Source organism: Homo sapiens, chromosome 9 (genome assembly GCF_000001405.40).
Source record: "Homo sapiens chromosome 9, GRCh38.p14 Primary Assembly".
Taxonomy (NCBI): domain Eukaryota; kingdom Metazoa; phylum Chordata; class Mammalia; order Primates; family Hominidae; genus Homo; species Homo sapiens.
In genome coordinates, this window is record NC_000009.12 from 13,658,333 (window position 1) to 13,730,421 (window position 72,089).

General features: G+C 37.5%; 5 annotated features.

Moving 5' to 3' along the window:
• Positions 17,120 to 17,621: an enhancer, noted in NCBI's record as "OCT4-NANOG-H3K27ac hESC enhancer chr9:13675451-13675952 (GRCh37/hg19 assembly coordinates)". NCBI's record gives its function as "activates a minimal SCP1, AML or CMV promoter by ChIP-STARR-seq in primed H9 embryonic stem cells {active_cell/tissue: H9 hESC(primed)}" and the evidence as "EXISTENCE:reporter gene assay evidence [ECO:0000049][PMID:30033119]".
• Positions 17,622 to 18,121: an enhancer, noted in NCBI's record as "OCT4-NANOG-H3K27ac hESC enhancer chr9:13675953-13676452 (GRCh37/hg19 assembly coordinates)". NCBI's record gives its function as "activates a minimal SCP1, AML or CMV promoter by ChIP-STARR-seq in primed H9 embryonic stem cells {active_cell/tissue: H9 hESC(primed)}" and the evidence as "EXISTENCE:reporter gene assay evidence [ECO:0000049][PMID:30033119]".
• Positions 30,194 to 30,734: an enhancer, noted in NCBI's record as "OCT4-NANOG hESC enhancer chr9:13688525-13689065 (GRCh37/hg19 assembly coordinates)". NCBI's record gives its function as "activates a minimal SCP1, AML or CMV promoter by ChIP-STARR-seq in naive H9 embryonic stem cells {active_cell/tissue: H9 hESC(naive)}" and the evidence as "EXISTENCE:reporter gene assay evidence [ECO:0000049][PMID:30033119]".
• Positions 38,643 to 39,260: an enhancer, noted in NCBI's record as "H3K27ac-H3K4me1 hESC enhancer chr9:13696974-13697591 (GRCh37/hg19 assembly coordinates)". NCBI's record gives its function as "activates a minimal SCP1, AML or CMV promoter by ChIP-STARR-seq in primed H9 embryonic stem cells {active_cell/tissue: H9 hESC(primed)}" and the evidence as "EXISTENCE:reporter gene assay evidence [ECO:0000049][PMID:30033119]".
• Positions 39,261 to 39,877: an enhancer, noted in NCBI's record as "H3K27ac-H3K4me1 hESC enhancer chr9:13697592-13698208 (GRCh37/hg19 assembly coordinates)". NCBI's record gives its function as "activates a minimal SCP1, AML or CMV promoter by ChIP-STARR-seq in primed H9 embryonic stem cells {active_cell/tissue: H9 hESC(primed)}" and the evidence as "EXISTENCE:reporter gene assay evidence [ECO:0000049][PMID:30033119]".

Below are 72,089 nucleotides of genomic sequence, written 5' to 3' on the forward strand. Positions count from 1 at the left end.
TCACAATAACTGAGAGAAGAAGTACACAGAATTCAGTAAGGATACTGAAGTTCTGGACAATACTCTTAACCAACTTGACCATTGACAATCAGAGAACACTCCACCCAACAATAGCAGAACATGCATTATTTTAAAGTGCACATAAAACTACTTACCAATGTAAACCATATTTTGTGACATAAAACAAGGGTCAATAAATTTAAAACGATTCAAGTCACACCAAATAGTTCATTAAGCACAATGGAATTAAGTTAGAAATCAAAACAGAAAGGTATCTGGAAAACCCCCAAATACATGAAAACAAAATATTAAGATTATGTGAAATAATAAAAAGAAATACAACTATCAAAGCATTATTTAATACTGCTCAAACATAAGACTAAAGAATAGAATAAACATAGAAAATTAAACGATAAAGAGAAAACCATTTTCTAATTTTCAAAGAATGCTGAGAAAAAGGAAAATTAGCAGAAATAATGACAGATAATGTAGCATGTGAATGACTGAGAGCTAAGTTTCAACTTAAAAATAAGTATTTCTGGAAAAACAAAACTAGCACGAATCTAGAAATATATTTTAATATTAAAAGAAAACAATCTCCTGAGTGGAAAAATATATCAGGATTTTAAAGAAAATATTTTTCCAAAAATTTGCCAGCCTACTAATTATGCTGTAAAAAGCCATGATATCTATATATTAAAACCACTTCAAATGAAGTAATAGAGGTGTGAAATGAAAGCATCACGTCAAATTACTTTATGATAGAAGATACTATATACAGGTCCAGATCACCTCCTCCATGTATAGTAGAAACATTGTTTTTGGGAAACTTGTGTTACTACCTCTCAAATATGGAGCATGTCCAGATGGAAAATAATTTATCCCTTAAGCTGTGAGTTAAAACCTATGTAATGAAATCTGGATGTTGTAATGTTATATAAGGTTGTTTTGAGCAGAGGATAAGAGGGTAATAGGAAAACCACTTTTAAGTAGTCTATGGTTCTCTTGGAGTATTTCAAAATTAATCTCACTTTTAAATGAAAAGAATTAAACTTTAGTCTGACCTAGAGACGACAGCCACCTACAAGATTTTAGAAATCGTACAATGGAAATGGCAGAATGGTGGAGGGATTGCAAGTTGCTAGATCAGTGATTTTTAAGTGGGGTGATTTTGTCCCCCAAGGGACATTTGGCAATATCTAGAGACATTTTTGGCTATCACAATTGAGGGACAGGGATATTATTACTATCCAGAGGTCACAACCCGGGATGCTGCAAAATATAACACAAAAGACTCTCTCCTCACAGCAAAGAATTATACAGCCTCATGTCAATATTGTTACTGTTGAGAAACTCTGTGCTAGGTATTTCATTTGAAATAGAACACAGTTAAAAGATAATTCTGATAAAAATAGATGTTATCAATTATTTGTATAGCTTCAAATAAGTATGTTTTATAATCGAACATATCTATCTATCTATACCAGAGAACTAGGATCAGAGAGTAAAAGTAAACAGCAGAAGTGTAAATGTGAAAAGCATGAAAGTAAAGGCAAAGGTAAGAATAAACATATTAGTTAAGAACAAAAGATCATTATGAAACAGGTAAATGTATTAAATAACGAGAAGCTAGATTTAAAAATACTTGTAAAATATACGAAATACCAGCAGGCTCATAATAGTTTTTAGATTAAAGTAGAAAATCAGAAAGAAAAAAAACACAAACAACATTAACAACAAAAGAAAAGTGAAGAGTCACAGATACAGAAGAAATTAAAATTTGTAAGTGAATGTTATATAAAAATCTGTAACAATTAGATAAAAATTTTATAACACACAGTAATATACATTTTTATGGATGCACGTATAGGTAGTCAAATATAAAGCGATGTTACCCACATCTTCAGAATAGTCATTTCTAGGGTTATTTCTAGGGAACAAGAGAGGGGAAAGATGAAGTTGGGGCTTTCATTCCATGTGAAATATTTTATTTTTATTTTTAAAAATAGGCTCCGAAGCAAATTTAATAAATGTTAACAGCTGTTAAATCTGGGTGGTCAATATTTGGGTGTCTGTTATCTCCTGGTCTGACCTTTTCAGAAACATGTGAAATGTTTCATAATTCAAAATAGAGGAAAAGAAAAGTAAAATAATTCTTGTCATAGAATTTTGGCAAAGTTCTTTTAAATAGCTAAATAAATTAAATTTACTGACTTTTTTCCCACGCTTATTTTCCTAGTCAAATAATTCAAATGGATTAATCATTGATAATTTCTATTTTTAAAAGTATATTTCCTCTGATTTTACTTTGTTGTAGGAGTAGCCTAAGCATTTTCTGGGAACACTCATGTACAATAAACATCATATATCTAAATTCTGATTCCCACCCAAGATAGTTGAGGCATCCCATTGCGATCACAGTAAGACAACCAAAACTAAAGTCATGAGCCAAACTCTTAATTCATAGCAGTTACCACTGGGGCTGTGTCTCCTCTGATCAGCTGATGTTTCCACCAATTCTGCCCCCCACCATCTTTTAGGCATGGTGCCATGTGTGGAATTGGAGTTTTCTGACTCCTGTTCTCCAACCCCAGGCCTAATAAATGAAATGTTCACTACTGTTGCCAACACCTCGTGGTTCAACAGTTAACCTACTTCTGTATCCTGCAGCCAGTTTCCCTCTTCTCTTCCCATTCGGGAGTCCTGTCTGCCATTTGTAGAAACCATCCAGCTCATCTTCCTACTCTTAGTGTTGGGGATTTTTGCCCCTCTTCTTCCTTCAATTTTCATCTCCTTTCACTTAGGGACCACTCAGTTCAACCTACACCCAATGAGCCTACGTCGTCCTCAAACATAAGTTTGGGTCAGAGCATGGTTTGAGTTCCACTTTCATTTTTACTTCTGACTTGCAAAAGCTGTTAATAACTCTCTGGGGCAAAATGCTGAGAACTGAAAAGACCAAAACTTGACTCCCTTCTTGTTATACCTAGGAGAAAGAAACAGCATTGCTTATACTAGCCCTCTATAGTAGCTTGAACAGAATTCTCAATTGATAATTCTACCATATTTGCACAAATACTGCATGATTCCACACTTTCATAAAGTTTCTGTCAACTCTCCAGATATAAAATCAAATGCTCTTCCAGGAGAGAGTCCTCTAATACAGTTGCACATTTGGTTGGGAAGAGCTCTCCTTACCCTTCAATTTCTTCACAATACCTGATTGCTGCCAGGCAGCAATATACAAACATTCTACCTTCTGTTTGCCAGTTCATCATAGCACACCTTATGCTTTTAGCATTATTTGCTCTCTCACCTCTGACTTGTCTCTGTTAAAAGACAATTTTAGAGTGAGAAACTCCCGAAGGTCTTCCTATGGAATGAGTGAAGCAAAGAATTAATTGAATCTCTCTGCTATCTCCTTTCTCATTTTTTTGATAGCCCTTTTGTCCTGTATCCATCTCATTGTTTTTCTTTGGCTGGGTCCCTTCCTCTAATTTATTTAAAGAACTGTGTATTATGGGTTGTGCTGTTGTTTGCAATGGCTCTTAAAATGCTTTTGGATCTGTTTACCTTTGAGTTTACATCTGACCATCCATGTTGCCTGGGTTTCCCTATTGCTTCACTTGGATAAACATTTTGCTTTTATTATTATTATTATTATTATTATTATTACACTTTAAATTCTGGGATACATATGCAGAATGTGCAGATTTGTTACATAGGTATACACGTGCCATGGTGGTTTGCTGCACCCATCAACCCATGATCTACACTAGGTATTTCTCCTAATGCTATCCCTGCCCTAGCCCCCCAAACCCCTACAGGCCCCAGTGTGTGATGTTCTACTCCCTGTGTCCATGTGTTCTCATTGTTCAACTCCCACTTATGAGTGAGAACATATGGTGTTTGATTTTCTGTTGCTGTGTTAGCTTGCTGAGAATGATGGTTTCCAGCATCATCCATGTCCCTGCAAAGGACATGAACTCATCTATTTTTATGGCTGCATAGTATTCCATGGTGTATTTGTGCCACATTTTCTTTATCCAGTCTGTCACTGATGGGCATTTGGGTTGCTTCCAAGTCTTTGATATTGTGAATAGTGCTACAATAAACATACATGTGCATGTGTCTTAATAGTAGAGTGATTTATAATCCTTTGGCTATATACCCAGTAATGGGATTGCTGGGTCAAATGGTAATTCTAATTCTAGATCCTTGAGGAATCACCACACTGTCTTCCACAATGGTTGAACCAATCTACACTCCCACCAACAGTGTAAAAGTGTTCCTACTTCTCCACATTCTCTCCAGCATCCGTTGTTTCCTGACTTTTTAATGATCGCCATTCTAACTGGCGTGAGATGGAATCTCATTGTGGTTTTGATTTACATTTCTCTAATGACCAGTGATGATGAGCTTTTTTTCATATGTTTATTGGCCACATAAGTGTCTTCTTTTGAGAAGTGTCTATCCTTCACCCACTTTTTGATGGGGTTGTGTTTTTTTCTTGTAAATGTGTTTAAGTTCCTTGTAGACTCTGGATATTAGCCCTTTGTCAGATGAATAGATTGCAAAAATTTTCCCTCATTTTCTAGGTTGCCTGTTCACACAGATGATAGTTTCTTTTGCTCTGCAGAAGCTCTTTAGTTTAATTAGATCCCATTTGTCAATTTTGGCTTTTGTTGCCATTGCTTGTGGTGTTTTAGTCATGAAGTCTATGCCTATGCCTATGTCCTGAATGGTATTGCCTAGGTTTTCTTCTAGGGTTCTTATGGTTTTCAGTCTTATGTTTAAGTCTTTAATACATCTTGAATTAATTTTTGTATAAGGTGTAAGGAAGGGGTTCAGTCAACACCCTAATATCACAATTAAAAGAACTAGAGAGGTGAGAGCAAACAAATTCAAAAGCTAGTGGAAGACAAGATATAACTAAGATCAGAGCAGAACTAAGGAGATAGAGACATGAAAAACCCTTTAAAAGATCAATGAATCCAGGAGTTGGTTTTTTGAAAAGATTAACAAAATAGATAGACCACTAGCTGGACTAACGAATAAAAGAGAGAAGAATCAAATAGACACAATAAAAAATGATAAAGGGGAGTTCACCACTGATCCCACAGAAATACAAACTACCATCAGAGTATACTATAAACACCTCTATGCAAATAAACTAGAAAATCTAGAAGAAATGGATAAATTTCTGGACACATACACCCTCCCAAGACTAAACCAGGAAGAAGTTGAATCCCTGAATAGACCAATAACAAGTTCTGAAATTGAGGCAGTAATTAATAGCCTACCAACCAAAAGAAAGTCCAGGACCAGACCGATTCACAGCCAAATTCTACCAGAGGTACAAAGAGGAGCTGGTACCATTCCTTCTGAAACTATTTCAATCAATAGAAAAAGAGGGACTCCTCTTTAACTCATTTTATGAGGCCAGCATCATCCAGATACCAAAACCCAGCAGAGACGAAAAAAAAAAAAAAAAGAAAGAAAATTTCAGGCCAATATCGCTGATGAACATTGATGCAAAAATCCTCTATAAAATACTGGCAAACTGAATCCAGCAGCACATCAAAAAGCTTATCCACCACGATCAAGTCAGCTGCATCCCTGAGATGCAAGGCTGGTTCAACATACACTGATCAATAAATGTAATCCATCACATAAACACAACCAATGACAAAAACCTCATGATTATCTCAATAGATGCAGAAAAGGCCATCGATAAAATTCAACACCCCTTCATGCTAAAAACCCTTGATAAACTAGGTATTGATGGAAAGTATATCAAAATAATAAGAGCTATTTATGACAAACCCACAGCCATTATCATACTGAATGGGCAAAAGCTGGAAGCATTCCCTTTGAAAACTGGCACAAGACAAGAATACCCTCTCTCACCACTCCTATTCAACACAGTATTGGAAGTTCTGGTCAGAGCAGTCAGGCAAGAGAAAGAAATCGTATTCACATAGAAAGAGAGGAAGTCAAATTGTCTCTGTTTGCAGATGACATGATTGTATATTTAGAAAACCCCATCGTCTCAGCCCAAAATCTCCTTAAGCTGATAAGCAACGTCAGTCAAATCTCAGAATATAAAATCAGTGTGTAAAAATCACAAGCATTCCTCTACACCAATAACAGACAAACAGAGAGCCAAATCGTGAGTGAGCTCCCATTCACAGTTGCTACAAAGAGAATAAAATACCTAGGAATACAAGTTAGAAAGGGATGTGAAGGACCTCTTCAAGGAGAACTACAAACCACTGCTCAAGGCAATAAGAGAGGACACAAACAAATGGAAAAACATTTTATGCTCATGGATAGGAAGAATCAATATCGTGAAAGTGGCCATACTGACCAAAGTGATTTATAGATTCAATGCTATTCCCATCAAGCTACCATTGACTTTCTTCACAGAATTAGAAAAAACTACTTTAAAGTTCATATGGAACCAAAAAAGAGCCCATATAGCCAAGACAATCCTAAGCAAAAAGAACAAAGCAGGAGGTGGGAGGCATCATGCTACCTGACTTCAAACTATACTACAAGGCTACAGTAACCAAAGCAGCATGGTACTGGTATCAAAACAGAGATATAGACCAATGGAACAGAACACAGGCCTCAGAAATAACACCACACATCTTCAGCCACCTGATCTTTGACAAACCAGACAAAAACAAGCAATGGGGAAAGGATTCCCTATTTAATGAAAACTGGCTAGCCATATGCAGAAAACTGAAACATTTTGCTTTTTTAAATGATGCTTTTCTCTAGAATAACTTTTTGGATTTTGCTAGTAATGCAGGCAGAATTTTGTTTGAATGTCTAACTTTTAGCTGTATGGTGTACACCTTTCTTGGCCTTCTAACTTCTGATAGGTATTGGTAGAGGTCTCTAGGCTTTCTGTAGGTATACTGCAGACACAGACACACATACACTCTTTTAATTTTTTCCCAAATGCTTTTTTGGTTCCTTTTTTTCTAAAATTGAGTAATCTAGCAATTTTATTTTGCTTTACTTTCTCTCTGAAATGTTGAACTTAATCCTTTTGTGATCATCATTTAAAACATACCTCATTACTTCCTGAACAAACTCCTAATCTAGTTGATATACCAATTCCTTATTGTTGTACTACAAGCCAACCCCAAAATCAGTGGCTTAAAAAAAAACAAGCCTTTATTACTGTTCATGAGACTAAGTGTCAACTGAGGAGTTATTCTGTTCTTGTTGAGCTTACCCACATCTCTGTGGTCAGTCGTAGATTGGTGTAGGCAGCTGTAAGTCAGCTGGCTATCAGCTGGTCAAAAACAGTTTCTGGAACTACTGAATTTCCTTACATGGTCTCTTAATCTTCCAGCAGGCTAGTCCTAACTTAGCAAAATGGTGGTGACAGAATTCCAGCAGAGTATGGAAGCAGAATATGCTTCTTGAAATTTAGACTCAGAGCTGACACATCATTACTTCAGCCACATTCTATTGGTCAAAGCAAATCATAAGGCCAGCTCAGTTGCCATGGATAGAGAAAGAAACTCCAGTTCTTAAAGGAGGGGTGCAAAGTCATGTTTTGGTTTTGGTTTCGGTTTTGAGACAGAGTCTCACTCTGTCATCCAGGCTGCAGTGGAGTGGTGCAATCTCAGCTCACTGTAACCTCCGCCTCCTGAGTTCAAGCAATTCTTCTGCCTCAGCCTCCTGAGTAGCTGGGAATACAAGCGCATGCCACCATGCCCAGCTAGCAAAGTCATGTTATAAGTGACGTAGGTACAGGGAGAGGACTAACTGGGGCAATCGTTACACTCAATCTGCCTGCTGCAGTTGACTTCCGTTAACTTTATATTCAGAAAATGACAGTAAATTTAAAATATTTACCGAGCACCTACTATGAGAAAAAACACCGTATTAGTCATTGATAGGACTCTATTATCAAGTTTAAATCTCATGGGAGACTGAGGCAGGAGGATCACGAGGTTAGGAGGCCGAGACCAGCCTGAACAACATGGTGAAACCCTCTCTCTACTAAAAATACAAAAATTATCTGGGCGTGGTGGTGCGTGCCTGTAATCCCAGCTACTCAGGAGGCTGAGGCAGGGGAATCGCTTGAACCTGGGAGGTAGAGGTTGCAGTGAGTCAAGATCGTGCCACTGCACTCCAGCCTGGGCAACAGAGCAAGACCCTGTCTCAAAAAAACAGTACCTTCCCTTATTCCATCCCCTTCTATCTCCCCTAACCTCTGGTGACTGCTTTTCTACTCTCTGTTGCTATGAGACTTACTTTTTTCGATTCCACATATTAGTGAGAACATGTGGTATTTGTCTTTTTGTGCCTGGCTTATTTCACTGAGTGTGATGACCTCTAGTTCCATCCATGTTGTCTTGAATTACAAGATTTTCTTCTTTTTTATGGCTGACTAGTATTAGGTTTTGTGTCTATACCACATTTTCTTTATCCATTCATTTGTTAGTGGACACATAGGTCCGTTTTCTTGGCAATTGTGAATAATGCTGAAATGAACATGGGAGTGCAGCTATCTCTTCTACATACTGATTTCAGTTCCTTTAGATATATACCCAGAAGTGGGATTGTTGGATCATATGGTAATTCTATGTTTAGTTTTTGAGAAACCTTTACACTATTTTTCATAATGGCTATGCTCCACATCTTTGCCAATTTCTCCACATCTTTGTCAATACATGTTAACATTAGTTTTTTTTTAATAACCATTCTAATAGTTGTAAACTGATATGCCATTATGGTTATAATTTACATTTCTCTGATGTTTAAATATGTTAAGCATTTTTTCATGTACATGTTCAACATCATATGCATTCTTTTGAAAAATGTCTATTCATGTCCTTTACCTAATTTTTAATTAAGTTATTTGTTTTCTTGCTATTCAGCTGTTTGAGTTCCCTATAGATTTTAGACATTAAACCCTTATTAGATGTATTTCGCAAATAATTTCTCTCAATCCATGGACTTTCTCTTCAATGTTAATTGCTTCCTTGGCTGTGCAAAGCTTTTTAGTTTGACGCAGTACCATTTGTCTGGGTTTTGTTGTTGTTGCCTGTGCTTTTAGAGTCCTAATCAAAAAATTGCTGCCCAGACCAGTATCATGGAGCTTTCCCCATTTTCTTTTAGTAGCTTTGCCATTTTAGGCCTTACATTTAAGTGTTTCATCCAGATTGATTTGATTTTTTATATGGTGTGAGATAAGGGTTCAATTTTATTCTCCTCCCTGTGGATATCCAATTTTTGCAACACCATTTATTGAAGAGTTGGTTCTCTTTCTATTGCATGTTTTTGAGATCTTTCTTGATAATTGATTGACTGTAAATACTTGGGTTTATTTCTGGGCCTTCTATCCTATTTCTAAAAATAATATTAATTTGAAATAAGACAGAGTGGCTGACTACATTAAAAAACACGGCTATATATTCTGAAAGCACACACACAGAGAGAGAGAGAAAGAGGAGATTAATACTTCTACAAACTGATGGCTGGATGTGGAATCCCTCCCTTGGAAATAACTCTCTCTCTCTCTAGTAGTTAAAGGAAGCTGCTCTGGAATATGGTGGCTTAGTTCAAAACTGGGCTGCCCCCTCACCAGCTTTGCCACTTTAGGAAAGCTGCTGCCTCTACCTGTGACACAGTTTCTCCTTCTGTAAAATGGGGATAATGGCATTTTCCCACAGGGCTGCTGTGAGGATTTGATGAGACAATATGTGTTAAGAGCTTTGCACAGTGCCGGGAACACAATAAGAGCTCCGTAAATAAATGTGAGCTCATAGTATGGTTGTCATCATTGTTGCCATTACCTCCCTCAGAGGGATGCTCAAGTCCCCCACGCTCCCCAAACCTTCAGGGAGAAAATGGGGACACTGTGCTGAAATGCCCCAGCCTCCTTAGAGTTTCTAACTGAAAATCTTAAAAGCGACAAACAATTCATTTTGTGAGACCAGTATTATAAGGACATTACAGTAATAGAATATTACAGATCAATATTCCTGATGAATGCAAATGTAAAAATTTTCAAGCAGCAAATCAAATTCAATGCCACATTGAAAGGATCATACACTTCGTCCAACTGGGTTTTACCCCTGGGATGCAAGGATAGTTCAACATACAAAAATCAATCAACGTGATACATCATATCAATAGAACAGAATGAATAATGAAAATCACATGAACACTCAACAAACTAGGAATAGAATAAAATACCTTAACATAATAAAGGCCAAATATGAAAAGCCCACAGCTAACGTCATACTCAGTGGTGAAAAAATGAAATTTTTTCATTTAAGATCAGGACCAAGTCAAAAAACCCACCCACACCACTTCTATTCAACATATTATTGAAATTCCTGGCCAGAACAATTAGGCAAGAAAAAATAAACAGAAGGCATCCAAATTGGAATGGAATAAGTAAAATTATGTTTTTAGAATACATTATCCTACATGGAGAAAACCTTAAGAATTTCATAAATCTGTTTGAACTAATAAACAAATTCAGTAAACTTTCAGGATACAAAATTAATGTATGAAAATCAGTTACATTTCTATACATTAACAATAAACAATACAAAAAAGAAATTGAGAAAAAAATTTCATTTATAATATTCTAAAGAGAATAAAATACTTAGGAATAAACTTAACCAAAGAGGCATAAACTTGTACACTGAAAACCATAAAACATGGCTGAAAGAAATAAAATAATACACCAATAAATGAAAATAAATTCTGTGTTGATGAATAGGAAGATTTAATATTATTAAAATGATCCTATTACTCCATGTAATGTACAGATTCCATACAATCTTTATCAAAATTCCAATGACATTTTTTAAAGAAATAAAAAAATCTAAAATTCAAATGGAAGCACAAAGGACCTGAACAGCCAAAATGATCTTCAAGAAAAAGATGAAAGCTGGGAGTCTCATACGTCTTCATTTCAAAACATATTACAAAGCTACAGTAATCAAACCAGTATGGTACTAACATAAAGTCAGACATATAAACCAACAGAAAAGAATAGAGGGCCCATAAATCTGTGCATATATGGTCAACTAATATTTGAAAGGGGATCAAGAACACACAATGGGTAAAGAATAGTCTCTTCAACCAGTGGTCTTGGGGAAACTGTATATCCACATGCAAATGAATAAAATTGGAACCTAGTCTTTCACCATCTACAAAAATCAATTCAAAATGGATTCAAGATTTAAGCCTGAGGTCTGGAAATATAAAACTCCTAGAAGACAACATATGGGGGGAAAAGCTTCATGATATTGGTCTTGGCAATTATTTCTTGGATATGAACCCAAATGCACAGGCAGCAAAAGTAAAAACAGACAAGTGAGAAAACATAAAACTAACACTGTGCACTTCTGCACAACAAAGAACACAATCAACAGAGTGAAAAAATGAGAGAAAATATGTATGGACCTAAATGTCCATCAAAGGATAAATGGATAAAGAAAATGTGGTATGTACATACAAAGGAACATTATTTGGTCTTAAGAAGGGAACCCAGCATATGAAGTAACAGGAATGAACCTGGAGGACATTATGCTGAGTGAAATAAGCCCATCTCTGAAGGACACATGCTACATGATTCCGCTTATATGAGATATCTAAAGTAGTCCAGCTTATCGAAGCACGAAGGGGCAGAGGCAGAGGAAGAAATAGAAAGTTGCTGTTCAATAGGTATTAAATTTCTGTTATGCAAGATGAAAAAGTTCTGGAGACCTACTGTACAACATGGTGCCTATAGCTAACAATACTGTATTGTACATTTAAAATGTTGTTAAGAGGTTAAATTTCATGTTTGTGTCTTTTACCACAATAAAAAAAAGAACATGTAAGAAAGTTCATGTCTATCATATGATAGTGCCCATGCTATCTGGAAAAGAACCATATTGAGAAAAGCATGATATAATCCAGTAGCAAAGATTTTTTTCTTAGTGACCCTAGGCACAAATGTTTTTGGAATTTAGAGCCTTGTGTTTTATTACCTTGAAATAGTATCGCCCAGTTTAAGCTTTTTAGTTTCTTTATGCCTCAGTTTCCTCATATGTAAAATAGAGTTTTACATATTTTATGGAAGTTTTTAGGCAAATTTAATGGGATTAATTCATATAAATGCATTACAGAAACGTATCACTCAATAAATGATAGCTATATTTATACTTCCCAAAAGCTACAGTGTGATTAAATCAGGTTTCTTTGACCCGATAGGGAACACTACATACTAAGCCAGTGTGGAAGCCTGAGTTGTCTTTTATACTCTGTCCATAGATAACTTGACTTTGGCTCATGCTCTGATCAATACATGGCCTGATCTGTTGTGACTCAGTAGCAAAGTTGGCAATATCACTTAGGAGGATTTCCTTGGCAAAACTATCTTTTTAAAGAAATCAAGCAATTTATTATGTCACATAAAAAGAAATAAGAAGTAGAGTAATTTTTCAGGTTTATTTAGCAATTCAATGAAGTCAGCAAGGACATGTGTCTTTCTATCTTTGTGTTCAACTATGTTTTGTCCATCATCATTTTTTTGTTTTTTGAGATAGAGTCTCGCTCTGTTGCCCAGGCTGGAGTGCAGTGGCATGATCTTGGCTCACTGGAACCTTCACCTCCCAGGTTCAAGTGATTCTCATGCCTCAGCCTCTCAAATTGCTGGGATTACAGGTGAGCCCCATAGCGCCTGGCTAATTTTTATATTTGTAGTAGAGATGGGGTTTCACCATGTTGGCCAGGCTGTTCTTGAACTCCTGACCTCAAGTGTTCTGCCCACCTCAGTTTCCCAAAGTGCTGGGATTACAGGTGTGAGCCATGACACCCAGCCTGCCATCACCCTTTTATCTGTGTCTTCATGTTGGTTCTCTTAACGATCGTAAGACATCTGCAAGAAGCAGATGGAGAAATAAATACATGATAATTTGTGATCTGCAGAATCGCAAGCTAAAGCTAGAGAGAGAAGAGAAAGAGAAACTTGTGTCCCAGAAACTTGTGTAAGTATGCCTTTCTCTTCAGTCTGATTGGGCCATTTTAAATGAATCCACTCCTGGATAACAGGAAAATATATCTCAATTAAATTGCTCCAATCAGAATTTCTTCTGAAACTGAAAAAGGAATGAATATCTGAACAAAACTGTGAGAGTTAGAAACAGGAAGTGGAGGTGAATGTTGGGTAGTCTGCCAACCATGTTGACTAAACTCAATTTCCCGAAATGTACACAGCATACACTAAAGCAATCTGTGTCCGAAAGATTCACTTCAGGTTAAATTCTGAGAAGGGTCAATTATCAGGTATGTGAGCTTTCATTGACTTCAGGAACTGCAGTGTATATCTTACAAGGATATTTAAAATTTTTTCACCCCAAAATATAACTTATATGCTAAGTTATATCGATATTAAAATATAACCATAAATGTGGGTCAAAATAATTCAATTTTATTTATTGGATTTATTCTATTTCTTTTGTGTTTTTTTAATGCTAATATCTAGAATCTAGAATTTCGATGCTGACAGGAAGTATTATAAATTGGGTTTCCTGATACTGTGTTTTAAAAATTTTTATTAGCAGATTTGAAACTGCACTGACACTAATTTAAATTTTACAAGTAATTTTCTGCATTTTACGAAATGTCTAAAGTATATTTAGAACTAGCTATGTAGCCACTAGGAAGAAAGTGTGAAAGAACAGTAGAGAGTGGAGGTGGTTAGCTAATGTCTTTTAGTGCATGATTGGACTCTGAGTATATTTTAACATGTCGTGAGTGTACCAGTTAAAAGACTAATTGTTAACATGAGAAAAGAAATGGAGCTAAGTTTAAAAACAGAATGAGGAGAATCATTGATTAGTTCTCTATTTTTACAGCAGAAAATGTGACTTAGGTGTTTAAATTGTGAAGTCATTTGCAGAGAACACACATAAATAGTTCTCAGTAGATATTCTTTTACCTATATTTAGTATAAAGGCAGTCACTATTCTTAGCATAATTATTCCATTTTTCTTCATATAGTTTCATTGCTCTTGGTCAGAACAATGACACACTCATTATTTCTGTCCAGATTTTCAAGGATTATTGACGCAGTTGATGATATTTTCCTACAACCTACGTTAACAGCACCCATTGTTCAGAATATAGACTCTCACAGGATTGAGGTACGAGCACAGTTTAGATCTTAAGCCACGCCGGCTTGTGGGTAAAACTTGGAGTAAAATTAACCTCTAGGCCTAAATCTCACAGGCTTATTTAGATTTACCTTTATAATCCCAGGACATTGACTACTGTCTGAAGTACTCTGTGTTAGTTTCCTAGAGTTGCTGTAACAAAGTGCCACAAAAATGGGTGGTTTAGAACAAGTGACAGTTATTGTCTCACAGATTTGGAGGCTGGAAGTTCAAAATCACGGCGGGCAGGGCCATGTTCCTTCTGAAGGCAGGATCTGCTCCAGGGCTCTCTCCTACTTTATGGTAGCCTCGGGCATGCTGTGGCTTGTGCATAGCTCTCTTCTCCCCATGTCTCTTCACATCCTCTTCTCTCCATGTACGCCTCTGTGTCCAGCTTTCCACTTCTCTTAAGGATACAGTCGTATTGGATTAAATCCCATCTTCATCACCTCATTTAATTTAGTTACCTTTGTAAAAACCCTATTTCCACATAAGGTCACATTCTGAGGTACTGGGGGTTATGATTTTAACTTATCTTTTGGGAGGGGGTACACAATTCAGCCCGTGACATGTGCCTCCTTACCTTAGACCAGTGAAGGTCCCCGGCTCATATCTGGCATGGGCTGCCTTGGGTCACCACCCAGATGCTACTCCCCACATATTCCGGGCCATAGGGTTCAACATACTGCTTAGGCTGCAGCTCTAGTCAAACAATTGTTAGTTGAATGACTACTGCTTGCTAGCCTTGGGGATACATTAGAAATGGTTGTTGTCTACAAATAAATAAATAACAGTATAATTAGAAATGATGTTCTATGTTTTGGAGTATATGAGTAGGGTGGAGGGAAAAAGAATAATAATAAGGGGAGGGTACCCACCTACCTAGGTTAGTCACAGAAAGCTACTCTGAGTAGGTGACCTTTTGACCTAGGCCGGAAGGATGAGAAAAGATCAGCAGAAGATGAAAAACAGATAATTTCTTATTCCAGGCAGAAAAAATAGCATGTGCAAAGGCCCTGAGGCAGGAAAGAGGTGAGCCTATTTTAAGATCTGAAAGGCAGATAAGATATCTAGACTTTGCTATTACCCATTTTATAGAGCAATAGAGTAATATTTCCTAACGTATATAATAAAGGCAGAATTGGGATTGGATCTACTTTACTTTGTCCTCACCAATGCGTATTCTTCCCCTAAACAGATTAATTACTGAGTCCTGCTGGTTGTATCTGCCTTCCTCTCTATCCTTACTCCTACTTATATAGGAGTGGACACTTGCCACCTTCTATGAGATTCCTATATCAGCCTTCCCTAATGACAGCAGACCTGTCCTCTTAAAATTCATTCTTCACACTCCAGCCAGAGAGGACAGATAGCTGAGTTTCTGTTTGGCTTAACACCCACTGCTGAACCCACACCCTCTACAGCATGCCCCTAGGAGGCTCACTGTGATCTCTGAGGACTGCCATGCTGTGGCCTCTGTTCCTAATTCAGGCCAACTGTCTGCCATCCTGCTGTCAGCCCCGAGCACCATGGACTGTTTTTGCAGTCCTCCTCTTTATTATGCTGTTTTGCACCCCTAGCCTGTGCTGATGCTGTGCCTTGCTATAGGTAAGTTTTGGTGAAGTCTATTAAATACTTTAACATCTAGCTGATGGCCTTCCTCCTCTAAGATGCGTTCCCAGAACTTTTGACTAAGCTACATGGCCTTCCTTGGTGCTTCCATGTGCACATCCCTATCATTGCCCTCAGCACATTGCTCTTCAATGGTCTGTTGATGGGTTTTTTCATTGAGAACAATTTCAGGCAGACACTGTGCTTTCATCTTTGTACATACCCAGTACAGTGCCTGGAACATAGTGGATATTCAACAGTTTTCTGCTGAGTATGTGGATGAATGACAATTTCCAAGACATAGTTGAGAAAAAAACTTCGTAAGTTTGAAGCTACCTTGGATGTTTTAGAGAATCCAACAACCACTTTCTTCTAATTTATTCCTTCCCTCCTTGTTCAAAAATTCCCTTTATGCCAGTTTCTGGGCCTCAGAAGCCTCACCATACTCATACACCCTGCTGGAAGCCACAACTGTATTTGAATTGTCAGTCATAACACCTTATTCCCACCACTTCACACTCAATGTGAACCCAAGTACAATATCCTACAAGGAAATCATAACCTCTCTCTGCTTCTGGATTATGGTGCTCTACACAATAGTACCTCTAAGACTCGCCCTAAGATGTCTAAGTGCATCTCCATGAACTGCCACAATAGTCTCCAGGTGCCCTTCCACGTGGAAGGGCATTTCACTCAAAGCATGACTGGCAGCTCAAGTAGAGCAACAAGATGAGTGTGGGCAGCCCTGTGTCTTGCCAGGTCAGTGCTGGCGGCTGTGAGAGAGGCGATGACCCATGCAGGCGCTGCAGCAGCAATACAGAGGCTATGCAGGAAATGGGGAGTGGGAGAATTGCTGCAGCAGCAGAACTGCCACCCACTGGGAAGATATCAACTACCCAGGGCTCGACCTGGCAAAGGGAACATTCCTGTGATTCTGCGGGGTAAAATTCAGAACAAAAGGGCATTGTTATGTTCCAGAATTATGGTTCCTGATTCTATCTCCAATATTTAAAATGAGTCATCTATCCATTGCACATCTCAACATCTTTCTATGTAGTTCAGGACAAGCATGACATGAGGAATGTATAATTAGAGTCAGTCAAACTTAAAGGCTCAGAGATCTATTAATGCTTATGAAGTTTGTTAGAGAATATTTCTTTTCAGCGCAGCATATGCACAGGTTATGTGCTTGGAGGGGGAAGCAGCTCCATAGGCAAAAGTGGAAGGCCTTGAAGCTTTGTTCTTTTCTGAGACAGCACCCAGCAAGGTGTACCATTGCTGTGCTACATTCTGTGAATATTTTGGGGACAAGTGTCAGGACACGTTTCATGAGCACAGGTGCATTCTATTTGTGTCAGCATCTGTAGAGTACGGGAGGGTGTTGAAAGAAAAAGAACAGACTTTTCTCCCAACTCCAGTAAGGCTGCCGTTGGAAAAGGCTTTTCTTGGCATTTTTCTGAACACAGCTCAGTAATGCTTCTAGGTGGGGTATACTGAGAACAAGGGATTCCAAATCCAAAACTGTCCTACTCAAGCCCCTACTTAACTTGGAATGAGGTTGTGCAAGAAGTTGGTCTTCTGGTTACTTGTTCAACACAGCTGGAACCTTCCCTACCAAGGCAACTGTTACTTGGGTTCAGGGTTAGGGGAAGGTCATGATAGCCTTTAAAGGATGTGAGAACAAACAGCCATGGTACTGACAAGTCATTGGCTCTGAATTTTACCCCGCAGAATCACAGGAATGTTCCCTTTGCCAGGTCGAGCCCTGGGTAGTTGATATCTCCCAGTGGGTGGCAGTTCTGCTGCTGCAGCAATTCTCCCACTCCCCATTTCCTGCATAGCCTCTGTATTGCTGCTGCAGCATCTGCATGGGTCATCGCCTCTCTCACGGCCGCCAGCACTGACCTGGCAAGACACAGGGCTGCCCACACTGATCTTGTTGCTCTAATTGAGCTGCCAGTCATGCTTTGAGTGAAATGCGGAAAGCCGTGGTCCCCACAGAAGTTATAAATTTTAATTCTACTTGGACTTGAGAAAGAGTAGCCTTGATTGTCATTATCCCATTTTATGGAGTCCTTTTGCCTAGGAATCTGAGACAAATTTCCCAATGGGTACACTAGAGAACAGTTTAATGGTACTACAAAATGTCATATGTAGAAACACCCCTCCCAGTCCGCAGTCAAATTGTGTCCAAGAGTTGAGACTAGACATCTTTTTCTTTTGTTTCTCAGGAAGCTCCCTACCTAGTTGTGATACTTTGTGAGAAATGAGTCTCTCTTTTTAAAATATTGAGTCTGGAGAATATCATTTTGACAATTTTCTCTATAGTATCTCCTGCAAGGTTTATAAAGTCCCATTTATGCTAGTGTTACCCTCCCTTCTGAAATCCTAAGTGTTTATAATATCTTTATATGTAGCATAAATACTAACAAATATGATAAAGCAACTGGTGATAACTTTTTTTAACTTTAAAAAATATGGAAATGTTTTCGAAGTTACATTTGTTCATTTTTTTATATCCAAAATTGTTTCAGAATTGATTTACCTATCATAAGAATACTTGCAAGAATAAGAATAATGCAAAGAACACCCGTATACTCTTTAACCTATATTCACCCATGATTAATATCTTACTCCATTACCTTATTGATTGCTCGAGAGATAGATAGGTAGATAATGAGGGATAGATGGATAGATAGATAGATGTATAATATTTTTCCTGAATCACTGGTAGATAAGTTACATACACCACTGCCCTTTACTTCTAAGTACCTTAGTAGGAATTTCATTAAGAATAATCATAATAGTTATCAAGCTCAGTTAAAGTAGTATTGATATCTCTAATAAATCTAAGATATATTTACTTTAGATATAATCTGTCATCTGTATTTCAGTTTTTCAGTTGACCTAATAATAACCTTCACAGTAATTTCCCCCCTCTCCAATACTGGATCTGGTCTAGATTTACATATCACATTTAGTTGTCATGTCTTTTGCATCTCCCTTAATCTGAAATATCCCAAGATTCTTTGTCTTTCATGACCCTTTCATTTTTGAAGAATACAATCATGTTCCTTTTTTTAAAAAATAGGGATTGTTTCTTATTTGGGGTTTGATGTTTTCTTATGATTACATTCTATTTTCAGCAAGATGACAGCACAGGTGATCAATCTGGATATACACAATGGCCTTCTGCCTTTCATTGATATTAATTTTGATCACCCAAAGTGTTACCTGATTTCTCCACTGTATAATTTTTTTTCTCTTGAAACTCATCAGCAGTTTGTAGGGGAAATCCTTCAAGATGATTCAAGTATCTGGCTCTTCATCATAATTTGGCAGTCATCAATGTTTGCAAAATGCTAATCTTTCAAGACTAGCTCATCCTACACATTTGCCGGTTGACTCTCAGCAACATACCATAAGCAAGGACTCTGCTTTCTTTCCCACTTATTTAGTTATTTATCTATTTATTATTGGTATGGACTAAGGAATTTCTATTTTTAATAGTTTATAATTCATTCAAGTACTAAATAGTTGATGATCAAATTGCTCCAGATTTGGCAAGAAGGAGCCTATTCATATGGCTCTGTCCTTTTGGTATCCATCTCTTAGTTTTTGAGCCCTAGTCTAACTTTTAAAAGAACAAAATGTTCTAGGATCATCCATACCTACCCTGCCTGAGCCCTGGAATTAGCCAAGGAGTTGGAGTCCTTTTAGTGGTGAATAGTATTAGAGACCAAAGTTTGGGACTAGGCATGCCCAACTGGAATGTCTTTGCTTCTTGATGCTTTCAGAAGACAGAGCTAGGAAATATGCACATGTATATATACAAATTCATTCAGAAACGTACAAATATGCATACATATATGCACCCACACATGCACAGACATATGCATACATTCATGCTATATATTATACATTTATATCCACACTTTAGAAATTATGAGTTCACATCAGCATGTCCAATTCCAATTCACCACCACAGAGTACTTCATTGCCTTTGCTCCTCCACATTTTTATTTCTCTTCTCAGTGGCAAGGCTGAATCCCAACAACATCAACACATGTATTTATTGGCTCATTCATTTGTTCATATATTTCTATCCAAAATTGTTTCCAAATTGATTTACTTATCATAAAATTGCTTTAATTAGAAAAAATGAGATACTTCTTCTCAAGTACAGCTTCACTCCTTTCTTACACAATAGTCTTATTTCCATAGTCATAGGAGACACAAAAAGGCTTAAATTCAATTGAGTTCCAAAACTTATACTCTTCTTCTTAACAATATTGTTGTATAATCTTAGCTCTGGAATATTTATTTTATTACCAGGGAGGGAATTGGGAATGAAGATCACTCTGTCTCCTATGCTAGGTATGAACGTTAATTTTGAAGGTGAGTTTGGAGTTGGTTTGAAAATAATGGGTTGTAGAGAAGGCTTCCTGTACCCTTCAAGAGCCCAGCAGTGAGGTCTTGAGATTGCACACACCGGTTTATAATTTTATAAGCACTTAAAATTTTTAATTTACCCATAGATTTTCCCTCTATCTAAATATTTTTTGCTTAATATTTAGATTGCCAGAGAAGCTAGAGATTTTCTCGCAGGTAAATGAGGATGGAATACTTTAAATACAAATCACCAGGCTTTTGTACCTATAAGGGGCAGTAATAATTTAATAGTATCACAAAGGAAGTTACCACGCAGTAACATTTTCTAAAGTATGATTCTTGGGATACTATAATTATGTGGCAGCATTATTATGAGTATTTGAAAATAACATTCATAGATAAGTTTGGAAAATTTGTGGTAAAATACACTAAATATTTCAAAATTTTCTCCAATAATTCTTAGGGTTTTAATTTTGATAATGTACATTGCGTATTGCCAACAGGAAATAAAATTCAGGTCTCTGCACCATATTTTAAAACTGATTACAGGCATACTTCAAAGATATTTCAGGTTCATTTCCAGACCACCACAATAATGTATTGCAATAATGAAAGTCACATGAATTTTTTGACTTCCCAGTGCATGTAATGACAACAGTGAAGTTTGCTGTACCCATTGACTTTTCTTTTAAAAACGATTTTACTGTAGCATGTGATGCTCACTGATAGCATTTTACCTACAGAACTAACTTCTTTCTTTCTTTTCTTTTCTTTTTTTTTTTTTTTTTGAGACAGAGTCTCACTCTGTGTCCCAGGCTGGAGTGAAGTGGCACAATCTCGGCTCACTCTAACCTCCGCCCCCTGGGTTCAAGCGATTCTCCTGCCTCAGCCTCCCAAGTAGCTGATATCACAGGCACCCATCACCATGTCCAGCTAATTTCTTTTTATTTTTTTGTAGAGACGGGGTTTTGCCATGATGGCCAGGCTGGTCTCGAACTCTTGACCTCAGGTGATCCACCCGCCTTGGCCTCCCAACGAAACTTCTTTCAAAATTGGAGTCAGTCCTCTCAAATGCTGCCACTGCATTATCAACTAAGTTTATGTAATATATTGTCATTTCAACAATGTTTATAGCATCTTCACCAGGGGTAGATTCTATCTCAAGAAACCACTTTCTTTGCTCATTTGTAAGAAGCACCTCCTCACCTGTTCAAGCTTTATCATTAGAGAGCAGCAACTCAGTCACATCTTTGGGCTCCACTTCTAATTGTAGTTCTCATGCTGTTTCCACCACATCAGCAGTTAATTCCACCACTGAAGTATTGAACCCCCTCAAAGTTATCCAGGAGGTTTGGAATTAACTTCTTCCAAATTCCTGTTAATAATATTTTAGCGTCTTCTTATGAATCATGAATTTTCTCAGTGGCATATAGAATGGTGAACACTTTCCAGAAGGTTTTCCATTTTCTTTGCCCAGGTCCATTACAGGAGTTACTATTCATGGCAGCTATAGACTTATAAAACGTATTTCTTAAATTCTAAGACTTGAAAGTTTAAGTAATTCCTTGATCCCTGGGCTACAGAATAAATGCTGTATTACTGGACATGAAAAAAACATTAATTTCCTTGTGCATCTCCATCAGAGCTCTTGGTTGATGAGGTACACTGTCGACAAGGAGTAATGTTTTGAAGGAATCTTTTTCTCCTAACAGTAGGCCTTAGTAGTGGGCTAAAAATATGTAGCAAATCATATTATAAACATATATGCTGTCATCCAGGCTTTGTTGTTCCATTTATAGAGCACAGGCAAAGTAGATTTAGCATACTTCTTAAGGACTCTAGAATTTTCAGAATGGTAAATAAGTACTGGCTTCAACTTAAAGTCACCAGCTACATTAGCTCCTAATAAGAGAGTCAGCCCGTCCTTTGAAGCTTTGAAGTCAGGCATTGACTTCTCCTCTCTAGCTATGGAAGTCCTAGATGGCATTTTCTTCCAATAGAAGGCTGTTTCATCTACATTAAAAACCTGCTTAGTGTAACCTCCTTCATCAATAATGTTAGCAAGATCTTCTGGATAACTTGCTGTAGCTTCTACACCAGCACTTGCTGCTTCACCTTGTACTTTTATGTTATGAAAATAGCTTCTTTCCTTAAACCAGCTTCTTTCGTTAAACCTCATGAACCAATCTGCTAGCTTCCAACTTTTCTTCTGCAGCTTCCTTACCTCTCTTAGCCTTCATAGAATTGAAGAAAGTTAGGGTCTTGCTCTCGATTGGTTTGTCTTAAGAGAATGTTACGGCTGATTTGATCTTCTACCCAGATTACTGCAACTTTCTCCATGTCAGCAATGAGGCTGCTTTGCTTTCTTATCATCCATGTATTCACTGGAGTAGCACTTCTAATTTCCTCCAAGAACTTTTTCTTTGCATTCAAAAGTTATGTTACTGTTGGGTACAAGAGACCTAACTTTCATCCTATCTTGGCTTTTGACACGCTTTCCTCAATAAGAGTAATCATTTCTAGGTTTTAATTAAAAGTGACAGAAATGCCAGTCTTCCTTTCATTTGAACGCTTAACAGGGCATTGTAAAGTTACTAATTCGTTTAATATCAGTATTTTTGTGTCCTGGGGAATAAGAAGACCCAAGGAAAGGGAGAGAGATGAGAGAATGGCTGGTTAGTGGAGCACTCAAACCACACACAGCATTTATTAAGTTAATCATCTTAATTACGGGTGTTCATGGAGCCCCAAAACAATTACTAGAGTAACATCAAAGATCAATGATCACAGATCACCATAACAGATATAATAATAACAAGTTTGAAATATTGTGAGAATTACCAAAATGTTACACAGAGATAGGAAGTGAACATGTGCTGTTGGAAAAATGGTGCCTATGGACACAATATTGTCACAAATCTTCATTTTGTAAAAAAACACGGTATCTGCAAAGCACAATAAAGTTTATCTCAAAACAAGGCATGACTATAAACACAGGTGTGACACATGTCTATGGATTATATTATGATGCAGTACTAGTAGTCAAAATAATATACTTTGGGAAATGCCAGAAAGCAATATAGGAAAAGGTTTTGTTTTATTTTTTCTGGTGGAGAAATAGGTTATAGTGCTGGTCAAACTGTCCCATTTTTGAGAATTCCTGGGATCAGGATAACATGGGCTGGTTATCTGAAGTAGCTGAAACATAGACAGGAGGTGAATCTTGTCCAAGAAAGAGGGCCAAAGCTGAAAGCCAGAGAAGCCCAATTATGTTTTGTGTCCCAGGGCGAGGGACATGAAACTGAAGGACAAAGAGTTAGTGAAAATAGGAGCAGAATGAGAAGTAAGTGGAAATTAATTGAATAGGTCATAGGCTTCAACCATAGGCAAGGAAAGAAGTAAAAAGCTCTTTATATTATGTCACAGCCACTTGGTACATGAATGGTTTGGCCTGAATTAAAAGAAAAAGATTATGAAAGTATTTCTTGATGTTCTATCAGACCAGAAGCTTTGCTCTACTGACACCAGTAGTTGTTTTCTACACACTGAAATCCAGGGTGGTAAATAAGATCTCACCCACCACAGCCTTCCACAAGCCACTCTATGGCATTAGCAGGCACCTGCAGTCTACATTGGCAATAAAACACACTTCATTAAGTTCTAGAGCGCATGGATCTGAGCTCAAGCAATAGGAATAGGAACAGATATAGCCAAAGTTACATAAACACAGAAATTGTACTTTAAAATACGAACTGCAAGCACTGCAGTCGGGGAATACAAACCCCCTGCTCCTGGTTGCGTAGGACCACAGATTACAACACAAGGGAAGCAGGACCCAGAAAGGAGCATGTCCCTTTGTCATTTGTGGTGAAACCTTATACTAGTTCTCAAGTAATGAGGGCCTGGGGTTAATAACAGAATCATTCTCTAGTCATATGAGTTTATGTTTAATTACTTAATAAAGAGTATAGAGATTGTTCTAGAGAGTGAGACCAGTCATTTTTAAGTAACTCTACCATTTTATAAGATCCAAAAACATTACCATGCCTGGTGAAGTCAAGTAAAAATTATCCACCTTCCACTGCCATTGGGAATCTAGTGACCAGAACAGAGAAGCCACACTAGCCATTTTTCTTATATACAGAAGCCTGAACAAGGTTTCCTTCTCTCTACACATCACAAGTGCTCCCTAGGCTTTTCTGAGACACCCCCTCACCTTACTGGCTACAAAAGCAGACTCCTTCTAGATTCATTCTTACAATAGTGGCACACACTGAGGCATCAAAAACCAAGTCATCTAGGAAGCGGGCAAACAAGACTTAAGACTTCTAGAAGTAACTTGTTAGTTGACTGTGTCCAACCCATGGCTATACCTTCAAAAAGCTAGAGCAATTTGCAAAAACCTGGATTAGCCTTTTAAAGTTTAAAATTGTGAAAAAGCAGGAAAAAACAAATCGTTTAAACTAGTTTCTATATATGAGTGTCTATCTACCGTGGCAGGATGGCAGGAGAGATGGAGTGGTGGAACCAGGCAGGCTGCCTTCCATTCTTGGCTGGCCTGTTTCCTAGCTGGGTGAATATGGAATATTTGCCTTTTCTGAGCCTGTGTTCCCTGTCTAGCACCACCCTACTCCTTCTCACTTAGTGTGTTCTTACTACACAGGTATTCTTTGAGTGACTTAAAGTGTGCTCTTTCCCACCCTGTGGCCTTTGCATGTTTTTTTTCTACAGGAACACATGTTTGTAGCTGGTCACATGGCTGGCCACTTCTCATCTTTCAGCTCTTACCTTTTCAAGAGGCCTCTGATCACTGATCCTAGATCATCTCCCACTATTGCCCTCTGTCACGGTACTCTTTCATATTTTCTTTGCAGGAGGTATAACAATTTATAGCAGTGTATTTATTTTGTTGATTTACTTGCTTATAGATTATCTTCCCTACTATGCTTTTAGCATCCGTGAAGGCAGGGACTTTATTGTTCACTGCTATGTACCTGTTGTCTTTGTTTTAGCTTGTTCAGGCTGCTATAACAAAATATCACACTAGTCATTTCCACAACTGGCTGGCTTATAAACAACAGAAAATTATTGCTTACAGCTCTAGAGGCTGGGGAAATCCAAGATCAAGACATCGCAGGTTCAGTGTCTGGTGAGGGCCCACTTCCTGGTTGATAGATGGCTTTCTGTTTTCTGTGTCGTCACATGGCAGAAGGGATGGGGCAGTTTTTGGGGCCTCTTTTATAAGGACACTAATCCCATTCACGAGTGCTCCACCCTCATGACTTAATCACTTCCCAAAGGTCCCACCTCCAAACACCATCACATTAGGAATCAGGTTTCAACATATGAATTTGGGGGTGGGGACATACATTCAGTCCACAGCACCTTGCATCGTTCTTGACACACATGGATGTTCAATATGTATTTGTTGAATACATGAGAATAATATGTATCTCCCAGACATGTTTTGGGAGTAAAATGAATGAAATGTATATGAAAGGTCTAACTCAATTCCTGGCCCATATCAGGCATCAGTAGGTATAGAGGCCTTTCTTCATTCTGTCTTCCCCAAGTGCAGCACTCACAGAATTAAAACTTACAAGACACTGAATTCCTAGGAATAAAATTTGAATGGAGTAGTAAAAAGATTAACTTGATGTTTAGAAGCTTCCTGAAAGAAGGAGAATATTATTTGTAAATACATATTTAAAAAAAAACTTCAAAATACTCCAATATCCAAAGTTGGTACAATTACCTTTCCCTGTTTACATTCTTATTTTTTAATGGCAGATTAGTAACAGAAAGCTAGTAATCCAGGATATATTGAGCTAAAAAAAAGTTAACCATGCTATTTGACGAGCTATGAATTGGAGCTAGACTTCTTGACCTCCAGCCTGAGCTAATTATTGTTTTTTCCAATGAATATATACAATTCGTTTTGCAAAGATTGAGTTATATTTCATCAAGGCTAAAACATATAAATTCTATCTTCTTTGCCTCCTTTCAAGAAGCTTGCTATAAAAGGGTCTCCTCTGCTTTAAGTCCCCATCAACAAAATTTCTGCCTTTAGAAAAAAGCAACCCTAAACTCATCAAATTAGGGACAAACCTATTGTTATTCTATCAGCTATAGGAATTGCAGGATTACCTATTAAACAGTACTTCCTTCCTTTGTCACTTTCCACAGATAAAGGAGAGTCATTTTATCTTAGGGAAAAAGAAATTGGTGAAAATAAACCACAATATTTGTTAATCACGTGGTCTTGAATCCTCGGGGAAAAAAGCACAGTAGTCCCCCTTATCTCTGGTTTCACTTTCAGTGGTGTCAGTTACCCACAGTCAACTGCAGTCCAAAAATGTTAAATGGAAAATCCCAGAAATAAACAATTGATAAGTTTTAAATTGTATGCTGCTCTGAGTGGCATGATGAAGTCTCATGCTGTTCTGCTCTGTCCCATCAGGGATGTGCATCATCCTTTTGTCCAGTATATCCACACTCTGTGTGCTTCCCACCCTATACAGTGTGACTGTATAGGAAAAAACATAGTTCAATACTATCCATGGTTTCAGGCATCTGCTGGGGGTCTTGGAATTAATCCCCTGTGGGTATGGGGGGGCACTACTGTAAACAACATAGAATCAGAGATTTTTCTGTTTCAAAGTGAAAATAGACCAAACAGATTATTGTACAATCCTTTAATCTACAAGTAAGGAGACTGAGGCCTCAAGAAATTTGATGAATTCCCAGGCAGAAGTGAGCAATAGACTTGAGTCCAACACTTGTCATTGAAGTTGCCACATCCACTAGTCTTCTACTTCCATGATTTCTTTTCTTCCCCTTGGCCTAGTTTTCCATTCCAATGACTTTCCCCACCCTTCTTGTCACTCAGTTTTTCTCTGGGACGAGAGTTTTCCCAGATGGCCCAGAGAGTGAAAACTAAAATAAATTAAAATCATTCTTGTAAAATTTGCTTTGTTTATTTCCATTATTGCTAATAATATGTGCTTCTTTTGTTTTTGTTTTTGTTTTTCTCACTCACTTGATGTGGAAACATTCACCCCAAAATAAATTCTCAATCAAGACTATTCTCTCAGTGTCCAGGAGTAAGCAGTCTTTAGGCACAAAGAGACAAAGAGTCTTCTCATCTCTGTCTACAGATTTCTTTTTGCCAAGGCATTAAAGTTAGTAAATAATGAGCTGGTGGTGCCTTGGGCTGCCTACTGAGCGCCCATTTCCTGGTACACATGCTTTTCCCATATTTATTCTTCAACAGAAGGTTAAACCATCCTTGGGTCGGGGGAGGGCATGCCACTGTGGCAGAGATTACTAACCCCAGTTGGCAGGTACTCATTGGGGTCCCCTGTTCTTTCCATTTATTTAGAAGGCAGAATAGGGAGCAGCAGAGACATATCCTTCAAGGAAATATGCTCAGTGATAGCATGGCAAGTTTTTCCAGCCCAGTTTCCAGAATTAGAAAAACTACTCACACACCATCCAACTGAGACAGTAGTAGATATGAAAAGGCTTCTTCAGTTAAGCAGATATATATTTAAGTCCATAAAGAACATATATACAAAGTGCCAGGCCCTGTACCAGAGACTAGAGCACCAGGGACAAACAGGACAGACAGCTTTTGATCTCTACCTGAGGGCTGCACAAAGTGCTCTGGGTCAGCACTGGGACTTAGCCATCTCCTTCTGTATTAGTCCATTTTCACACTGATGATAAAGACATACCCAAGACTGGGCAATTTACAAAAGAAAAAGGTTTAATTGGAGTTACAGTTCCATGTGGCTGGGGAAGCCTCACAATCATGGCAGAAGGCAAGGAGGAGCAAGTCACATCTTACATGGATGGCAGCAACCAAAAAGAGCTTGTGCAGGAAAACGCCCCCTTATAATAACCATCAGATCTTGTGATACTTACTGTCATGAGAACAGCATGAAAAAGAACTGCTCCCATGATTCAATTACCTCCCATCAGGTCCCTCCCACAATACGTGTGAATTCAAGATGAGATTTGAGTGGGAATACAGCCAAACCATATCTCCTTTTTTTGGAACAAGTCCTTTCCTTCAGTCAATAACTACATCCTGATTACCTACTATGCTCCAGAAACCCTATTAGGCTCTCTGCAGGGTACAAATAGCTACAGTCTTATCCTCAAACAATATTCAGAATAGCTGTGGAGCCAAGATACACAGAGTCACATGAAAAGATAAGTTAATAATGAAAGGAACTGGTACTTTCTGGCACTCTGGAATGTTCTATGTCTTGATCTAGGTGGTGCTTACACAGGTATCTACATATGTAAAAATTCAATCTACATATTTAAGATTTCTGTACATTTTAAGATTAAAAAGTAAGGCAAGGAATTATTTGTTTTACATGTATATATATCCTCATACAATTCCAAAAATGATTTGAACCTTTTTACAAAGATATGCACAATTACCAGATTGTAAAATAAATAAGGGAGAAAACTGGAGGAAAGAAAAATAAAGACAGGAAATAAAAATAAGCCAAAGTTAATGCTATTACTGCACCCAAGCACCGCCCCCCCAACCCCCGCCAAATACATGACATTAAGTGTCACTTGTTACTTGTGGTGGGCTACAATTCTGGCTCTGAGTCTATGAAAAGAGGGAGATGCCGGGCGCGGTGGCTCACACCTGTAATCCCAGCACTTTGGGAGGCCGAGGTGGGTGGATCACAAGGTCAGGAGATCGAGACCATCCTGGCTAACACAGTGAAACCCCGTCTCTACTAAAAAAAATACAAAAAATTAGCCGGGCATGGTGGTGGATGCCTGTAGTCCCAGCTACTCGGGAGGCTGAGGCAGGAGAATGGCGTGAACCTGGGAGGTGGAGCTTGCAGTGAGCCGAGATCGTGCCACTGCCCTCCAGCCTGGGCTACAGAGCGAGACTCTGTCTCAGAAAAAAAAAAGAGGGAGACATGACTCATGATGATCACAAGATAAAAACAAAATAGCAGCTCAGGAGAAGGCCACCTATTCTTGGTTTTGAGGACTGAGAGACATTTTTCCCCACGGGCCTGCATGAAAAAGACACTGTAAAATATATCAAATCATGTCCCCAATAACATCCATACAATATATTTCACAGTGCTTTTTGCTGGGTTGTTTCTCATAAAGTTTTTTTTTTTTTTTTTAATGTGGGATAGTGGTATAATAGCAGACCACAGTTCAACAAAAGCAATTATACAGGGACTAAAAGGACACAGGCCAGAATATGAAGTGTTATTTGAGTAAAATAGATATTCTCTTAGTTTCAAAGCAGGGGAGTAGAGATGCAATGTAGAGAAATTGAGAAAGCCTTCATTGAAAAGGAGATATTCAGCTGGACCTTGAACAAACATCGGAAGATATCAGATAAACTAACAGGAATGAAGAGGTCACTCAAAGAGGGACAGGTGCAACCAAGAGGTGGAAGAAAGAATATGAAAGAAAATAAGTCATCCAGGCTGGTTTATAATGAAAAAATGGGCAAGAAGACTGAGAAGGTAAGTTGAGACCAGACATTGGAGGTACCATAGGTCAGGCTAAGCAGTTAATTCATCATCTTAGAGATAAACGGTAGAGGGGAGCTGAAGTATTTCAGGCTTCTGGACAGAATAGTATTATGATAAAAGCTATTAATATTTAGGAAGATTCCTCTGACTGTCTTTGGCCAAATAAATTAGAAAAGCAAGTTTTGGGGGGGGTGGGGTGCAAAACAAAAAAGAAAAATTAGAAAAGCAAGAAGGACCCAAGTTAGAAAGCTCTTCCCTAAATTCTCTAGACAATGCCTCTGTGATAGAACTTAGAGGTATCCTATATTTACCTGCACACAGGTTAAGACTGGCTGAAGGTAATTGTTTCTAAGGCCACAATGAAGCCACACCCATAACCACCAGTTAGTTGCCTCTCCTGAGCCATGGTTTAAATTTAGGCTGTGGTTTGAAACAACAACAAAAAACAGCTAAAGAAACCAAGGAGGAAGTTTTGGATCTTTCTCAAAGCAACATGGAAAAGAAGGGAGAGATGGAAAACAAAATATTTTGGAAGGGAGTGGAAAAGATGACCTACTCATGGCACTAAAGGCATACAGGGCAAAGGAATGTGTATGTCTAGAACCAAAGAGCAGGGCTGCTTCTCTGGCGTCTCCAGGGGAAAGGAAAGATGTTATGCAAACCTGTATGAAAGGGGAATCACTTCCTCACATGGCTCAGGCTGTTGTTTACCAGAGTAACATTCGGGCTCCAACTGTCCTTTCTTATAGAGAAAGGCTGTCTCCTGCTGTTTGTGGATCCAAGGCCTGCTGAAAGCTGTTTAGAAGTGCATACCACTCCATGTGCAGCTCCTTCATTCCTTTGCTGTGTTTGCATGCCTCACCGAGCATATTCACTGTCCTATGCCTTGCACAAAACCCTCACGTTCCTTTTTGGAATGCCTCTGTGTCTCTGTGTGTACTTGAATCTCCAGGCCAATGAACATGAGCTTCCTCCTTCTCAGCACCTGAGGAAAGTTTAAACAAATGTAAAGGCATAAAAACCTTTCTTCTGTCCTGATCTAGTTGACTAATAATGTATATATTGTTTTCTGTTTTTGAAAAAACAAGAAAAAAAAAATCTCTCCCTGCCTTTGGAAAAAAGCATGACAAGAGGCTCCACCTGCTGGCCTAGGGGCTTCCAGAAGTTTCAGACCTATTATCTCAGATTGGAAATAACATCCATTCCTACTCTTCCCATTGGTAGTTTTGAAATATAGTGCCATGTCATAGTGTCCATGGACATCACTTGGTTTATGCAGTTCTCCAGCTATTCAAACAGTCTGTAAGCCAAATACTTCTGGTGCCATGAAAAGAGCATTAGACTAAGAGTCAAAAACTCTACAACTCCACCACTTACTATGACAATGACATTGGGAAAATGCTTTTCTCTAATTTTTCAGGTTTTTTTCAACTGTACAACGGGAATTACAAGCCTTTTCCTCTCCATCTTACAGGTTGGTGTTGAGAATCAAATTGAGAACATTAAGGACATGAACAACTTTGTAACTGAAACACCCTGTAGGAACAAACAAGAGCCATGGCTTTTAGCCTAGTGGAGCTTTGCTGTGAAGAACTTTAGGAAATCTCTTCTTGAAAGAAACTTTTCATGTTAGGGTAATTTCTACAAGGTCTTGGATCTTTGCTGACAGAAGGAAATTCTTCAAGTTGCATCCTTAATGTGATTTGCTCTCAATTCATCCTTAGATTGTGATGTTCCTCTACCTCTCCCAGTGTGGGAGTTGGTGGGGATGAAGAAGCCAGGAACTTTGGTAATAAATCAACCCAGAGGGCAGTTCTCCCTCTAAACTTCACATCTCACGTAAGGTAAATGATGAAAAAAAGCCCTTTCGCTTACTTTTGTAATTGGCCCTTTTCCATCCTACTAGCCACATAAATAAGTGGACTGGAAGGGCACCTAGAGATAACATAAAGCAATTCTCACACATGAAGGGCATGGTCTGAGCCTAAGGGACTCATGCAAAGTTAGCCAGCTAGCCAACTGGGCTTACACAGTTTTCAAGCTCACAGATGTCTAGGTCTAAACTTAGCAGAACTTATGAGACTCTGAGTAGCTCTGAGATCGTTACTCACCTTCCTATGACTTTGTTTACTCATTTAAAAATAGATATGGAAAATGATCCTACCTCAAAGGGCCCTAGGGTAGTGTGGGCACAAAAAGTACCTTGCCAAGTTATGACTCTTTATAAATGCGTTTAATTATTATCATTTAATTAGAATTTAGAAGTCTGTATTAAAGCCTAAGTTTTAGGATAGTTTTACATAAATGCAATTAGCTTATTTATATGCATTATGTAAAAAATATATTCATATATATTATAAATACCATATATTATAGAACATATGATATAGATAACATAATATATAACCCATATATATCATATTATAAATATATGTTATATAATATATAATGCATATAATTGTATGCACGTGTATTATAAAATTTTATAGACACTGAAGATATGATTACTATTATGAATATTCTGCTAAAAATTTGAAATAGGAAGCATCTAAATTATTTAAACATTTTAATTAATAAATTTCATTTTGTAGAGCAGTTTTAGGTTCACAGCAAAATTGAGCACAAAGTACAGGGTTTGCATTTACCCTGTCTCCACACTCACACAACTTCCCCTACTGTTACTCTCCTCATAGCACCATCATAATACATTTGTTATGATTGATGAGCCTACATTGACTCATCATCACCCAAAGTCCATGGTTTATATTAGAATTCACTGTTGGTATTGCTCATTCTGTGGGTTTTTGACAACTGTAGAATGACATGTATCTACCATTTTAGTAGCATATCGGATAGTTTCATTGTCCTAAAAATCTGCTGTGCTCTGCCTATTTATCTCTTCCTTCCTCCTAACCTGTGACAACTGCTGATCTTGTTACTGTTTCCAAAGTTTTGCTCTTTCCAAAATTTCATATAGTTGGAATCATACAGTATATGGTCTTTCCAGATTAGTTTCTTTCACTTAGTAATAATCATTTAAGTTTTCTCCATGTCTTTTCAAGGCTTGAAAACTCAATCTTTTTGGTGCATAATATGTCATTGTCTAGATGTACCATCATTTATTGATCTACTCACATACTAAAGGACATCTTGGTTGCTTCCAGCTTTTGACAATTATGAATAAATCTGTTATAATCATCTTGTGCAGGTTTTTGTATGGACAAATCTTTAATTGATTTGGATAAATATCAAGGAGCAAAATTGCTGCATCATGTGGTAAAAGCATGTTTAGTTCTGTAAAATACTGCCAAACTCTCTTTCTAGGTAGCTGTACCATTTTGCATTCCCACCATCAATGAATGCACATTCCTGTTGCTCCACATCTTCACCAGCATTTGATGTTGTCAGTGTTTTGAATTTTGGCCATTCTATTGGGTGTGTATCTCATTGATGTTTTAATCTGCAATTCTCTAATAATAAATGATATTAAGCATCTTTTCACATGCTTACTTACCATCTGTATATCTTCTTCCGTGAGGTGGCTTTTCAGGTCTTTTGCCCATTTTTATTTGGGTTGCTTACTTTCTTATTGTTGAGTTTTAAGAGTTCTTTGTGTATTTTGGATAATAGTCCTTTATCAGAAATGTCTTTTGCAAATATTTCCTTCCAGTCTGTGGCTTGTCTTCTCATGCTCCTGACATTGAGTTTCACAGATCAGAAATTTCCATTTTAATGAAGTCCATATTATCAATTCTTTCTTTTTTTAATTTAATTTTTAAGTTCAGGGGTACATGTATAAGTTTGTGCAGGTACATGTGCAAGTTTGTTTGACTTGTGTCATGGGTTTTTTTTTTGTACAGATTATTTTGTCATGGAGGTATTAAGCCTAGTACCCATTAGTTATTTTTCCTGAACTTTTCCCTTCTCCCGTCCTCCTCCCTCCAATAGGCCCCAGTATGTGTTGTTCCCCTCTAAGTGTCCACGTGTTCTCATCATTTAGCCCCCACTTATATGTAAGAACACCATGGTATTTGGTTTTCTGTTGCTGCATCAGTTTCATAAGGATAATAGCCTCCAACTTCATCAGTGTTTCTGTAAAAAACATAATGTTCTTTTTATGGCTGCATAGTATTCCATGGTGTATATGTACCATATGTTCTTTATCCAGTCTGCCATTGATAGGCATTTAGGTTGATTCCATGTCTTTGGTATTGTGAATAGTGCTGCAATGAACATACACATTCATGGGTCTTTATAATATAATAATTTGTTTTGGGGTGGGTATGTGACCAGTAATAGGATTACCAAGTCAAATGGTATTTCTGAGGAATTGCCACAGTGCTTTCCACAATAGTTGCAGTAATTTACACTTTCACCAACAGTGTATAAGTGTTCCTTTTTCTCTACAACTTCACCAGCATCTGTTATTTTTTACTTTTTAATAATAGTCATTTTGACTGGTGTGAGATGGTTATCTCATTGTGGTTTCAATTTGCATTTCTCTAATGATCAGTGATGTTGAGCTATGTTCCATATGATCACTGGTCACATGTATATATTCTTTTGAAAAGTGTCTATGTCCTTTGCCTGCTTTTTAATAAAGTTGTTTTTTTCTTGTAAATTTATTTAAGTTCCTTATATATTACTGGATATGAGACCTTGTCAGATGCATAGTTTGCAAAAGTTTTCTCCTATTCTGTAGGTTGTCTATTCACTCTGTTGATAGTTTTATTTGCTGTGCAGAAGCTCTTTCATTAAATTAGATCCCATTTGTCATTTTTTTCTTTTGTTGCAATTGCTTTTGGTATCTTTGTCATGAAGCGTTTGCCCATTACTATGTCTAGAATGGTATTGTCCAGGTTGTCTTCCAGGGTTTTTATAGTTTTGGGTTTTACATTTAAGCCTTTAATCCATTTTGAGTTGATTTTTGTATATGGTATAAGGAAGGGGTCCAGCTTCAAACTTCCACATATGGCTAGCTAGTTATCCAGGTGCCATTTATTGAATAGGGAGTCTTTTCCCCATTGCTTGTTTTTCTCAGCATTGTTCAAGACCAGGTGGTTGTAGGTATGTGGCCTTAATTCTGGGCTCTCTATTCTGACTATTGCCGTTGATTTATGTGCCGTTTTTGTACCAGTACAATGCTGTTTTGGTTGCTGTAGCTCTGTATTATAGTTTGAAGTTAGGTAACATGATACCTCCAGCTTTGTTTTTTGCTTAGCAGTGCCTTGGCTATTTAGGCTCTTTTTTGGATCCCTATGAATTTTAAAGTAGTTTTTTTTTAGTTCTGTAAAGAATGTCATTGGTAGTTTGATAGGAACAGCATTGAATCTATAAATTGCTTTGGGCAGTATCATCATTCCAATAATATTGTTTCTTCCTATCCATGATCATGGAAGGTTTTTCCATTTGTTTATGTCATTGCTGATTTCTTTGAGCAATGTTTTGTAGTTCTCATTGTAGCAATCTTTCACCTCCCTGGTTAGCTGTATTCCTAGGTGTTTTATTTTTAGGGGGGTGGGGGGCAATTGTGGATGGGATTGCATTCCTAATATGGCTCTCATCTTGACTATTGTTGGTGTATAGGAATGCCAGTGATACGTTGATTTTGTATCCTAAGACTTTGCTGAAGTTGTTTATCAGCTTAAGGGGCTTTTGGACTGAGACTATGGGGTTTTCTAGATATAGAATCATGTCCTCTGGAAACAGGGATAATTTGACTTCCCCTCTTCTTAATTGGATGCCCTTTATTTCTTTCTCTTGCCTGATTGCCCTGGCCAGGACTTCCAATACTGTGTTGAATAGGAGTGGTGAGAGAAAGCATCCTTGCCTTGTGCCGGTTTTCAAGGGGAATGCCTCCAGCTTTTGCCCATTCATTACGATGTTGGCTGTGGGTTTCCCTTAGATGGCTCTTATTATTTTGAGGTGTGTTTCCTCGATATCTAGTTTATGGAGAGTTTTTAACATGAAGGGGTGTTGAATTTTATTGAAAGCTTTTTCTGCATATATTGAGATAATCATATGGTTTTTGTCTTCAGTTCTGGTTATGTGAAGAATCATGTTTATTGATTTATGTTTGTTGAACCAACCTTGAATCCCAGGGATAAAGTTTACCTGATTTAGTGGATAAGCTTTTTGGTGTGTTGCTGGATTCAGTTTGCTAGCATTTTGTGGAGGATTTTTTCACTGATGTTCATGAATGATATTGGGATTTGTTGTTGTTGTTATATCTCTGCTAGGTTTTGGCATTAAGATGATGCTGGCCTCATAAAATGGGTTAGGGAGGAGTCCTTCCTCATTAATGTTTTGGAATAGTTTCAGTAGAAATTGTCCCGGCTCTCCTTTGTACATCTGGTAGAGTTCAGCTGTAAATGCATCTGGTGCTGGTACTGGACTTTTTGGTTGGTAGGCTATTTATTACTGAATCAATTTCAGAGTTTGTTATTGGTCTGATCAGGGATTAAATTTCTTCCTGGTTCAGTCTTGGGCAGGTGTATGTGCCCAGGAACTTACCCATTTCTTCTAGATTTTCTAGTTCATGTGTGTAGAGGTATTCATAATATTCTCTTAGGTTATTTGTATTTCTGTGGGGTCAGTGGTAATATCCCCCTTGTCATTTCTGATTGTGTTTATTTGGATCTTCTCTTTCCTTCTTTATTAGCTAGCAATCTATCTATCTATCTATCTATCTATCTATCTATCTATCTATCTATCTATTCCCAAACAACAGCTAGCAATCTATGTATTTTATTTTATTTTTTTTCCAAAAAAAAAAGCTCCTGGATTCATTGATCTTTTGAGCGGTATTTTTGTGTCTCAATTTCCTTCAGTTCAGCTCTCATTTTGGTTATTTCTTGTCTTCTGGTAGTTTTGAGATTGGTTTGCTCTTGGTTCTGTAGTTCTTTTAATTGAGATGTTAGGTTATTAATTTGATATCTTTCTAACTTTTTGATGTGGGCATTTAGTGCTAGAAATTTTCCTCTTAACACTGCCTTAGCTGTGTCCCAGAAATTCTGGTATGTTTTGTCTTTGTTCTCATTAGTTTCAACTAACTTCTTGATTTCAGCTATAATTTCATTATTTCCCTAAAAGTCAATGAGGAGCAGATTATTCCATTTCCATGTAATTGTATTGGTTTGAGTGAATTTCTTAGTCTCAGTTTCTAATTTAATTGCGCTGTGGTCTGAAAGATTTTTTTGTTATGATTTCAGATCTTTTGTATTTGCTGAGAAGTGTTTTACTTCAGATTATGTGATTAATTTTAGAATATGTGCCATAAGGTGATGACAAGAACGTACATTCTGCTATTCTTGGGTCAGTAGTTCTGTAGATGTCTGTCAGGTCTACTTGATCTAGTGTTGAGTTCAGGTCCTGAATATCTTAATTTTCTGTCTCAATGATCTGTCTGAAGTCGTCAATGGGGTGTTAAAGTCTTCCCACTATTTTTGTGTGGGAGTTAAGATTCTTTGAAAGTCTCCAAGAACTTGCTTTATGAATCTGGGTGCTCCTGTGTTGTATGCACATATATTTAGAGTAGTTAAATCTTGTTGAAATGAACCCTTTACCATTATGTAATGCCCCTCTTTTTTTTTAATCTTTGTTGGTTTAAAAATCTGTTTTGATTGAACCTAGGATTACAACCTCTGCTTTTTACTGTTTTCCATTTGCTTGTTATATTTTTCTCCACCTCTTGATTCTGAGCCTAGGTGTGTCATTGTACATAAGATGGGTCTCTTGGAGACAGCATTCCAATGGGCCTTGGTTCTTTATCCAGCTTGCCAATCTGTGCCTTTTAATTGGGGCAGTTAGCCCATTTACATTCAAGGTTAGTATTGATATGTGTGGATTTGATCCTATCAATCATCTTGATGTTAGATGATTATTTCGCAGACTTGTTTATGTGGTTGTAAAGTGTCATTGTTCTGTGTACTTCAGTGTGTTTTTGTAGTGACTGGTAACGATCTTTCCTTTCCATGTTTAGTGCTTCCTTCTGGAGCCCTTATAAGGCAGGTCTGGTGGTAACAAATTCTCTCAGCATTTGCTTGTCTAAAAAGGATCTTATTTCCTCTTCATTTATGAAGTTTAGTTTTTCCAGATATGAAATTCTGAATTCTAATTTCTTTTCTTTAAGAATGTTGAATATTGGCCCCCAGTCTTTTCTGGCTTGTAGGATTTCTGCTGAGAGGTCCACTGTTAAGTCTGATAGGCTTCCCTTTTTAGGTGACCTGACCTTTCTTTCTAGCTACATTTAACATTTTTTCTTTCATTTCGATCTTGGAGAATCTGATGATTATGTGTCTTGGCGATGATCTTCTTGTGAAGTTTCTTACTGGGGGGTCTCTGCACTTTCTGAATGTTGGCCTCTCTAGCTAGGTTGGAGAACTTCTCATGGATGATACCCTCAAGTTGAGTCCATTTTCCTCGTCTCTTTTAGGGACACCAGTGAGTTGTAGATTGGTCTCTTTATATAATCCCATATTTCTCAGAGGTTTTGTTCATTCCTTTTCATTCATTTTTTTCTATTCTTGCCTAACTTATTTCAGAAAGTTGGTTTTCCAGCTCAAAATCCTTTTCTCTGCTTGGTCTATTCTGCTATTAATAATTTTAATTGCATTATGAAATTCTATTAGTGTGTTTTTCAGCTCTATCAGGCCAGTTATGCTCTTTTCTATACTTGCTAAATTTTTCTGTCAGGTACTGCATTGTTTTATCATCATTTTTAGCTACCTTGGATTGGGTTTCAATGTACTCCTGTAGCTTAATGATCTTCATTTTTATCTATATTCTGAATTCTATTTCTGTCATTTCAGCCATCTCAACCTGGTTCAGAACCCTTGCTAAAGAAATGATGTGGTCGTTTGGAGGAAATAAGGCATTCTGGATTTTTGAGTTGTCAGGGTTCATGTGCTGGTTCTTTCCCACCTTTGTGGGCTTATCTACCTTCAATCTTTGAGGTTGCTGACCTTTGGATGAATATTTTTTTCTTTTTTCCTATTTGAAGATCTTTAGGGTTTGATTGTGGAATAAGGTGGATTCAGCTGACTGGCTTCATTTCTGAAGGATTTTAAGGCGGGGGGCAATGCCCAGCTCCCAATTCCTGAACTGTGTGCTCTAACTGCAGAGGACTTATACTGGGTCCTGACATTATTTCCTGGCTCCTCTAGGTTAGGAATTTACTGTGCTGATAGAGGCCGAGGTGTTTCCAGACTGCTGGTCACTACACTCTGATGGTTGATGTCAGCCAAAGCATTTTGTAGTGCGATGACTATAGGATCCATCTTTGTTGGCATGTGCCTGCGGCAGTTGCAGCAAGGTGCTAGTGGGTGCCAGGCTGCCTTCCTTCCTATGGGCATTCACCACAGTGGTGGAGGCAACACAGCTCGGGGGAGGGCAGGGAGACTTGCTGGCAACTGTGTGTGCAGTGGTGCTGGTGGTAGTGTTTGCCAAGGGGTGGAGCACTGGTGGGCAGAGATTTGGTTGCCTTCTCTGTGCTGTGCAAGCAGGAGTGGTTGCTCAGGTTTGGGGAGGATCTGCTACTCTCTGTGCCTAGATTCACTCCCATGGCAGTGTGAGCACAAGGGCAGGATGCTGGTGGGGATGGGGCTGCCTGGCTGTATCCCAGCCAAGGCTCCGTCTGCAATGGTGGTGTGCAGGGGAGGGGAACAGATGAACTGCACTCCTGCACGCTGGAAGGGCAAGGAAAGCAAAACCTGTCCATGTGACCATGTGCTAGCAAAATGATGTGGGGAGATGCCATGGGCCTGGGGGAAGCTGCAGTGCAGGGAAGAATTACGCAGGCTGGTGTGTAGCCACAGGGGCCACCTTGCTGGAGCTCTGTGCTGGTCAGGCATAGTCAACCAATTCAGTTGCTATGATGTGGCACCCGGGGTTGTCCTGCAAACACATGTGGCCTGGCTGGAACCCCAGGAGAGGCCACCAGACCAAGTAGTGCTCAGGTCAGACCAACCCCATCTGATGGACAAGACTGCCCTGCAGAGGGTCCAACAGTTCACCTAGGGCTAAAGTCACTTATGGGAGCAAGTCAAGCCTAAGGGGACAGCCTTCCCTGGCTGTGCTCCACTACAGATGGTCCCACACCAAACCCTCTGGGCTACACATCAGCTGGTTTACTGCTCCTACCACATGTCTAATCTGCTTTCCCTGCCAACTCAAGTGTCCATGGTGGTTGAGGGGTCTCTTCCTGCTGGGGATCTAGAGGCCCGTGGCACTAGTGGGTTGCTCCTTGCCTGGTCAACTCAGTCATTCCCCTGGAGTGGTTGGGAATCAGGAAAAAATTTGGTTGCACAGTAACCTGTAGCCCTGTGTATGGTTCCCACCTTCTTCCCCCTTCAGCTCAGCTTCCATATCTTCCCTCTATCCACTCTTGTTGCTTTCCCTCTGAAGATCTGTTAGGAGCATGGCAGTCATCTTGGTCTCTGTGGGAGCTATTCCACCTCACTGCATCTAGTCCATCATCTTTCCTTCCACCCCCTCAATTATTTCTTCCATGTATTGCTCATTGAGTGTTGTATCTAAAAAGCCATTGCCATAATGAAGTCATCAAGATTTTCTTCCATATATCTTTTAGGAGTCCTATAGTTTTGCATTATTAGATCTGTGATCTATTTTTAGTTAATTTTTGTGCAGGATGTGAGGCCTATTTCTAGATTATTATTTTTTGCATGAGGATGTCCAATTGTTCCAGCAGCATTTGTTGAAAAAATTATCTTTGCTCCAGTATATTGCTTTTGTTTCTTTGACAAGGATCATTGATTATATTTATGCAGGTCTATTTCTGGGCTCTCTATTCTATTCCATTAATCTGTTTGTCTTCTGTTGCCAATACCATACTGTCTCAATTCCTGCAGCTTTGTAGTAAGTCTTGAGGTCAGATAGTGTCAGTCCTCTTACTTTGTTCTTCTTCAATACTAAGTTGGCTACTCTGAGTCTTTTGCCTATCCATATAAACTTTAGAATCGGTATGTCAAAACTCACAGAATAACTTGCTCATTTTTACTGAGATTGCACTGAATCTATAGATCAAGTGGGGAAGAATTCTTGACAATATTGACCCTTCCTATCTATGAACATAGAGTACATTTCCATTCATTTAATTCTTCCTTGATACCTTGCATTAGAGTTTTACACTTTTTCTCATATAGATATTATACATATTTTGTTAAATTTATACCTGCATATTTCATTTGTTTAGTGTTAATATAAATAGCTTTTTGTCTTTTATTCAAATTCCACTTGTTTATATCTGGTGTATAGGAAAGCAATGAAATTTTGTGTATTAATCTTATATTCTGTGACCTTTCCATAATTGCTTATTAGTTCCAGAAAGTTTTTTATTTTTTCTGATTTTCTTTTTTTTTTTTATTATACTTTAAGTTTTAGGGTACATGTGCACAACATGCAGGTTAGTTACATATGTATACATGTGCCATGTTGGTGTGCTGCACCCATTAACTTGTCATTTAACATTAGGTATATCTCCAAATGCTATCCACCTGCTCCCCCTACCCCGCAACAGGCCACGGTGTGTGATGTTCACCTTCCTGCATCCATGTGTTCTCATTGTTCAGTTCCCACCTATGAGTGAGAACATGCAGTGTTTGGTTTTATGTCCTTGCGATAGTTTGCTGAGAATGATGGTTTCCAGCTTCCTCCATGTCCCTACAAAGGACATGAACTCATCATTTTTTATGGCTGCATAGTATTCCATGGTGTATATGTGCCACATTTTCTTAATCCAGTCTATCATTGTTGGACATTTGGGTTGATTCCAAGTCTTTGCTATTGTGAATAGTGCCGCAATAAACATACGTGTGCATGTGTCTTTATAGCAGCATGATTTATAGTCCTTTGGGTATATACCCAGTAACGGGGATACAAAATCAATGTGCAAAAATCACAAGCATTCTTATACACCAGTAACAGACAAACAGAGAGCCAAATCATGAGTAAACTCCCATTCACAATTGCTTCAAAGAGAATAAAATACCTAGGAATCCAACCTACAAGGGATGTGAAGGAGCTCTTCAAGGAGAACTACAAACCACTGCTCAAGGAAATAAAAGAGGATACAAACAAATGGAAGAACATTCCATGCTCATGGGTAGGAAGAATCAATATCGTGAAAATGGCCATACTGCCCAAGGTAATTTATAGATTTATTGCCATCCCCATCAAGCTACCAATGACTTTCTTCACAGAATTGGAAAAAACTACTTTAAAGTTCATATGGAACCAAAAAAGAGCCTTCATTGCCAAGTCAATCCTAAGCCAAAAGAACAAAGCTGGAGGCATCATGCTACCTGACTTCAAACTATACTACAAGGCAACAGTAACAAAAACAGCATGGTACTGGTACCAAAGCAGAGATATAGACCAATGGAACAGAACAGAGTCCTCAGAAATAATGCCACATATCTACAACCATCTGATCTTTGACAAACCTGACAAAAACAAGCAATGGGGAAAGGATTCTCTACTTAATAAATGGTGCTGGGAAAACTGGCTAGCCATATGTAGAAAGCTGAAACTGGATCCCTTCCTTACACCTTATACAAAAATTAATTCAAGATGGATTAAAGACTTAAATGTTACACCTAAAACCATAAAAACCCTAGAAGAAACCCTAGGCAATACCATTCAGGACATAGGCATAGGCAAGGACTTCATGTCTAAAACACCAAAAGCAATGGCAACAAAAGCCAAAATTGACAAATGAGATCTAATTAAACTAAAGAGCTTCTGCACAGCAAAAGAAACTACCATCAGAGTGAACAGGCAACCTACAGAATGGGAGAAAATTTTTGCAATCTACTCATCTGGCAAAGGGCTAATATCCAGAATCTACAATGAACTCCAACAAATCTATAAGAAAAAACAACCCCATCAAAAAGTGGGCGAAGGATATGAACAGACACTTCTCAAAAGAAGACATTTATGCAGCCAAAAGACACATGAAAAAATGCTCATCATCACTGGCCATCAGAGAAATGCAAATCAAAACCACAATGAGATACCATCTCACACCAGTTAGAATGGCGATCATTAAAAAGTCAGGAAACAACAGGTGCTAGAGAGGATGTGGAGAAATAGGAACACTTTTACACTGTTGGTGGGACTGTAAACTAGTTCAACCATTGTGGAAGTCAGTGTGGCGATTCCTCAGGGATCTAGAACTATTTCTTCAGATTTTCTAAATAGACAATCATGTAATCTGCAAGCACAATTTTATTTCTACTTTCCCAATCTGTATACTTTTTTATTTTCTTTCTTTGTCTTATTGCATTAGCTAAGATTTCCAATATGAGGTTGAAAAGCAGTGGTGAAAGGGACATCCCTGCCTTGTTTCTCATCTTAGCTTCAAGTTTCTCACCATTAAGTATAATGTAGGATTTTTGTACATGCTCTTTATCAAGCTGAGACAGTTTCCCTCTATTCTTAGTTTGCTGAGAGGTTTTTTTTTTTTTAATCATGAAAGGACATTGGAATTTATCAAATGCTTTATCTGCATCTATTGATATGATTAGGTAATTTGTTTTCTTATACTTGTTGATGTGATGAATTACATTATTTGATTTTTGAACATTGAACCAGCCTTGCATACCTGGAATAAATTGCAATGGATTATGATGTGTAATTCTTTTTTTATATTGTTGAATTCAATTTGTTAATATTTTGTCGGAGAATTTTGCAGCTACATTCATAAGGAATATTGGTCTAAAGATAGTTTCTTTTTTTTTCTTGAAATGTCTTTGGTTTTAGTATTAGGTTAAGCCTGGCCTCATAAAATGAGCTAAGAAGTATTTCCTCTGGTTCTATCATCTGGAAAAAATTGTGAAGAACTAATAAAATTTCTCTCTTAAACGCTGGTATAATTCACTAGTGAACCCATCTGGGCCTGATGCTTTCTCTTTGGAGAGGTTATTAGTTATTGAGTGTATTTCTTCATTGGGCCTATTGGCATTATTTCTTCTTCTTTGAATTGTGGCAGATTGTGAGTTTCAAGGAATTGGTTTATTTTATCTAGATTATCAAATGTGTGAGCATAGAGTTATTTAGAGTATTTTTAAATTATCCTTTTAATGTCCATGAGATCTGTAGTGATGTCTTCTCTTTCATTTCTGATATTAGTAATTTGTATCTTCTTTCTTGTTTTCTTAGTTAGCCTGGCTAGAGGCTTATAACTTTTATTGATCTTTTCAAATAATCAGCTTTTAATTTTGTTGATTTTCTCTACTGATATCCTGTTGTCAAGTTCCTTAATTTTTGCTCTAATTTTAATTATTTTTTTACTTCTGCTTACTTTTGATTTGATTTGAACTTCTTTTTCTAGTTTCCTGCTTAGATGATTTATTTTAGATTTTTTCTCTTCTAATATAGGCATTCAATCCTATAAATTTCCCTCTAAGCACTGCTTTTTGCGTATCCCACAAATTTTGGTAAGTTGTATTTTCATTTAGTTCAAAATAGTTTTTAATTTCTCTTGAGCTTTCTTCTTTAGATCATGTGTTATTTAGAAGTATGTTATTCAATCTCCAAGCATTTGCGGATTTTCTCTTTTGTTATAATGTCTAGCTCTATTGTATTGTGATCTGACAGCAGACAATGTACAATTTTTATTTTTTAAAATTTGTTAAGATGGTTTTATGGCCCAGAATGTGGTCTGTCTTGGTGAATGCTCCATGTGAGTTTGAGAAGAATGTGTAATCTGGTGTTTTTGGATAAACAAGTCTGTAGATGTCAACTATATCCAGTTGATTGATAGTGCCATTTAATTCATCTAGGTCATTACTAATTTTATGCCTGCTGGATCTGCTCATTTCTGATAGAGGGCTGCTAAAATCTTCAACTGTAATAGTAGACTCATCTATTTCTCTTTGCAATTCTGTCAGGTTTTGCCTCATATAGGTTGACTCTTTCTTATTGGGCACATACACTTTAAGCATTGTTATGTCTTCTGGAATGTTGATCCCTTTGTCAGTGTGTAATGCTCCTCTTTATTTGTGATGACTTTCCTTGCTCTTAAGTTTGCCCTATGTGAAATTAATATAGCCACTCCTACTTTCTTTTCATTAGTGTTAATACAGTATATCTTTCCCTATCCATTTATTTTAATTTGTATGTCTTCATACTTAAAGTAGGTTTCTAATTAGACAACATATAGTTGGGTCATGTTTTTGATCCACTCTGACAATCTCTGTCTTCTGTTTGTTGTATTTAGGCTGCTGACATTTAAAGTGATTATCAATATATTTGAATTAATATCTATATTATCTGTTACTGTGTTCTAATGGTTGCCATTATTCTTTATTACTGTTTTTGTCTTCCACAATTTTTTCCCTTTTATGGCTTTCACTGAGCGTTTTGTATGATTCAAGTTTTTTTCCTTTTTTAACATACCAATTATGCTTCGTTTTAAATTTTTTTAGTGGTTGCCCTAGAATTTACAATATATATTTATAGCTAATCCAAGTCCACTTTCAAATAGCTCTATACTACTTCATAGAGAGTACAATTATTGAATTTTTACCATATTTTACCATGAATCTCTATCTCTTCTCCTTTGTGTTTTTATTGGACATCTTATTTTTCAAATGATTTAAGTTTTTAGATAATTCATGTAAGTTTTTAGATAATGCTATAAGATATAGAAACTGTAAAAAGATGATGCTTTTAAAATGCCACATAAAATGTGTGGATCCTACCACAGCTCATGCAAAGCCTACCTGAACTCTTCTCTATTATTGTAGGCGAGTCTTCCACATTGAAGGTCCTGCAATGAACAGTCCTCACCCAGATACTTTCATCTCTCTTTGGGCCTCACATGTCTCCATGGATTTTCATAGAGAATAAAAATTACCTCTCTATGATCACTATCCTTCAGCCAATACTGGGACAGGACTAAGTTGTCTTTGAAGCCTTCTTATCCCCCAGACCCCTTTCCTCTCTTCTAGTCTCTCATTCTAACCCCTAGCTATCAATGTCTCTTTTGAGGAGTTCATCCTATAGAAAGGATTCTTATACTCATTAGATTGTTAACTGTCCCTTGCTAAAGTGGTAACTGAAACATGCAGTATGGTATTGATGAGAAAAGTTGTAGATTTGAACCCAACTTTGCCTCTTATTGGAAACTTACTAAGCTCTGTTCCCTAAATTTCTCATTTATAAAATAAAGTTCATGATAGGACCTTGTAAGTGTATTATAATTAAATATTAACATCAATTTAATGCTCATAATTTAGCCAACTTAAGTTTGGATCACAGCTCCACCTTGGGCTCATAACTTAGACTGTCTGAGTATCAGTTTATCTTCAGCAGAATGGAGATAACAGTATCTATTTTTTAGTAATGTTGTTTTGATGACATAAGATAGCAGTGTAAAATGCCTTGATCATAGCTAACTCTGAAGGAATGTTAACTTCTTTGCCCATCCCTGTTAATTACAGGTTTTTCCAAAATAATGCAGTAGGGCGTATGCCTTTCGGAAACTATATTGCCTTTTAGAGGGCAATTTCAATGGACAACAACTTTTAGACCCAAGGAATTTACTGTAATGGTTGAATAGCAGGCAATGAAGACTAAATTTTGGGATAGAGAGCTATGCTCCTATAATCACAATCTACAAGTAGATATTTCTCTAATGCTAAAATGTTGCCTTACTTTCCACATATTTCCAGAAGCCCTGATCTCTACATTTCTGAATCTAAAAAGATCCATGATTCATCATGTCTAGAAATGGCTGGTCAAATATTCCTCACTCATCACAGACTACTGTAACTCTTTAAAAGGAATATTAACAATGATGGCTCCTCCCTCTCTCTTCCAATTGTGACCATTTCCACCTCATACTGCAGCACTTTCATACTACATTGTAATTAGTATTTGATCTATCTGTGCTACCTGTCTACTTTGAGGTCTTTGCCAGTCTATTCACCCTTGTGTCTCTAGCACCAATCACAGTTTCCAGCATAAAATATGTATTCTATTAATATTTATTAAATGAATAATACATCTGATGAGCACTAAACTTGGTTAAGCACAATGCTTGATTTAATCACACAATAATATTTTGAAATAGGTATTATTATCCTTCCTAATTTAGAGACCACAGCACTAAGTCTCAGAGGACTGCTGCCTTTGCAAGTTGATCTGTCACAGGTGGCAAAGATGGGATTTTAAGTCAGGTTTGTTTGGCTCAGTGATGTGCTAATAAAGGTTTAACAACCAGCTTTCCAGGAATCAAAAGCCCTTCTTTGTAGCATGTGCCAATAACTATGGTGTAAATTTTAAGCTACCAAGGTAACATCGGTGGGTTTGCAACATTCCTGAAATTTAACATTTGGCTACAAACTGACTTCATAATACCACTGGTTAGACTGCAAATGTGGGCTATTTCCAGCTTAGCCAACGCTGGTAGTCAGGTTCCTGTCTTAGTGACTTAGGATCCTAGCAATTGCTGCAGCACAGTCATCCACTATAACCTTTGACTGCTGATAATCTCTGTATTCCAGACTGTTTTGCAGCTGGTCACATGACTGACAAGTCCATTCATCAGGAATGTTCTTCCTTCACCCGAGGCCAGCCATCCACTTCAGCTTTTAGACATGAATTAAGCAGAACAGAGGTTTTTAAAGTAAATGCTTTAAGATATGCTAGTCTTCTGATTTCCCCCAACCCTAAAAAATAATTGGACAAAAGCAATACCCTGTTGGGTTGAGAATTTATAAGGGAGGGCTTCTTTGAGATGTACAGTTGTTTTGAGACTGAAATGGCAGTCGATAAGTTGTGTTCGTGTTGAAATAACAATGTAATTATGTGAAGCTGCTTATCTTTAGTATCTTCAGGCAGAAAAAATGTTTAGAAAACCTCACTGAGTCCCCAAAGTTTTCCAGGGATTGTCTGAGACGCCTTGGAATGCTAGCAGAATCCACACAGGCTGATTAGAGGGGAAGCTTTCAGCACTCTTAAAAACTCTCACGTTATTTTCTCCCTTGGGAAGCTGCTGAAGAACATGTTGTATTGGGAGTGCAAAGCCGCTAGGTCAATGGAATCATTTCTTTGTGACTTGGGGATTTCTCAGAGCCAGCAATGTTATCCAAGCTTCATCCCTGTGACTGAGGAGAATTGCATCAGCTGCTCACGGGATACCAGATCTCAGTACGACATCTATTTAAGCAATGCCCTGCATGGCAGATGTCAGAGTGCAGTTACTGGATGCACGTGTGACTGAGTACAGTGAAGCCTGGTTTATTCTCTTGGGCTTACTAGCAAGTTTCAAAAAATATTTGGAAAAAAAGTTGTGTTACAGTAATATGACTGTCAGGAAGAAAATTAGAATTATCTTTGTGTCCTATGTGTATAAAAGTTAGTTGTATGTGGTTCTTTGTGCATATTTGTAAAAATGCATGTGACATAGATGCAAAAAAGATAGGCAGTAGTGAACAGGTGTCTTCAGCTTAATGTCAAGCAACAATTTTTGTCCCAGCTCTGCTTCTATCTAACTCTGTGTCTTGAAATCACCACTTAGTGTTTCTTGTCCTTAATTATCTTGAATAGAAACACAGGGGTTTGAAATCTATGGAGTCATTTCCTTCTTTTTTAAAAATTCCTAGGTTACAGGAAATGAAATTAAGCAACAATCTTATTTCAAAAGCATCTTGAACAAGAAAACTTTCAAAAGAAATAAATGAATGATATTCAAATAATAGTATTTTTTAGAAAAAGTATTAATTTAGGATTTAAGAAAAACTCTGGTGATTTTTTTCCTTTTGGCCAAGGCTATATCCACATACATCTGGATAAAAGTGAAAAAGAAAATATGCCAATCACCCAGATGGTTCTAAGTGTTTGATATCTGTCATCATGCAGGCCAAACACCTGGGTGATTGTGTTCATTTTCACCCTTCAGCCAGATGTTTTGAAACCACGGAGGTATGTCTTACATAAAAAAAAATTAAGCAGAATGGGGTGCAGTAAGAGGTAGAAAAAGAAGAAAATCAGCAATTTTTGAGCACCTACTCCCTGTCAGACACTTTCTTTCGTATTTTAATCCTCATAAGAACTCCATGAGGCATTATCTCCAACTTATAGATAAGGAAACTGAGGCTTGGAAATCTAAATTATTTGCCAATGTCACATATCTAAGAAGTAGTAAAGCTAGGATTTGAATTCTGTATTATAGAAAAAAATATTAGAAATAAATGCAATTAAGTTACAGGTAATGAAATTAGAGCTGAGAAAGAGTGCCTGCGTAAATAACACATACATGTAGATATTGAAACAGACGTAACTACTGCTACTGTTATTCATCTTAAGAACTTTTTACTCCAAGTCTATAACAAATGCCCATAGAAGGAGTAAGCAAAACCAGCCTAGAAGAACTGGCCCACTGTTGGACAGGTCTCTTGGTTGTGCCATGTATTTCTTTGGCTCCAACCACGTAGTAAAATTGAACACAATTGTCTCATTAATTGTTTTACCTCCCTTAAGTTAGGAATCTTGGATGATTTTGTAAAACTACCTAGTTTATTATACAAGTGTATGTAGAATAGCGTGCAAATATATGTGTGATGATTTACTAGGAAGAAGATTCTGAATATTTGATTTTATAACTCATTGTAAATAACCTGGGGGGTAAACTTCCCTGTATACAGCAGAAGGCAAGTTGGCCCATCCCAAGGTTCTCAACAATGGCTTTATCTTTGGGGAAATAATGAATCAGACTATTCCTCCATTATATGCCAAGAAACATAAGTTCCTGAGCCCACATGGAAAGGGAACTGAAAGCACCCTTTGCACGACTCTGCTTATATGGTAATACTGCTGACTCACATCCAGGGCAAAAATGCCCTGCTCTTACCCAGACAGCAAGCACAGGAGAAGAGAATAACTCTTATGAGGTTACTTTACCTGGCTTCCCCACTGTTTTGTAACAATGCAGGTATGTCTTACATTAAAAAAATTAAGCAGAATGGGATGCAGTAAGACAAAAGATGATCCTGAAGATGATCATGGGTCTTGAATATGATTGTGATGGGAGGTCTGGTCCTAAGTTTACTTACCCCAGTTGCTGACCTGCAAGTTAGAGCACTGGGAAGAACATTCACTTTTTAAGTAAATATAAGGATGAGAATTTACAGAGTAAGGAAATGGGGTCGAAGGAGGGCAGATGAGTGTATAAATGTTAGTTCCAGAATATGAAGGAACGGGTTGGAGATAATGCATTCTTTGGAAATAGCAAATGCTGTTGAAGCTTTTCAAAAAAGGAAATAAATCATAAAAGAATTTGGAATGCTTTTTATGGGTTGAAGTAGAAGAAAATTGAACATCAATATGATTCTGGAAAGAAATTTTGTGTCACTGCATTATTTAAATGTTAGGGGAAAATGATCAAAGCAGCCAACATTCAAAAAGGAATAATCTCTTTGGAAAACTTAATACACACATATCTGCAAATATTTAGGGGACAAGGAAAGACTATGGAGGAAATTTTGTGTCTATATAGTTAGACATTTTCTGATCTAGACCTACCCGGAGGCATATGCTGAAAACCTTCAATGTTTAAGCTCAGTTCTTCCCTGAACCATTTCAAACCAAATCTGAGCATTCTTTTAGAAGTCCCATTCTCTCTAGTAGGTGGAGTCTTGAATTTTTTTTCACATTCTAATATTGGTATCTGATATGCCTGCCTGGGGTTGTCCTAAGATAGTAAGAAAAATGACTGCAATGTATTAAGCACTGTGTTTGTGCTAGGTATTCTGCTAAGTACTTTACATACGTTATATTACTTAAATGTCACAGCAGCCCTCTAAGATAAGCATTGCTAGTTCTATTACAAATAAGGGAAAGCTCCAAGTAACTCTTTTTTTTTATTATTATACTTTAAGTTTTAGGGTACGTGTGCACAATGTGCAGGTTAGTTACATATGTATACATGTGCCATGCTGGTGTGCTGCACCCACTAACTCGTCATCTAGCATTAGGTATATCTCCCAATGCTATCCCTCCCCCCTCCCCCCACCCCACAACAGTCCCCAGAGTGTGATGTTCCCCTTCTGTTCCCCTTCCTGTGTCCATGTGTTCTCATTGTTCAATTCCCACCTATGAGTGAGAATATGCAGTGTTTGGTTTTTTGTTCTTGTGAGAGTTTACTGAGAATGATGACTTCCAATTTCATCCATGTCCCTACAAAGGACATGAGCTCATCATTTTTTATGGCTGCATAGTATTCCATTGTGTATATGTGCCGCATTTTCTTAATCCAGTCTATCATTGTTGGACATTTGGGTTGGTTCCAAGTCTTTGCTATTGTGAATAGTGCCTCAATAAACATACGTGTGCATGTGTCTTTATAGCAGCATGATTTATAGTCCTTTGGGTATATACCCAGTAATGGGATGGCTGGGTCAAATGGAATTTCTAGTTGTAGATCCCTGAGGAATCGCCACACTGATTTGCACAATGGTTGAACTAGTTTACAGTCCCACCAACAGTGTAAAAGTGTTCCTATTTCTCCACATCCTCTCCAGCACCTGTTGTTTCCTGACTTTTTAATGATCGCCATTCTAACTGGTGTGAGATGATATCTCATTGTGGTTTTGATTTGCATTTCTCTGATGGCCAGTGATGGTGAGCATTTTTTCATGTGTTTTTTGGCTGCATAAATGTCTTCTTTTGAGAAGTGTCTGTTCATGTCCTTCTCCCACTTTTTGATGGGGTTGTTTGTTTTTTTCTTCTAAATTTGTTTGAGTTCATTGTAGATTCTGGATGTTAGCCCTTTGTCAGATGAGTAGGTTGCAAAAATGTTCTCCCATTTTGTTGGTTGCCTGTTTACTCTGATGGTAGTTTCTTTTGCTGTTCAGAAGCTCTTTAGTTTAATTAGATCCCATTTGTCAATTTTGGTTTTTGTTGCCATTGCTTTTGGTGTTTTAGACAACTCTTAATCTCAACTAGTAAGCAGCAGAGCTGGGGAACAAAAGTTCACACTAATCACCATTAGGACTGCCATACAGTCCCACATGCAGCCTCCACCCAACACACACTCAAATTTTTCTAGTTATAAACTCTGCCTATTCCCCTAAGGGATTTGAAACTCAACACTAACCTGGATCTCCTCCCAACAAGTTCTATACAATGGTCATTATATCTTCCGTGTGTGAAGACAGTCAAGAACATCAGCCAAAACTATGATCCCATCATCTACCTGAACGTACATATCCTGTTTCAGCCTCAAGATTGGTTCCCTTAGATGCAGGAGACAACAGGATAATCCCAGAATGCTCTGTCTGCCCTTGGCTCTGTAATTTCGATGTTTTCCACCTTGCACCAAAGCCAAATCTTACTGGAGTTTTTCTTCTCACTCCTGTAAGTCCTATCATTTTTGGTAATTAATCCTCCATTCCCCAATGAACAATGTATGGCCATGCAGGTCTCAGGCTGGCAATGAAGTTTGTGACATGCATAAAATCACTGTTCATATGACAGCTAAAATAGCAAGGTTCTTATTTTGTTCCTCATATTCATGACATGACACACCAACATAAGCTTAAGAAAACACTCAGTCTTGTTTCTTTCTAGATCAAGGCCTTCAGGCCTTCAATTCCCTCTCCCTATGAAGTGTTTAGGTTTCAGAGACAAACCATTAGAAGCAAAAAAGGCAAGATACTTTAAAAGATAGCAATGCAGATACAGAAACAGATCAACCATTACTTCAAAAAACCTAAAGCCAAAAACAGAAAATTCAGCTAACATTAAGGGATACTGGCTAGCAGAATAGCCAAAAAGGTCCTAAGAGTGCTAAATGATAAGTACTATTCAAAGTCTAACTCTTTGATTGTAACCACATGAGTCACATTAGCCTTTCTAAGATATCTATATCTCATATCTATATATCTATATCTAGATGTGAGATCTAGATATAGATATGAGATATAGATATCTCAGGAATATATATATGTAGTTACATACAGATATATAGATATTTCAGATATCTATAGCTCATAGATATATAGATATATATTTGATATATCTAAATATATAATACCTGTTATTTTTAAAGTTTTTGAACAAAATATATAAATACATATAGATATATCTAAATATCTAAATGTATATTTTTAGACACTTAGATATTTATGTATTTAGCTATATTTATCTTAAAATCTATTTTAAACATTTATATATTTATATATCTAAAATACATATTTAGACATTTATATATTTATCTAAAATGTATGTAGATATATATACAGTCAATGTATATCTAAAATATATGTTTTTAGACATTTATATATTTATATATCTAAAATGTATATATTTAGATATACATACATCTGATATATATCTAAATATATATTTTTAGATACATCTATGTATGTATAGATAAAGATATATAGATTTTTTAAAAAGCTTTATTTAAAAATAACAAACAGAAAACAAGTCATAAATTCACCACTCAACGAATTTTTACAATGTGAACACTCCTGGATAACTAGCATCTAGATCAAGAAACAGATCACTCCATCCCCACGGAAATTTCCTTGTGCACATTTCCAGTCACTTTCCAGGTCACACTCTGCCCAAATGTAACCACTCATGACATCTTACACAGTAGGTTTGTTTAGCCTGTCCTAGAACTTTACATACATGGAATCATGCAGTATGTACTACAGTTACGTGCCACGTAACAACATTTTGGTCAACAATAGACCATATGTATATCATAAGATTATAATACTGTATTTTTACTGCACTTTTTCTATATTGAAATACACAAATACCAGTGTGCTATAATTGCCTATAATATTCAGTACAGGAACATGCTGTACAGGTTTGTAGCCTAGGAGCAATAAGCTACACTATCTAGGCTAGGTGTGTAGTAGGTTATGCCATCTAGGTTTGATATGAGATCTATATATCTATATATTGATACATATACACACATAACTGCAAAGGATACTCTATATCATTAGAAGAATGACAAAATCCCCTAATGGCATATTTCTCAGAACATATCCCTATTGTTGAGTGACACATGACTATATTTTGTGCGTTGTTTTTTTAAACTCAGCATTCTATTGTAGAAGGATATTTGATTAGATTTTTCATTACTAGAAATGTACTCAATGCCCAATTAATATATGCTGAGCATATGCATTGCATTGCAATTTTCCTCTGTAAAATACACTCACATTAGTGTTTATCAGATCTTCTCATTTGGTTTGGATTATGCATCTAATGTGATGATTTTGTTTTGTGTGTTAATTCTAAACTCTGTAGCACTGGCAACCCATTATCTGCAAATTTTTAAGTACATTTCTTCACTCTTCTGTCAAATCATTTTAGAAAATTTGATATTTTAAAGTCTAGTACAAAACATTATATTAACTTGGCCAGGCGCAGTGGCTCATGCCTGTAATCCCAGCACTTTGTGAGGCCAACATGGTGAAACCCCGTCTCTACTAAAAATACAAAAATTAGCCTGGGTTGGTGGCGGGTGCCTATAATCCCAGCTACTCAGGAGGCTGAGGCAGGGGAATCACCTGAACCTGGACGGTGGAGGTTGCAGTGAGCCAAGATCACACCGTTGCACTCCAGCCTGGGTGACACAGCAAGACTCTTGTCTATTAAAAAAAAAAAAAAAAAATTGTTAACCTCTTGCTCCAGGAAGAATGTAGGAAGAACTAAAATTTATTATTGTTGCCAACAGTCCAGAGTTGTTTTTTGTTTTGGTGTTTTTTTTTTTTTTAAACAGCCTTTGCCCAACATTTAGTTCTCTGCTTTACGCTTGCCATTTCTACCTCATATCCACATTATTCTCAAGCTAGCTCAGATTCTTTCTTTTAGAACAAAAGTAGTTATGATGTATTACAATGAATTTATTTTATGTATTACCTCCTCCTGGGTAAATAAAATGAAAAATTAAAAAAAAAAAAAATGAACCTGGTGTGCAAAGGACTCTCCAAAGCAGCAATTCACCATTGGGCGGAATTTCAGATATTGATATGGTTAGGCTCTGTGCCCCCACCCAAATCTCATCTTGAATTGTAATACTTATAATCCTCACATGTCAAGGGAGAAACCAGGCGGAGGTAACTGAATAATGCGGGTGGTTTCCCCCATGCTGTTCTCATGATAGTGAGTTCTCACAAGATCTGGTGGTTTTATAAGGGGCCCTTCCTGCTTCGCTCGGCACTTCTCCTTCCTGCCACCTTGTGAAGAAGGTGCCTTGCTTCCCCTTCACCTTTCACAATGATTGTACATTTCCTGAGGCCTTCCCAGCCATACTGAACTGTGAGTCAATAAGCCACTTTAAATTACCCAGCCTCGGGTGTTTCCTTATAGCAATGTGAGAATGGACTAATACAGGCATCATAATCTAAGATACGTAGATGCTCAGGTGCAGGGGAAAATTTCTGGACACCTCAAATCCATGTTGTCAGCATATATGTTGCATTTATAATTGAATTGGAACTGGTCCATTGAGTACTGGTTTTAACACAACTCTATGCTTGAGAATAATTTCATCTTTATGATAAATGATTTTAATATTTGAAGAGTTTCCATTAGTATTTTTAGCCAGGGCTGGATGGGATCAAGGACTAAAGGAACAATGGACCAAAACAGACTTCAGAAATGAACTTGTGTCATTCTTAAAATCTGAAATTACTCCTTTCTCAGAACACGGGCCCTCTCTATCATATTCCCATTCTGCACCTTCATTTGAGTGGGAAAATCTACACAAAACAAAAAGATCTAACACAAAACAGACTTTATGCCTGCAAGAGAAGTCTTCCTGTCTTCTTCAACTACTGTCTTCCTATTGTAACCATAATTGGTTCAAGTTTTCCCCATAGACAAATATGTTGCTAAGTTATACAACAGAAAATGGAAAATGACTATTAGATTTTATTTTCCACAAGATAAGAAGATAAACTGATAGTGTAAAGGATCAAGTAGGATTAAAAAGTCTTTAAAAAATTGATTTAGCTTGTGATTTACTTGATAAGATCATAGTATTTGATGGTACAAGTGTCATCCAGAGGTGGCTTTCCACATTTTCTCTCTCTCATGCCCATGGCTTATCTGCCATATAATTCTTTTTTCTACGAGGCTGACAGTTCCTTAGAATTCTTCATACAGCTCTATGGGTGGCTCCTAATAACTATCTGAAGTAGGTATATGAAATAAAAATGCTTTGCCATTCTTAATCTAGAAACCCTAAAACCAGGTAATACAATAACCCTGGCATCTTAAATGACTCAGTGTAGATATGTTAACATGTACATTCTCCTTAATTGATGTTTTTAGAGCTACTTAAGAATAGAAGACAATAAAAAGCAGTGATAGGGAGGTATAGGAAGGGACAAACTGGAAACGCCTGAGACCCTATTAGAGGTTGTTACAACTGCATTCTAAACAGCAGCTAAATTAGATCAGATATCTTGGAAATAATGTACAACAATCATAGTTGAGAGAAAAGTAAGCTAGTATTTAGAAAAACAAAAAAAGTGAAATTTATTTAGCTGATTGAATGTAAAGACTTTCTTATTTCAGAATTTTAAGTAAAAAAAAGTATAATTTTTAAGTTAAACATAATATTTTCAAAAAACAAGATATGTAAATCAGTTCAATTAATTCAGATGACAAAACAGAGCATTGGGGAAATAACAAATTTTCTAGAGAAATGTCTTAAAACAACAGTGTTCCAAATAATTTATGTATATAATTCACTCTCAAGGAAGTGGAGCATAGCTTCCCTCTCCTTTAGAGTAGGCTGTGCTTTGTTACTTCTTTCTAAAGTGTACAGTATAAGAAGAGGAGGAGGGATAACTTTGCAGGAGGGAAAGCTGACACACACATGCTACTTCAGGCAGGTGATCAAGGTCAACATCAACAGTGGTAAGCCATATTGACAGTGTGAACCCTTGATAGGAAGTGATAAGATTGGCACTTGACCTCTGTGGTCTTCCTCCCAATACTCATAACCAAATTCTAGTCATGAGAAACACATCAAACACATTAATATTGAGGGACATCCTACAAAAAACCTTACTGATACTCCTTAATACTCAACTCAAGGTCATCCAGAACATGGAAAGTATGAGAAACTGTTTCCAGAAGACATGAAACTGGTACAAGGAAACAGAACAACTAAATGCAATGGTTAGGATCCTGGGTCATAAAAAGGTCATTAGGTAAAAACTAGGGAAATCTAAATAAAGTATAGTTTTTAATGAAAAATAAATGTATCAATACTGCTCGACTGTGAGAAAGTAACATACAAATTTTCTTTACTGTCTTTACAATTTTTACATAAATCTAGAACTATTTTAAAATAAAATTTTCCTAAAAAAGAAAGAAATAAACAAGAAGCCCTTTTGTTGGCAATGTAAACCTCACAGCCGTGCTTGGGAATGACAACCTTGGAGATATAAATCACTGGAACACCTCAATACAGACTGGTGTAGGCTTTCCCTTTTGGAAGTCTTTAAAGAAATAAGCTATTTCTCTCTAGGAATTCCTTAGTGTACTGCTGTCTTAAGATGGATAGGTTGGAATCCAAAAGCTCTGATGCCCTCTGGCTCCACTGTTTTATGAGTCTGTAATTTAGTTAATGATATTGGATATCAATTACCTATGGGTAAACATAATTTCCATTCATATTAACATTCTCACAGAGGCCTAATTTCTTTCAGACCTGTGTTGAATCATGCATTCATGTGATAATAGTATAAAAAGCTTTATTCTCATCAAGCTATTCTAAATGTTTTACTGTCTCCAACTGTACGAAGGAGTCAGGCTTGTTTAGCATGTGTTGCTTTCCAGATAATTTTATAATGACTGTTCCTTAGCACTTAGTTATCTTCCATGTGCTAGCAAATTAATATTAATGTTTACACTAAGTTCTCCTGATTCCCTCCTCTCCCCGCTCCCCACCCCCCCCCACCAAAAACGTGCAGGTAAGAGGGAATGTACAGACATGATGGAAGAATCTGCACATTTACTCTTATATAAATCTTTTTCCCCATAATTATAGGAGGTCCAGTGCTTATATACACTTGTCTCTAGAGTAACATTCTTTTGTTTAAGTCTCTAAACAAGATTAGAAAAGTGGAAAGGAAATCACATATCTCTTTTGTAGCCATAAATGAAACACTGGAACTAAGCCATAAAAAATACCAAGGCAATTTTTTTATTTTGTTTTGTTTTGCTTTGTTTTGTTTTGCTTTGTTTTGTTTGTATCTGGGACTTAATCCATTTTCTCCTCCATCACAACCTCTATACTTATTCTGTCCCACATTCTTCCCTCCCTCAGCAAGTATGTATGTGTGTATATATATATATATATATATTTTTTTTTTTAAATCATAGTTAGCTTTCATCTTCTGTGCCTTGTTCAAGCAAAAGCCCGTAAAGTTCCTTTAAGGCAAGCTGCTCCTGGGGAAAAGTCATGCTTCATACCTTCATTAGAGTGTTGAACACGCCTTGAACGCTTAATAAACTTCAGACAGTAAGATCAGTATAATTTGTATAAGGAGCAAGTAGATGAACCACGGAAGGATTTGGCTAACTGCAGTAAACTGGAGGTCCCCAAGGTCCCCAAATTTCTCTCTCTGTTTTCTCTGACCACTGTTAAATTTCCTTGAGTGGACTGGCCAGGCTGAATTGCAAGGTTGTAAATGAATCCCTTCCTTCCCCTTGAACTTGTTAAGCTCTCCCGGCTTCTCCCACTTTGTCTGGCAGGCTGCTCCACATCTTAATGACTTTTTGCAAGAAACAGAACCTCCTAATATCTAACACTCTGCCCTGTCATCTGCTGTTAGGCAAGCTTGCTTCTGAAGCTAATGACTTGAGGTTTCTCTTTCTTACTCTTTCTCTTTTGATTAAGTTTCCAGCCCATAGTGGAAAAGGAGAGGATATGATGAAGGGAGCGAGAAAAGTGAAGAGAGGACAGGGTGGGGGGCGGGAGGAGAGAGAGACAGAGAGAAGAGAAATGCTATAAATATGGGCCAGTACCTAATTATAATTCGAGACACTGGCAATTTAATAAAAACAACTCCTCCAGAATGCAGCCATAAGGAAAGAGTTTCCACAATCTGTTCATCTGCATAATTAGTGATTCAGGACCTGGGAACAGTTGGAACATTGCTGAGGAAGGCCCAGGTCACATTATTGATAACATAAATAACAAAGATACAGATTTCCCCAAACTACAAACATCAGAATGTAACGAACAACAACCTAATAGGAGCACAGAAAACAAACAGAAAGCAGATAAACTCTGGAGCCGGGCAGGCACAAGACTGGAGTCAAGCACATCATTCATCAGTCTAAATACCCTCAGGTTTCTTGGAGTCACCTAAAAACAAGAAAATGGGAAATCCTCATTGGTGATGCTTTCTGCAAGGATGTGAGCCTACAGCTGTGAATATGCATGTTCCACGAGGCAGACACAGTCTTTATGCTTTACACATGGGAACATAATTCGTCTTGAAAAAAAATTTGCATTGCTAAAGTTAGTTATTTAATGGCACAGGGGAGACCTGGCAAGTGAGTGCTAGAGACATGGTTTTCAGTTTAGAACTCAGCTGAATTCTATATAAGAGACTGATAAGTATATTTAATTCCTTTAAACATGTGTTAATTACATGCCCCCTTTATAAAATGATGTGCATTCTTATTGGCAATTTGAGAAGGGCTATCAGAACCACAAGAGCAGGAATCCTCTGTTTTTTATTCTGTATTTCCAGCTCTCACCATGGAGCTGAGAAGACAGGACATGCAGTTCACATTTGTTGACAGGCTGCCAAGAGAAAAATGCAGCAAATTAAAAATAAGAGGAGGTTAAGAATCACTCAAACTTTAGCTACCCAAATACAATCATTGGTGTTCAAGTCTAGGGCATAAACTTTATGCTGATGGAGATACAATTTCCAAATACTTCAAACCAAGTATCAGCTACATGGAAGTTGTAGATACACAGACTATTCAAGATTTAAGAGTTGCAGCTTAATCAGGCTAAGGTGTGTGTGTGCACATACACTATAAGCCCTGGCAAATTTGAATGCTTTGTGTCTTCAGTCAGTGTGAGACCTTCCTCACCGTGTGAACAAAGAACTGTCTTTGAGCCCAAACAGATGGGTGACAGCAGAAGAGACAAGGAAAGAATTTTCCACGCATATACCTCCGCCATGCATGACTGTCCCTAGGGTAAATATGTGAATAGTTTCAACTTTTAACAATAGAAAGGAAAATAGTAATACTTTTTAAAAAGTATATGTGGCTTTGTGCTTTCAGGCTTTAAAAACCACACACATACCTGCGGTTTTGAAATATCCTTAAGACACCAAAGGGGATGATCCTGTCTGACTGGGTGAATGAAATAAAAGAAAGACTGTCCTTTCAGTGGGAAATTAACCTATTCAAGCAGGGCTGTAATAATTGCACATTTGGTTGTTGAAGAATAGAAGGCCTTTAAAGTCTAAACTTGCCATTATCTAAAAATGGAAAACAATCAGAGGAATTTGCACATTTTAAATTAAGTATCCTAACATTAACCCATGAATACATATATGCATTCCATTAGTTTATTTAGCAAATACTTCTTGAGTTCTCATGATGTGTCATATACTCCTCTAAGCTCTGAAGTTACCAGTAAACGAAGACAAAAACTTCTCACTTCTTGTTTTACCGAAGTCCCTGTGAGTAACACAGGCAGTTGCCCCACTAGATCTTGCATTCCTGAAGAAAGTTTTTGGATCTGCAATATGACTCCCTTGATTTGAAAATCCAAAAACTTTACCTTTAACTGCCAACCGGTTCAGTACAATTGAATGAACTCTTGCAGCTGGCGCGAAGTGAGGCATGGAAAGCCTCAAAGGAATAGGGTGTCCAAAAGTTGAGCCTTTGTAGAACTATAGACAGTGGGGTAAGGTTAGATGCCACAGATACCTACAAATTATATCTGTTATTACAGAAGAATTTGAATCTTACAAGCCAAGGTCAGTATACCTTAGAAAACTCTATCTTTGCACTATTTTGATGGGTCAAAGAAGATGACCCAAAGCAGTAATTCCTAGAGTTAAATATTTCATAGATGGATACAATTAAAACACAACAACAAAACAACTAAAAAAGACTGCCCCAGGAGTGCCAACTTTTAATTTCAAAGAAGGACATTAAAAGAAATTTAAGTATTTTTAAAAGTAGAAAAAAACACCAGAATAAATTATAATTGCTTCTAGGAAGAGTTGGCATTTATAACCAACACACACTAGCTGTGTATAGGAATAGGCTGAATTATGCTGTTGTAAAAATTGCCACCACTCTTGCCCCAGTCTCTTTAGCTTAAAACAGTATGCTACATGTTTTTCATGGGTAGACAGGAGTGGTCACCCCTTGGAGATTGTGACTGTCAAAGCAGCCATCTCCAATGTGGCTGACCACTGTGCCAGGGGGAAAGAGAGCTCTGGATACTCCTGAATCAGCAGTTAATGCTCCAGTGCAGAAGCAATATACATGACTTCTTGCATGATTCATCGGCTGGAACTAGTCACATGGTCCAATCCAATTACAAGAAGGCCAGAAAGTGCAAACTTACCATGTGCCAGGTGAGCCAGGAATATCTGACAAGCAGCATACATTTGACAGGCAACACTGATGAGTGCCACAGCTGTAGATGATACTGTTCTTATTTTCTTATTTCAGTATGGACTAATGAAAATGTGGTCACATCCTTTTACAGATTTAAGTCTAAATTTGAGAACAACCCATGTTAGAAGGAAGAATATTTGCAGGCCAAATATAATTCTCTCTGGAAATTGAGAACTTTCTTGGAAGCATGTGCAAATTATCACTAGATGACCAATAATAAGGAGATTGCTAGGGGGTCTGACCCGTATGATCAAAGGTAAACAACCCTGAGAACTCAGATGCTGAGAGCAAGAGCAGCAGGAAGGGCACTGAAATGCAAAGCCTGCCCCAGTAGCAAAGTCTCTTGCACTCAAACTGAAAGACAATTTTCTTTAGCTGCCAACAACATCATGCTTTATAACCCGCTCCTAATCCACCCCCTCAAGGATGATTATTTCAGTGTTAACTCTCTGCACCCAAGCATCTGAACAGGTCTGAGTCAGCCCAGCAAAACCCAGCAACATTATTGTTGACCCTAAAGGTTGCATAAGAAATTTTTTTAAAGCATAGTTTCCTATGCTGTATGCTCATGCGGTCATGGTTCTTTTGCTCTGTGTTGTTGCTTTTATCGTTGTTAATACATGTGGCAAAACCAACCCTCAAAATTAAGTTAAATCTCTTTGCTCAGCTATTCTATTGAGCTGTGAGGCAGGGAAGTCTTACGCTGTTTTATGGAAATTCTGATTTTCAAAGTAATAAACAAATCTCAAAGGAACCAGAAAAGAGCGATTGGACCGATGCCACACACTCTGTGTGGGCTCAAGATACTGTACTTGATGATGGCAAATTTTCTTTTCAAAAACACCCCCAAACAAAGCTTAAGTTCCAGAAATGTTTTCTGTGCCAGACTTGTAGTAAATTTTCCTTGGAGGGCCTAATGCAAGATGAAGGACAAATGGAACTAAGATAGACTTGGTACCCAAGTGAGGGAATAAGAGAGTTCAAACAAATGTGCAACTAGGTTCAAGCCTTTGATTCTGTAATTCAAGTAAATAATCAATTTAGTGGGGAAGAGGGGAAGGTCAGTATCACCATATAATATAACACATATGAAATAAGATAAATTAACTTAAAAAAATTTATGATAAAATACTGTCTGAATGATTTAAAATAAAATGTATATCTCTCTCCTTCCTTACTTATCCCCAGGAATCCCACATTCTTCTTCTAAATGTAAAGTTAATGGTTTCTAATGTATCCTTTAGAAAAATGGTGGTACTTATCCTAATGTGTATATTTATACACATTTTTTCACCTACCCAGCTGGGATCTACTATATACTATATAGTCTTTTGTATTTTAATTGTTCAGGAGTCATCTTAGCATCATACAAATGCAGCCTGGGTAGATTTTTCTTCTCTGTTGTAATTTTTAAAATAATAGTTTGCTTTCCCTTTAATTTCATTGAGAAACTGCTCATGTAGCAACTCATGCATCTTGTATAGTACCTTGCACTGGAAAAAAAAATCTGTTGCATTGAAATATTTCAGGATTAAATATTAGCTATGAATGAATGGGGTTATCATCTTCTCCTCAAATAAATAACTAAAGCACTAAACAAATACTTTTAAACAATAAACTTGGCTTTGTGTCTGGCCCAAAGGGCTGTCAGATAACCTTCTCTTACAGAGCAAAACTCCCCAGACTGTGTTTATGTCATTCAAAGCTTCCTTGGATACCCGAGGAAAAAAAGTAAATTGAATGGAAATCATGGAAACCAGAAGTTACCTCTTCATCAGATTTTTTTCTGAAGTTTAGTCAAAATTAGAAAGAGTAACACAGTGAGAAGAGCACCTAGGGAGTGGTTCCTCCAGCAAACCCAACTGTCACAGCTCAGTGCACAGGGACATTGCATTGCAGAGAGATTAGGAAATTTAACTCAGCTGTTTTGCAGATTAATCTATTTATTGCTGAGGTGGATTATAAGAATGCACACAGGAATGAATGCAATGAAAATGACTAAAAGGAAAGGGAAATAGCTATTTATTGGACACCTACTTCGTGTCAGATACTACTCAGCTCCTTACTTAATGTTTCTCATTAATAAAGTTTCCAAGGAAGTAGTCTTCCCTCCAAAATAGGTAGGTAGGTAACAGGTAGATCACTACTTCACAGGAAAAAAAAAAAAGAAGTCCCTTATCCAAGTCACACAGTCAACAATGCTTTGGACAGGAAATCAAATATAAGGCTCTGACTACAAAGATAGTTTTCTTCCCACTATACCACAAACCCTCTTCAAAAATTATCTAGTTACTAAAATATGTGTCAGGCCCAGATGGTTTTACAGCTGAAATCTATCTAACTTTCAGTGAACAGATAATCCTTATGTTATTCAAAACATTTCTGACCATAGCAAAAGATGGAAAGCTTCCCAATTCAATTTACAAAGCTAGCATAACCTTACTTCCCAGACCTGACAAAGACAGAATAAAAAGAACACTCTAAAGAATTTCACTGATGAATATGGATGCAATACAGTACATAAATTGTATGTAAAAATCAGCAAGTTAAATCCAGGTGTCTATTAAAACTGTTGCATACCATGACCAAGCAGAGTATATTGCAGGAATGCAGGGATAGTTCAACATTAGAAAATATCAGAACATAACCTATCAAATTGATAAGTTAAATGAAAAAAACATAAATACATTATTTATCTCCTAAAAAATAGCTGCCATGTGTAATTTAGAAACAAAATTCCAGGTTTTTTTAAAAAGGGAAGAGAATGTGATAGAAGTTCAAAGACTTTTAAATGAATACCAGTAGCAAATATCATATTAAAAAATACTACACAAACTATGCATCTGACTAGAGATCCATATCTAGAATATATAAGGAACTTAACGGCAAATAAACTAATAACCCAGTTCAAAAATGGACAAATATCTTTTTTGAGACATTTCCCTAAAGAAGACATACAAATGGTGAAGAGGTATATGAAAAAATGATCAACATCCTTAACCACCAGGGAAATGCACATCAAAACCACAATGAGATACCACCCCACTCCAGTTAGAAGAGCTATTATCAAAAGGACAAAAGAAAACAAGTGTTGGTAAGGATGTGAAGAAAAGGGAACACTTACTGTTGGTGGGACTGTAAACTAACACAGCCATTATGGAAATAGTATGGAGGTTCCCTAAAAAATTCAAACTAAAACTACAATATGATCCGGCAGTCCTCCTACTGGGTATATATCCAAAAATGAAATCATTTTTGTTGAAGAGATATCTGCACTTCTACACTTATTGCAGCACTATGTTAAATACGTGAGGTGATGGATACACTAACCACCCTAATTAGATAATTATACAACATATATGTGTGTCAAAACATCAAATTGTACCCCATAAATATGTATAATCACGATGTATCAATTAAAAAATAAACACTAAAACCATGAGCATTAGAAAGTAGAAGCCAAGAAAACAGCATTAATTTAAACGACATTGTTTGGGGAAAGTCTGAGGTAATAAATTAGTAAAATTAAATAAATGGCATTAACAGTGGAAAGAAAGTCAACAGTGTTATATGCATATGATATAATTGCGTATCTGGTAACTCAAAAGACTGAAAAAGGCTAACAGCATTAATAAGAGATTTGATAATATGATTGGATACCAAATGAATACATCAAAGGACATCCTGTGTCCTGGGATCCAAAGATATACTTTAAAATAAAATTATTTCTTTTCATATTAATAAAGAAATTGAATGAGTCCAATAAGGTTATTTTTATTAGAATTAGACAAAGTGATTTAAAGATTCATTTAGAAAATAAGTGTATGGTGATTGCCAAGAAATCTATAACGTATGAGAATAATGGAAGAGGGATCCTTTCCATACCAGACACTAAGACTTGACAATGTAAGATTCCAGAGGGAAGGGTTTTGTCTATGATGTTTCCCAGAACCTACACAATGCCAGAAGAATAGCATGCACTCAATAATTGTTATTTCAGTATACAAATGAATTAAGCAAACGTGATCAAAAGAGCACAATTTTGGTCCATGAATAAGCAGGTAGAACAATGAGAGGGAAGAGAGAGTCAAGAAGCTGATTAAAGTGTATATTTTATTACATTATAAAAGTAGCATTCCAATTTGGTGGAAGAGACTTAGTACTTAATCAGTGGCTTTAAGAATATTGACTCTCAGCTGGGCGAGGTGGCTCATGCCTGTAATCCCAGCACTTTGGGAGGCCAAGGCAGGTGGATCATGAGGTCAGGAAATCGAGACCATCCTGGCTAACTAACACGGTGAAACCCCGTCTCTATTAAAAATACAAAAAAATTAGCCAGGTGTGGTAGTGGGTGCCTGTAGTCCCAGCTACTTGGGAGGCTGAGGCAGGAGAATGGCGTGAACCCGGGAGGCGGAGCTTGCAGTGAGCCAAGATTGTGTCACTGCACTCCAGCCTGGGTGACAGAGCGCAACTCCATCTCAAAAAAAAAAAAAAGTAGAATATTGACTCTCCTTCTGGAAGAAAATAAAGTTGGATCCCTACCTCACCCCAAACAAAAATAAAATGCCCAATAAGCTAGTAGTTTAAAATGTAAATATAAACGTATTAAGCATGCATTACCTACAACTTCACTTATATTAGACATCCCTGACTCACAACTGCCTGGACTTCCCAGTCCCCAGCTGTCACAGGCCTGGTGGGACTTCCTCGTTCAAATTAAACTTGACTCTCTCTTACCCTCTCTTCATCACCTAACACCTGCTCTTTCTTTCTGGTGTGTGTGTGACTATTCTCCAGATCCCCACTCCAATCGGATGAAATGTTCTTATAAGAAATTTGCTTTCCAGATATGTCTTCATGGCTGTATTATTTGTGTCCTAATTCGGCAAATAGAATTTCACAGAATAATAAATGTGACCAAATTAGTGGGATTTTAATACTAACCATCTATTGTATAATTGTGTTCTGAAATCATCTGTCCTGGGCAAATGATTATTAAAGGAAGCAAAAAATACATTTTTCATTTGTAAGATTTTGAAAATAATGCAGTAATCTTAAAAGAATATAGGGAGTTAGTTGATTAATTATAAAGAAGGAAGAGAAAATAGGGATAAATGGAACTGTCACCCAATTCTACAAACAAAAATGGAAAGATCAATATCATTAGTCCCTGTGGTCTTGCAGGAACTTTCTGGTGAATTTAGATACAACTTCTAGGACTAGGAAATGTGAAGAAAACCTAGAGTCTAGAAGACTACTTTTTTGTTCATATATTTTTGTTCATTTATTCCTTCCTTCAACAAAGGGACTCCCAAATCTATGAGAAATATTTTAACCATAAGACCCAGCACGTACTTGACCAGTTTTCATCCCCCTACAATGAAGCAAATTACACTTTAATGGTTTGTTATTGAGGGTGTGATTAGCTTTCTGTCAACAGAATGAGAAATTAAAAATCAGAGTCACTTAACCAAACCACAAGCTACATCCACCTTTCCCAAGAGGTAACTTAGTTTGGTAAAAGGAGCATAAACTTGGATGCCATACAATCTTGAGTTCAACTATTTGCTTCAAATATTTATTTGAAAAAATTTTTTTTTAACCTCTCAGAATCTCAGTTTCCTCATCTCTAAAAGAGAGATACTAAATAACTATCTTACATGTGAGGAAACTGCCTCGGACAATATTGTTCACTCCTGCTGTCCTCACATCTCTTCCCAACAGAATTTTTGAGGAGAAAAAAAAGAACGTTTTCAAGAATTCTATCTCTAATAGAAAGAAAATGCATATCCAATTTGCTATTAGATAAGGATCATTCAAAATAACTGTCCAAGTCATTTTTAAGCACCAATTTCATCAAAAGACATGTATTCCAACAATAGCATATTGATTTTATTCTACATAGGCTCTCTGCAGATTCAAACATTTGTTGTAGTGTGGGACAGGATTTTTGGCATCACTTTAGTAAAATGTTAGGTTCTTAGTTTGCATAACTGTTGCGCCTGTAATGAGCAGATACAAAGCCTTGGCTCATTTCGCTGCCCTTCACTCCAGAGCAGTGGCCATTTTTTCTTGCTCCCATCTGCAGCCCAAGAAGACTAAGTAAGACCCTTCCAAAGCCCAGAGATCTATGCTGCAAACTGAGAAAGAGTCCACAATAAAGAATTCACAAAAAATCCTCCATCTTTCAGCATCACAATGATAAAATAGTGTTTGAATGTCATCATCAGTAAAAAGTATTCATGACTTCAGTTATTGGAGCTCTCCCTACATGAGATCAGCATAGAAATTGTGGAAAGCCTCATAGACACTACCAGAAGTGGCTTTTGTATGAGCTCTTAATTGTGATTATACACCTACTCTTCTCTTTTAAAACCAGCTACCATATTGTTTGATATAGAAAAAAATTAGATAAAACTGCTCGTTTAGTGAAGCTCTGGTATGGGAAGATATCCGTCATCCTTTTATTTAAATAGCAAATGATTAAATGATTTTGTTAGTATTATTAGAAAGAGGTAGTGGAAATAGTTGTATGTCACAGCCATTATTGCAAGTTACAAAAATACCCAAGGAGTATAACAACATTCCTAATAACATTGTCACATGTATCGCTTTGTCAATTCTAATTCATTCTTTCTGAAAATATTTGTTTTGTAAACCATTTCAAACACTGCTATAGATGCTGGAGATAAAACATAAAATACAGGCTCTGCCCTCAAGGTAACGGCAGATGATTAAATAGTCCATTTTAGCACAATGTGGCAAATATTTCGATAGCAGTCAGAGAAAGGTGCTATGGGAACACCCAGAATACTTAACCCAGCCTTGGAAGAGAAGGAGGTTAATTCTTTCCTATTCATTCTTCAGTGATGAAAAGAAGAAGTCAGTTCTTTATTGAAGTTAACTTTTAAGCTTGTAGAATGAGTGAGAAGCAGCTTCCTAGGCCAACGGTACATTTTTTTCAGTTCTTAAAACTAGAGTAGTCCTCAAGACTAATAAGACCAGTTAATAGTGGATGAGCTTTGAGTATTTGCCATGGGCTAACTATTATATTAAGCACTGTATATGAATCATATCATGTATCTTTTCACAGCAAACCTATTAGGTAATTCCTATTGTCCCTATTTACATATGAGGAAGACACGATTTAAATTTCCTAACTTGCTCCTCCAGCATTACACAGCCTGAAACAGTGAGTTTGGGAATCAAACTTGGCCTGTGCCTTGACCTATTTAGCTGTTTCCAAATACTGCTTCCAAATATCCATTTAGTCTGAGTAGGCTTGTTTTTTGGAGAGGCCATCTGAAGCTCTTTCATACCATGCTATCTTATTACTTTTGTTGAATTTTATCTTATTCAATTCGAAATAAAACAGAGGTGTCACTAAAAAAGACAAGTTATATAGTACTTTATAATAGCTATATATATAAAATTTGACCAAAAATGAATAATTTTTCATTATTGTCAAGGACAGTGGAGAAACTGTCTTGTCATAACCCAGAGCCAGAGGTAGAAAACCAGGTTTTGTGAAGACTATGCTCAGCTGTCATTCATTTTGTCTTTCTCCCCTCCTCCCACCACCAGAAGCTAGGAAAAAGGCACAGAATGGTGTGCTGTTGTCTTAACTCACCTGCAAGAGTCTATTTCAGGGGACATGCAGGTTTTTCTGAATATGATGTCCACCAGAGATCCAGAGATGGGAGCAGACACTCAGGTCCATGGGACAAATGTAGGATAAATTGGGAGTAGTTTGATGGAATATTCTTATACCCCACACATGTGTCTACACAATCTTCTCTTTGTAGCCCTGATCATTCATTATGTGATAAGGTGCTATGTTTTCCAGCAAATTTGGTATATGCAGCCTGGTGGATAAGCATCTAGGCTTTGAATTGGGATAAACTGGGGATTGAATCTTTGTTCTTCTATTACTTACTCACTGTATGTCTGTGGAAAATTTATGAAACCTCTCTGAATTTTGTTTTTCTGCCGGTAGAGTGAAGCTAAGAAGACTTACCCATAAGGTTCTCAAGGACATTAGATGAAAGCATTTGTATAAAGTGCTGAATATGGTAGCTGGCACTTAGCAAGGACTGGGCAAATAGGAGTTATCATAATTATTAGGTTTACAATTCTAAACCTTTGGTGAAAAGTAACAATCCAAGGCATTTTTCAACAGCCAATTTTAAAAATGAATAGCTTCATGCCTTCCCTATAATATTCTTGTTCATATCGGTTATTTTCAAATGGAAATGTTTTTGAGGTCTTTTCTTAGCTTAAGTTTTTGAATTGAACCCACTTTCCTACTATAGTCACAAAGGATTCTCAATGTTCGATGCTAATATCAGAATCTAAAATCAGAGTCTTACAAAATTTAGGGCTAAATGAGCTAAGGGCACAGAAAAGCTCAAAGTGGCTTGTGTAACCAAAGAACAGCTACTCCTTCTCATTTGCCTCATTCAGGGGATGAATTGCTCCTTCTCTTCCTCTTCATCCCCCACATCCTAAACACATTTCCTGAAAGACCTTCTGGTTAAGTTCTCATCCCCTTGGCAAGGCAACTTGTCTGCTGAGCCAGTCAGCTGTCTCATTGAGATTCACTGCCAGGTGGACAGCTTTGATGGCAAGGAGGTGGCGTTCCGCCCAGTTAAGCAGCTTTCAAGCCTCAAGCCATAAAGATGAGCTCCTGGCCCTCCTTCCTCCAGGAGGATACTGCAGACATATTGCCTGCCCTTGGAAGGATGGCTTTCCTGTGGTGCAAATTATTGAGCTGTGCAGAACACCTTACTTACTGCTCTCTCCTCAGAGCACTTGAGACACAGACCTTGTCCAGTTTCTTGTGTCAGCTTTTTTTCCCGTGAAAGGTGCTGTTCAAGTAATTAGCTCGAGTTGGAAGCAAGCAGTAAGTTAGGGGCATATGTGTTTTTTTTTTTCAGCTGAGGCTGATCTTTGCATATACACCAGGGGAAAAAATCCTATGCTGTAAGATATGTACAAAATAAAAGAGCCCATGTTTCTGAATGAACATTTCTTTTTTCAATAGTCCTTGCACACCTTTTCAGCTAGATAAACCAATAGCTTTACACCTTGAGCAATGATGCTGTTTTCTAGCCCATTTTATAGACGTGAATATTAAGAACAAAAGATGGCCACAGACTTGAATATGACATTTTAAAAACGAACAGAATATTTTACATATTTTTATCAGAAAGGTATATGTGTCCATTAAAAATACAGGTGGGGGGAAACAAAAATCTCCTATTAAGACAGCAAGTAGAGAAAATTGTCATGGAGGAAACCTGTTTAGAAAACTCACCAGTAAAGAATGGGCAGTTGGAATTTTGTGAGGAGCACTTGCTGGGAGTGGGCTATGCTGTTGTTTTCACCGATTCACTGCCTCTCAGAAAGGGAGGCAGAGAGGAGCTGCCTCTCCCCTTGTGCATGTGAGAGAGGGTGTCAAGGAAACTCTGGGTCTTGCTATGCTTACGCAGGAGTTTGGTGAGCAGAATGTGCCAATGTCCAACATCCACCTGGAAAATCTAAAGGCAGAGATGAGTCATCCAGCTGGTTAGCTAGTGAAGCAAAAAAAGAACTGTTGCCACACTGGGGTGAGCTGCTTGCCTAGAGTGTGTCAAGCTGAAATGTGCGTGAATATTTACTGCAGGACATCAGGGTGGAGGTGGAGGATTAAGCCAAATGTGAAACATTTCAAATCCTGCTCAACAGGATACCCTTAAAAAGGGCTGGACAGGGGACTCAGATAGAGACACTCCACGTGGAAGACCACAGGAAAAGAAAGTGGAGTACAGCTGGAGTAAAATGAATTGTCTGCATCATGGGATGTTCCATCACATTTTGGCTTTGTAAAGAAACAAAACACACATGTACCCAACAATGAGTCAATCTGCCAAGGCCAGAAGTTGTGAAGCCATCTTTTGAAAGCACCAGTTTGCGTAAGAATGTTTCTGTCCTTCTTTGCCATCTTTCCTGTCCTCTATGCAATTTTTTCTATTCTCCTCAGGGTTAGCCAAATAGAGAAGAAAGGGTGGACGTCAACAGTGGGGAAAGAGGAAAGAAAGGCTACGTGCCACCACTCCCAATGTTGGTTGCAGGCAGTTTGATTATAGTTGCTCCTAGCAGGCCAGCTGAATGAGGAATGGCGAATCCTTATGTTTAAGACTGAAGTGTTGGCTAACATATTAGATGGGCTGTTTTTGAAGAAACACTGTGTATTGCAACCAACATCACTGTAAGATTTTGGTCTAATAATCAAAGTTGTCATAATATTCCAGGGGTAAGGAAAAAATCGAATAAATATTAAAAGGATAGTAAGAGATGTAAAAGAGAGTCATATAGACTCTGTCACAGCTGCACAGCTGCTGTAGTAGCTCAAAAAACAGCCATGACAGTATGTAAATGATGGGTGTGGCTGTTCTCCCATAAAATTTGCAGGCTACCGTGGCCCATGAGCTATAGCTTGCCAACTCCTGTTCTGCATCATCATTTTTAATGACTGCATAGAGTTCCATTCTGCAATTTTAACCAGATCCTATTTAATCATTACACTGCTGTTGGACATTTAAGTTGTTTCTAAAGTCTGCTACAAAAGGTGATGCTTGGATGCACATCTTTGTGCATAAAACTTGATGCCCATCTTATTTATTGTCTGTTCCTAACGTGCAACTTCTGGGACAGTTCC